Source organism: Chiloscyllium punctatum, chromosome 17 (genome assembly GCF_047496795.1).
Source record: "Chiloscyllium punctatum isolate Juve2018m chromosome 17, sChiPun1.3, whole genome shotgun sequence".
NCBI lineage: Eukaryota > Metazoa > Chordata > Chondrichthyes > Orectolobiformes > Hemiscylliidae > Chiloscyllium > Chiloscyllium punctatum.
This window is the reverse complement of record NC_092755.1, coordinates 65,928,288-66,000,376: the sequence shown is the minus strand read 5'-3', so window position 1 is coordinate 66,000,376 and position 72,089 is coordinate 65,928,288. Positions and strand designations below refer to the sequence as shown.

Here is a 72,089-nt window from a genome sequence, read left to right as displayed (position 1 = left end):
AAGCCAATTTATCAGCAATTGCAAAGAGTAGCTGTGGACTGTCAGCATTTGACTGGGTGTGCAATGGCATATATCCAGGCATATCCAAGGAATGGTGAGTACCTCCAGTTATGGCTAATGAGAGAGTCAGGCTGGCTCGTGAGAGAGTCAGAGGGACAACACAGGGACACGATATGTAGTTGAATTGTTTGAGATAATAGCATGAGAAAGCTCACTAGACTGTGAAACTTGAAACTTGGCTAGTCTCCCAACCTGGGAGGCAAGGTGAAGCCTGAAGGGAGTGGAGTGGGCCTTTTGGAGAGGTTGAGGTTGGACAGTCCTAGGCCTTGCTCACCTCCTGTTAACTTGAAGATAGGGTAAGCTTGAAGATGGCAGAAGACCAGGTAGGGAATTTTGAGTACAAACATTCTCCAAGGGGTCCATACAATTCTGCTCTTTACTCTTATACAATGGATCTACTCTAGCTACTCAAATATATCGATGAGGAAATGAAGCATAAATGGATAGATATTCCAACTTCCTGGTGCCCGACCTCATAACTTAAATACTTCATTGTAACAGAACAGAAATGTTATAACAATCATGATACATGACTTTGACGTAACACGGAAGACACACATAAACCTTCAGGCCAGTGATCTTAGGGATTGCTCCTTAAAATTGATGTTTTATTTCCTAAAATAATTTATTTCAAAATATTTAGTCAGAATTTCGAGGAAACTTACTTTCAAATGGAATTGATTCCAGAATATGAAGCCTGATGGCGTTTCATGTGAACACAGATGGTTTTGTATGTGTGAATGGTTGGGAACTGGCTAAAGGATTATACAGAGAACTGTAATAGATTCACATTTCAACGGCCATTTTTGACATACTAAACTAAACTCTATTGTTAAGCCACTATCCTTTGTGGCATTACCTGACCTGATTTGTAGCTCAATCCTAAAATGCATTCAAATTTGATTGTTGAGCTAAATTATTTGCTTTCCTGTTGCAATTTTCAATGGCGTCACTTATTGTTACATGATCTAGTGCACTCATTATCATAGAAGTCAAAAGACAAAATTACCTTCTATTTATGTAATTGTAAGATCCATTTGGAGTTGTACACTCTGCTATTAAGTACTCACCTAACCACAATATGCCTGTTTTTAGTGAGCAAACATGCCCAAGCTGTCTGATTTCTAGGCTTAGTGCAAATTATCCATTTAAATATGGAGAAACGTGAATATATTATTGGAACTGACCTAGTTATTCAAGACAAAGCTTCCCTCTTATATATTTGAATTTCACTTCTATTCCACTTGTTAAAAATAATAACATTCAGCGTGTTTCTATGTCACCTTGACAAAAATGTGTTTTCGCCCCGAGTTCAAGCATTCAAGTGTTAATCCAGGATTTAAGCAGCTGATCAAGTCTGATGCTTTAGTGCCATACTAAGAGAACTTGAATACCAGAGGTGCCACCTTTTGGATGAAATGTTTAAGTGAGGCTTCATCTGCCTTTTCAGATTAAAGATCCCATCATACTATATAAGGAAGAAGAGATTTTATTTCCCATGACATCATTTACTTCATTACTATTTAAAGAGGTTGCCTGCCCACAAATTAACTCCTGCATTTGACTTCATGATGACAATGACTGTGCTTTCAAAGGAATTATTTAGTTGTGAAATATTTGGTGAGTGCAAATGAGAGTTCTTCCTTCTTTCTAAAAGCTGCATTTCTAGGTGATAAAACAGGGTTAATATTTTGAGTCTGGTGACCTTCATCAGTGCAGCAGGGCACTTGTATTGATGATAAGGGATAGGGTGGGACGGGGGAAAGGAGTGAGTTGAATAGATGGAGTCAGTGCCCAGAGAAATAGAGAGAGAAGAAAAGGACAAGCAGACAAAGGGATCGCTCATGATAAGCCGGGAGTGACATAAAAGCTGAATGGGTGCTAATGGGAACTATGAAAATTTGAAAATATATTGGCTGTGCTAAAAGCAACCCATACAGAACAGGACTTAGGGGTGTTAGTGTGGTCAATGATCACTTCACCTGAAGAATGAGCAGCACTCCGAAAACTTATGACGTAAACCCATTTAACTATAACCTGACGTTATGTGACTTCTGACTCCATGAGCACAGAGGAAGCATTCACGCTCTGAAATTGTTAAACCTAATGTTGAATCCTGATGGTTATAAGTTACTGAGGTGGAAGTTGCTCCTTCAGCTTGCATTGAACCTTGCTGGAGCACAGCAGGAGTTCGGAGTTGCAATATTGGGATAGGAACATGGGGATATGATGGAATAACAAGCAACTGGAAGCTCAGGCTCATTTTTATGCGTAGAGCAGAGGTCTGTGTCACCTCCCAGTCTGCATTTTGTGTCCCCAGTGTAGAGGAGACTACATTTTGAGCAGTAAATACAGTAAACTAGATTGAATGAAGTGCAGGTAAATCATTGCTTCATCGAGAAAGTGTGTCTGGCCCCTCAGATAGTGAGGAGGGAAGAATTAAATGGGCAAGTATTACACCTTCAGTGATTGCATGGGAAGGTGATGTGGGGAGGTGTTGGGAGTGGAGCAGACTGCCTCAGAGGGGACAGTTTCTATGGAATGCTGACAAGGGCTTACAATTTCCATCCTGCTCCTCTTCCTTCCTTTGTCAGCATTCTGCACAGACTGCTCTCTCTGGTCACTCTGGTCCACTCCTCCTCCACTCTCAAACTCTTCTCATAACCCCACAACACCTTCCTATGCAATCATAGAAAGTCCAGTATTTGCCCATTTATCTCCTTCCTCCCTATCATTCAAAGCCCCAGACATATCTGCTACATGAAGCAGTGATCTACCTGCACTTCAGTCAATCTAATCAACAGTATTTACTGCTCACAGTGTGATCTCTTCTACACTGGGAGGTGAAACATGGATCTGGTATTCTGTTTGCGCAACAACTCCATTCTATTCATAAAATAACTGCGAGCTGTCAGCTATCTAACACTTCAACATATCTCGGTGTTCCTTTTCCAACTTTTCTGTTTGAGGCCTACTTCAGTACTCCAGAAAACTCAATACAGGCTGGAGGAAAAACACCTCAACTTCTGTCTGGGTACCTTACCACCCTCAAGTCTCAACATTGAGTTGAACAATTTCAGAGCATGAACCCATCTTCAATGTTAATTGCCCACACTTATACCCTTAGGACCTGTTCAGTATATGTTTGCTCCCAGCACACTAAAACCATTTCCAACTATTCAACTTCCTGCTCGTACCCATTAAGCATTTGTCACTCTTCTAGCTTATCATCAGCAATCCCTTTGTCTGCTTCTCCTTTTTTCCCTTTATCTGTCTGGGCACTATCTCCATCTATAATGCCACCATTTCCCAGCTGCTTTCAGTTTGGATGAAGGGTCACTGGACTCAAAATGTCAAAGCTGTTTTTCCATACACAGATGCTACCAGATCTACTACGTTTCTCTAGCATTTTTAGTATTTGTTTTAGATCTCCAGTATCCACAGTTCTTTGTTTTAGATTTATGGCTATGTAATGTTCACATTAAACAGTGGAATGGAAGCTGTGGTTCAAAATCAAGATCTCTGAATAAAGTATGATGTTAATTTAAAATTCAAGTGGGCTGAATTGATATAAAGATTTATTTTGTTATCTAGTAAATAGACAACAATTAGTTGAAAATAGTGATTGAAATTAGGAATTACATATCCTTGTTAGAGATGAACTTATGGGATGGTACATTTCGATAATGTTGAACTAAGGATTTTTTTTGGAAAGCTTTAAAAAACAAGAGGGTCAGCATACATCTTGAACAGGCCCCACTCTTCCCTGGTAATCCTCTTACTCCTTGATATACTTATAAATGGAGTTTTCCTTTTGCCAGCCCTGAATTTTCACTATACCATTAAAGCCCTCCATTTTCTATGTAAACTTATCTGCAAGCAGTTGGTGACCCTCTGTTTTTTAAAGCTTTCTAAAATAAATCCTTAGTTCACATTATCAAAGTGTACCATCCCATAAGTAATATATAAAAAGTCTCTGTATAGAATTCTTTAAATACACAATTGGCAGTTAATAATATACCTTTATTTTGAACAATCAGTCTTTTTTTCCATGGAATCTTGCTCAAATCATCACTTAGAAAGACAAAAGGAACAATACAGGAATATAAATATGACACTAAATTATTACAGGAACAACATATATGGTGCTTTAGTTAAGTTAATTGAAATGAAGGCCTTTCATAGGAAAGTTATTAGTTGCATTTTGACAACAATCCACACAAATGGATATTAGAACAAGACACAAAAAACTTCAAAAGAAGTTCTAAGGATTGAGTTGAAGGAGGAGTTCAAGGAAGAAGATAAAGAGGATTAAGGAGGAAACTAAAACTCCAAAGTATCTGAAGCCAGGTAAACTCAGAGATTCCGGGACCACTCCTGCCCAACCTTCAGGTCACAATCATGCATTCTGAAATAAATACACAATTGTACAAGAGAATGGATTCACAAAGCAATTACATGTAAACTCAATGTATTTTGATCAAGTAATTATTGTGTTATTGTGTGCTATATTTTTGTTAAACTGATTTTAGAATCTGTTAAAAGCTACTCATTTAACTAAACTTTTATTTACCTGTCTCAACCTCTGTCTCATCAGCCTGGTGTTGCTTTTCCTTTGATCATGCCACTGTGCAGTACCTTAGGTTGTTTCTCAATGTTCAATGCTAGATGAATGCAAGTCCTGCTGTTTTTTATTATGTAGCTGAGGATTGCTGAGTATGTCAGGAGACAAATTATTGGAGTGGTTGATGCTAAGGAAGAAGGAAGGAGATGAGAGAGATGTCCAGGGAAAACAAAAAGCAAAAAGCTGGTACTGAAAATATAAACTTATGATTTTGAAATAGGTCACAGTTAATAAAAATCAGGACTTTGCAATCACCATGCTTCTAAACAAAGTTATCTTGACAAGATTTCCTGACTACCTTTTATAGTAAGACATGATTAAATACTGCTGTTGTAAATCTTTTGAAACCAAATTTTGCCAGATTGCTCTGATTACTTCAATCATTTTTTTATATAGTTCTTCACAATTATGCCACAGACTTTTCAAAATGTGCATAGCATGTTGGAAAAATGTAAGAATACTTGCAACCTGTAAGAAATGTATCAATTTTATTGCGAGACAATGTTCAGTATGTCACAATTCCTCAGGTCACTGATGCAATGGCAAACATTAAAAAAAATTAAAATGGACATTTGTAATCTAACATACTGTGTAGAAAAACAGAATGCAATAACTTTTAATATCACAAAACCCAGATGTCTGCTATAAATCAAGCCTTTGAAGATGTTAGTAAAATACCAGGAGAAACAGAATGCAGAAACAGTGAAGGTCATGGCACCACCCAGGTTATCATGTAAGGAATTTTGAAGCGATTTTCTATTGTTTGGTCTGCTCAGGTAGGCATTATTCCACAATATCTAAAAGCTTACCCACAGGCTGCATATTTTGACATCAATGCAGTGTCAATTCAGCATTTCGCAAACTGAGATGAAGACCTAAAACTGAAGTCAAGGTTTCAGGATAATGAAGATGATCATGGGGAATGATTTGGAGAGGTGGTGTTGGACTGGGGTGTACAAAGTTAAAAATCAGACAACACCAGATTGTAGTCCAACAGGTTTGTTTGGAAGCACTAGATTTCGGAGCGCTGCTCCTTCATCAGGTGGTGGTGGAGTATAAGGTCTTATACTCCTGGTGAAGGAGCAGTACTCCAAAAGCTATAATTTTCAAATAAACCTGTTGGACTATAACCTGGTGTTGTATGATTTTTAACTTAATCACAGGAAATGTTTTGATAAGCAGACAGAGTGATAGCTGAATAATTTAATCAAGGTGGACACACATTATCACTAATCCATTTTATTGTTTCAATTAAATCTCTAGAGGCACTAATTTGAGACTGAGACAAGGGGTTTCTCTCAGAGGTTTGAGAGTCTTCGGAATTCTTTGCCACAGAGAGCTGTGGGTGGGTGGGGGGTGGGAGGCGGGGCAGGGGGGGGCTGGTGGTGGAGTCTTTGTCTACATTTAAGGTGAAGGTAGATAGATTCTTGATCAGAGGTTCCAGGGAAAGTGGACATGAGGGATGTCAGATCAGCCATGATCCTACTGAATGGCAGAGGGGCCAAATGACCATCTCCTGTTCCAATTTCTTATACTCTTGTTAATACTTGCTGTATAGTGCAGCTTCTTAAAATGAATTACTTATTCATACATACTACACCCCAGTGGCTAGAAACCCTTCATGGCTTTGCCCAACGCTAACACTGCCCATATTAAATGTATCAACAATTCATCTTCACTTTGTTAAAACTGGGACAATGTCACTGTTGCTTTGATTCTTTATATCTCTCTTTATATTAAATCTCTCCTCTGGGACAGTTGTGATACCAAAGGTTCATCACTGCACACTGTAACTAGTGTAGGCTGCTCTTCTGAGGGTATGTTAGATTAGATTAGATTAGATTAGTTACAGTGTGGAAACAGGCCTTTCGGCCCAACAAGTCCACACCGACTCTCTGAAGCGCAATCCACCCAGACCCATTCCCCTACATTTACCCTTTCACCTCACACTACGGGCATTTTAGCATGGCCAATTTACCTAACCTGCACATTTTTGGACTGTGGGAGGAAACCGGAGCACCCGGAGGAAACCCACGCAGACACGGGGAGAATGTGCAAACTCCACACAGTCAGTCGCCTGAGGCGGGAATTGAACCCGGGTCTCTGGCGCTGTGAGGCAGCAGTGCTAACCACTGTGCCACCGTGCCGCCCCTTTTGTTCCTGGATGATCCTAAATCTGGAAACAGGCTCAGATAACAATCTCTTGTTCAGACAGGCAGCCTTTGGCATGACCTCAGTGTCTGACCAGATCTTTCTTCTTCCTCACCTGCCACATCCGCTTGTTAATTCTAGTAGTTGCTCAGGGACACCTGGGAGGGGTAGCAGAAAATGTTTCCAAAACCAGGAAAGGGCACAGATCTCTGGCAATATATCTACATTTGAGCACTATTACTGTCAACATGATATGCAATGAGTCTTTCATCCAGCAAGAATACAAGAACGTAAGAAAAAAAGCAGGAAAAAGAAGCAGGAGTCGGTCAGTCATTGAGTGTGATCACCCATTCAATAAGATCATGTTGTTCTCTGACTAAAACCCTTCCAATCATCAGGTTTCCTGCTATTTCTGGCTTCAGAGTTTTTATTTATCACATACATTGCTGTATGTTTGTTAGCCACAGTTGACAGACTTCTTTTGGGTTTTGTGCCTTGAATTAGAATTAAAATTAGAATTAAATGTTATTGTCATGTGTACTCAAGTATAGAAATACATGAGAACAGGTCATTCTACTATAATGTTCCGTCAATGCAAATTGGCAGTAACACAATTGACGAAAGGGTGCACTGTTTCTAAAGCGCAAACTTTCAAATTATATGCTGGCTGTAATGTGATTGCATTGCCAAAACTTTAAGTGTTATTTTTATTGCATGATTTTCAAATAGCATGGGATCACACAAGAACGCAACCATTGTATTATAGAAAAACTGCCTGTACAATCAAAAATATAGAAAGTCACCATATTCAGGCACCATCTTGCTTACAAAACCAGAATTAAAAAAAGCCAGCAGAAATAAAAAAAAGTACAGAAATTATTGTCTAAATCTTATCTCCATAAAGATGTTTGGAATCACCTTTTCAGGCACCCGGGCCTAGCCATAGCCTGAAGTCTCAGTCAGCCTGAGAGTTTCACCTTGATCTTCAGGAGGAACCATGTTCTTGTTGCTGCTGATGCTGCTGCTGCCACTGCCAACCCCGAACATCGGGAGGAGTCGCATCTGCTACCACTGCCCCGACTGCTCAGAGACTGCCACCATTCCGTGCATGAATATAAACATCATTAAAGCTTTTCTTGGTCCACTTCAGCTAATTTGTCTCTCACAACTTTTTGTTTACCCTTGATTCAGATGAAAATGTTACACTTTCAAATGTAATATAAAATTCTATGGCATTATGTTTCCTCATCTCTAAAGATTATTTTACCACATTGTTATGAAGTAATTCTGTTTCATTACACAAAACAAGATCAAAAGTAGCCCCATCCCCCAGGTGGTTCCCCTATATAATGTCCTAGAAAGCCATTCATAGTACATTCCAGAAACTCATTCTCCATAGCTTTAGTACTCATTAAGTTTACCCAGTTTTTATACAGATTGAAATCAAGCATGATAAGTGCATGACGTTCGCTACATGTTTCTCTCATCTCCTGACTGATACTAGGCTCCATGCTATCAATACTATTTGGTGGTCTATCAGGAACTCCTACTAATGATTGCTGTTTCTTAGCTCCACTGATACCACATTTTGGTCTTCCATTTGGAGGTCCTGCCTTACTATATGCACTGATCTCATCCCTCAACACAACACCATATCCTTTTCCTTTTGTTTGCCCTACCTCCATATTGAATGTTCTTGAATGTTCAGTTCATTGTCATGGTGACCATGTAGATTAGGATGCTTGTGTTTTTTGTCTCTTTGTCTTAAGACGGATAGTATAGCCATAGAGAGAGTGTGCCAGAGGTTCACCGAACTTGTTTCTGGTATAGTGGGACTGTTCAGTGAGGAGATAATAGGAAAATTGGGCCTGGGTTCTCTAAACTTTCAAGGAATGAGATGTGATCTGATTGAAATCTACAACGTACCTACAGGGATAGACAGGTAAGATATTTCTCCTGGTTGTGGGGTCTAGAATCAGGGGACTCATTTTCAAAATAAGAGGAAAGACATTTAGGACTGAGATGAGGAGAAATTATTTTACTCAAAGGAGTGTGAATCATTGGAATGCTTTCACCCAAAGGGCTGTGGAAGCCCAGTCATTGAGTAGAGTCTGATAGATATCTAATTGACAAAAAACAGGATATGGAGCTGCTGTGGGAAAAGGTCTCGAAGTCAATGATCAGCTTATGATTGCATTGAACAGTGGAGAGAGCTCAATGGCTGAATTGTCTGCTTCCGCTTCAATACTTCTAATCCAGAGGCGATTGCCTTTTAAGGCAATCTGCTTTTTTAATTTGTTGCCTATTCCTCATACTAACTCTCTCCCCTAAGTTGAATTCTTTCCTCGGCAGAAGCTCTTTCCTCGAGGTTTTTAAAGCTATTCTGCAAGTGTCTGTTCAGCTGTTTCGCGTGAGCTGAAACAGAGAAATAAACCACAGAGTCTGAAACCCATGGTGCAAGTAAGCAGTGAAGGAATGATGAAACATTGCTGGAGAAAACATTACATCTGTTTTCAATAAACATTTGCACAGAACAGGACTCAGCAGCCCTATACTTCAGTGCTGTAAGTGAAGGACAGACAGACCCTGGCACCAGATAATGCCAGAACAATTTTCTCACTGGAACCCTCAAAAGTCAGTTGTCATTTAACTGTAATGATGATGAGAAGAACAACAAAAGACGATGTGTAATTTCACAACAAAAATATGTAGTGGAAAATTGTGGATACGAAAATTTTTAAGCAAGAACTGAAAATGCTGGAAATGGCCTGCCAGCATCTGATCGTGAAAGCAGGTTAGTGTTTCAGATATAAACATTAAAAAAATACTACCCTAAAATGAATTTAATTTGTTTTTCCTTTAAATTGCAGAGATCAGACTGCCGAAAAAACAAAATTTGGTGATAACAGCAAAATCAATAACATGCAAATAAAAAAGCATCAGACAGAGAAATGTTTATGTTTCACATGCAGATGAAGTTTAGTTTGTCAAAATGTTATTCTATTTTCCTCTTACACATGCTGACTGAGTTGTTGTGCATCTCAATGATAGGTTTTAATTAACCTATTCAAAGTTGTTAGAGCACACCTTTGCAGCAGGTGGGACTTGATTCCAGATGCTCGATTAAGAAGCATGGACACTACCACTGTATCACAAGAGCTTTGCTATGCTCTGCCAATGTTCCCCAGTTTTTATTAAATCCACTTATTAGGAACTGATGGCAGCAGAACACGGACATGAGTTTATTAACTCCCACGAGTTAGTGAGGCTGTTTCATGCAAGAGTGTGAAATTGCACTGTTTAATATTACAGACTGCATGAATTCACTTCAAGATAATAAATGAAGGGTTGACATAACACATTTACAAAACACAGCTTCTGTTGAAGGAAGTCTTTATTGTATTATAGATAAAGTAGATTTTCGAATGGAAGCCCTGGCAAAGCCACTTGATGCACGTGGTACTACTGGGATATTGCTTGAACAGTCTAACTTGATTTGAAACATCAATTGGAGGTAAACATCCCTTCACAGTGCTGAGGCTTAAATATTTTCCAGGGACAGTAAAATCTGCTCGCAAATGCTGCCACAAATTGATCACAATGGATATAAATCGGAGGATGGCTTGTTTGGATCTCCAAACAAGCACAAAATGGACTTCTGATTTTAAACAACATCTACTCAGACTAGTCATGATGGGAACAGTACATTCTCCACTGTCCAAGTTCCAACCTTGTAGCAGAGAATTACCACATAAGTGCTGAGTTCACAACATGCCTCCAAGGCTCATCTAGGTATCTTTTAAACCCTATCTCTACTATATATAACTTTTATATACATTTGAGTTTTATTTGTTTAGATATATCATTTGTACACATGCAAACTTTGTATAATTTATAAGTTGCTTTTCTTCTAAAAACTGTTAATCTAACTATGAAAGAAATTAGGCAGCATTTCAGTTAATACAACTTAGAACTTCTGCAAGTTTCTTTTCCCAAACCTGATTGAAATTTGTAAGGCAGTTTCTGACCATATTTGTCTCTTTTCATATTAGGGATCATTTACTTGCCTGAGAGGATCAGCAGGCAACCCTATGCTTTCAGCTGAGCAAAAGAACGTGTTGGGTAAAGGCCTTCACTGATGCACCTAGAAGTTTCCCTTCTCTCTGTGGAACTGTCCCCACCATCTGTTCAATGCCATTTGCAGATGCAACAGCTAAGATTTGCTAATTGTATTAGATGGAAATCGGGGGAAGGGAAGGATTTTCTAACACTGAATACATAAAATGTTTGAATACTGTAGATGAATTTTGTACAAGGGCAATCAATAGAATATGTTACAAATGTACACATCCTTATTCAGTTTGGAGGCTGATTGTGCAACTGTTTCCCCTTTCCACAATGGAGAAAAAAAAGTTTAATGTGCACTGAGTGTCGCTGATTTTATCAAATCCCTACAGGGCTGAAAGAGGCCACTCGGTTCATTCAGTTTTCCTCCGAAGAGTAGACCCAGCCGCTATTCCCATAACCTCACATTTAGCACAATTAGTCCACCCATGCTGCACATCCCTGGACACTTTGGGCAATTTAGCATGGCCAATTCACCTAATGTGCACATCTTTGGACCGTGTGAGGAAACTGAAACACTTGGTGGAAACCCATGCAGACTCGGGGATAATATATAAGTTCTGCACAGACAGTCACCCAAGGCTGAAATCGAACCCAGGTCCCTTTTGGGATAGAACAGTGCCTCAGTGGTTAGCACTGTTACCTCACAGTTCCAGGAATCCAGTTTCTACTCCACCTTAGGGCAACTGTCTGCACAGAGTTTACACATTCTCCCTGTGACAGTGAGAGTCGTCTGAGTGCTCTGGTTTCCTCCCACAGTCCAAAGATGTGCAGATTGGGTGGAGTAGCCATATTAAATTGCCCATAGTGTCCAGGGGTGTGCAGGCTAGGTAGATTAGCCATGGGAAATGCAGGGTTGAAGGTTAGGGGGTGGGTCTGTGTGGGTTGCTATTTGGACGGTCGGTGTGGACCTGATGGACTGAATGACCTGGTTTCATACTGTAGGGGGTCTGTGATTCCCTGATTTCTGCATTTGTGTGTCAGTTAAAAGAGAGCCAAGATAATCTTTGATTCTGATGTTAAAAAGAAATGAAGTAAAGAGCGCAATCCCTTTGAAATCAGTTTCACCATTTTGGGTTCAAACGGGATCAATTCACCATGCCCCCAAATTTCAAAAAAACCAAACTTGTGAATAGCATGTTTTATCCACTATATTACAAGATTGAATGACAGGACTTTGCTACTGTACAGACAGTGGAATATTGTACCGGAGTGTTTGACAATTCATTGAAGATGGCAAGCCTTTTTAGATATTACAGGCATGGTGACATGTAATGTTTCTTGTAATATAAACAAACATACAAATTAGGAACGTAGTAGGCCATTCAGCCCCTTGGGCCTGTTCTGCTATTTAACTAGAACATGGCTGCTCTGATTGTAACCACAAATTCACATACCCACCTATGCCCGATGAGCTTTCACCCACTAACTTAAAATGAATCTATCTACCTCTGCCTTTAAAATAGTTGCAAAGTCCTCTTCCGCCACATTTTCAGGAGACAAGTTCCAATGACTCTCAAACCTCTGACAAAAACAACCTTACTTTATCTCTGTTGCAAATGGGTGACCCTTCATTTTCTGTCATATTCTCTAATAAGAGTAAACATCCTCTTTACATCTACAGTGTTCAGATCATTCAGGAAGTTAGATATTTTCAAACAAGTAATCTCTTATCTAAATGTTCAACAATACAAGGTTAGCTTGTCCAACCTTGCCTTATAAGAGAATCCATTCATTATAAAGAAAGCTTTATCTGTACTGCCTCCAATGCATTTACATCCCTCCTTAAATAAGGAGACCATACTAAATACTGTACTCTAGATATGATTTAACCAGTACCCCTGTAGAACCGAAGCTTAATATCCCTACTTTAGTATTGAATTGTCTTTGTCATAAATAGTAACAATTTATTAGCTTCCCTTATTACTTGCTGTACCTGCATACCATGCTTCTATAATTCATGCATGACGATACCCAGATTCATGTGTAGGTCAGGGCTCTGTAATCTTAGAAAAAGTAATAATATGTTTCCTTTTTTATTCTTTGGCCAAAAGTGGGCAATATTTTATTTTCCCAGGTTAAGCTTCATTTGCCACATTTTTGCCCAATCAACCTGTTTTTTGTAATCTCCTTTTGTCAGATTCACAACCTGAATTCTTACATATCTTTGTGTGGTCAGCAAATTTGGCAACAACTCATTTTATTCCTTCATCTCAGTAGCTTCTGTAAATTACAACTGTTGAGGATCCAGGATTTCTATGGCACACAACTTGTACAACTTTCCAACTGAAAAAAACCCCCCTTATTTTTACCTGCTGTCTGTTTCTTGTTAGTCAGCAAGTCTTCTGTCCATACCAGTATACTACTGGCTAAACCATACGCTTTTATTTTCAGTAATAACAATAGATTTGAAGACTGATTCAGATAACTAGTCCAATTCATCTACCATTTTCGTATTTTCCATTATTCTCCAATCTCATTTTCTGTAGGTCCAAATGCTCACTTTGTTAACTCTTTTCTTTAGATAATTATAGAAACTGTTATTATCTGTTTTGATACTGCTGGCTAGCAATCTCTTGTACTCTAACTTTTCCTTCCTTATTCATTTTCGGTTATTATTTGCTTTATTTGTATTCTGACCAATCTTTTGACCTGTCACTGTTATGTGGTTTCTTTTATTTGATATCATTTTCAATTTTTCAGGTAAACCATAGATGGTGGGTCTGTTGCTTGGAGGTTTTTGTTACTCACTGGAATATGTCTATTCTGTGTATTCTGAAATATCCCCTTAAATGCCTGCCATTGCACTTCTATGAACCTGGCTTTTAACCTAATTTGCCAATTCACTTTACTCAGCTCTGTTTTCATGCCATCATAATTTTTTTTATTTGCATTTTTTAAAATAGCCTTGAACCAATTCCCCTCTACCTTAAACTGAATGTAAAATCCAATCAATTAAAGACACTACAATGTTTGGATTGCTTCACTGTGAGATCATTAGTCAATCCTACCTCATTGCACAATACCAGCTCTAAAGTAGCCTCTTTTCTGTTTGGTTCCAGAACACGATGTTCTCCAAAACATTCTATAATCTCCTATTTAGGCTATCTTTGCTCATTCATCTTTTACAATCATACATAAACAAAACTTTCTGTGATACCTCTGTGATGTTCTACAAGCTCTCATTATTCCTTCCTTTATCCTCCAGCCTACCATGTGGTCGCTGTTAGGGGGCCTGTTCACCGCTCCCAAAATGACTTCTTGCCTTTATGATTTCTCACTTCAACTCAAATTGTTTCCACATCTTGCATTCCTGAACTTAGGTGATTCCTCATCATTAACTAACAGAGACACCTCTGTTTATGTCATTCCTTGATGTCCGGTATGCTTCAGGATTTGGGTCTCAATTCATGTCATTCTGTGACCATGTTTCTGTAATGGAACATACTTGTTCATTTCTATTTGCACACTCTGCTCACCTGTTTCATTTGAAATGCCATGTGCATTCACTTACAAAGCTATAGTGTTATATTTTTACTGCCTCTGTAAATGCTAGCAATATCTGTTTGTTGAATGTTAGATTCATACTCTGTATCTCAGTTTATCATGTTCTGTTTATCATCATTAATAACTTACTCTTTGATTTTAACTCTGCACTATGGTTTATCATATCTTCTCAAATTAGACACCTTGCCTACACCATTTAGCTTAAATCTTATCTGCTTCCCTTGTTACAGGTTTGCATGAACACCAGCCCCAGCACTGTTCAGGTACAAACCATCCCATTGGTGAAGACCCCACTTTCCTCAGTGCTGGTGCCAGTGCCCCATGAACCAGAGGTCACTTCTCACACACCAGTCTTTGAGCCAAACATTCATTTCCGATTTTTCCTCAACCAATTCACACATAGCCCAGTTATTAATACAGAGATTATGACTTTTGTGGTTCTGATTCTTAAATTGGCACCTAGCTTTGTTAGTGACTACATAGAGCCTCCTTCTTTTCCTGCCTCTGTCTTTGTCACTTCTATGGACCATGACAATGGCTCCTTCCCCTCTCAATGCAAGATCATCTCTCGCCCTGAGTAGATGTCTGGAACCTTTGCACAAATTATGGCAACAATTCGCTCTGGACTCATGCTGTGGAGAATGCTGTCAATTCTCTAGTTTCAGCCATGCAGTTCTGCTAGCCTTTAAAAATGAAGGGCAACATTTTGTGAGACAACTATTACAAATTGCTTTATGTGCAAGGGCATAGGTTTAAGGTGAGAGTGGAGAGATACAAAGGGTCTGGGGGGAAATTTGTACACACAGAGGGTGGTGAGTGTCTGAATCGGACTGGCAGAGGTAGTGGTGGAGGCGAGTACAATTTTGTCATTTCAGAAACATTTGGACAGGTTTGCATGAGAGTTGTGGACCAAACACAGGCAAGTAGAATTGGATTAATTGTGAAAACCGGGTGATATGGACAGGTTGGGTCGAAGAGCCTGTTTCCATGCTGTAAACCTCTAGGACTCTAAGAATTAACATTATATTTGATTAAACAGATGGCGATATGATTCTGGTGAATATGCATTACAACTTGCTCAAGGCTAAAGTAGTGTGGCCAAAATGGAAGACACTTTTCCAGATGGGGTCTGACCAATGTCCTGCACAACTGAAGCACCAGTTCTTCTCCTTTGTGCTTCAGCCCCATGGCAATGAAGACAACATTCATTCAGTCCTTTTTGGCACTTTGCGCACCCATACCTGACCTTTTAGTGATTGCGCAGTGAGGTACCTAAATCTTCGCTCCTCCACAAAACAATCTGGGTGTCCGTAAACATCAAACCTCCACACAAACATGTATAATCAAGCAGGACTTGTGGATGACAGTGAGCAATCAGATTGGAATTAAGAGTTAGGCAGCGTCCATAGTAGATGTTGGAGGATAACCCTTGGGAACAAATTTGATGTCCTGGCTACTCCATGCCTTGAACAGTAATCTAGCAGCAGGGGATGAGGTTCTAGGACACCAAATATCATTGAAGGAAGTGTGGATCATTGATCACACCTGGGATCCTATCGCAGAAAGGAAGGTATTTCAGTGAAAAAGGCAAGTGAAGCAGAAAGCATTGTCTTCCAACAGGCCAATGTAAGTAAAGATATGGAGAGAGAGTGTTTAAAAAGACAAGTGAGAATAGATCAACAAACAAACATGAGAGGTAAAATACACACCTGCTTGTAATATATGAGATCTCCATTTGAAACTGGAAAGATTACAGGCTGTTTGATAGCAATGATGAGATTGATTACCATGAGAGATTGTATACTTATCATGATTGGTGAAGGCAAATTTTCAAGTTGGATAGAACACTTCCAGGAAATCCTCATTAGACCGATATTGACCAATTCAGCCAAAATCAAGCAGTTCTCAATGAAGCTTCCAATGAATGCTGTTCACTGAAATTGAGGTGAAAAAGCCAATAAAGAACGATAAATCTCCTGGTACAGATACTATCGCAGCCCGTGGAGAAGCAAGTGTCCTAGGTCTATGTATGCTTTGTAACCAGGTTTGGGACACTGGCATTGTTTTCCAAGCTTGGGAAGACAAGTCAGTTGTCTGTATGTCCAAAAAAAGGCAACCTCACCAAATGTAAAACTTGGAAGCACGTCACTCTCCTATTCATAATGAGATAAAGATTACTTCCAAAGGATCATTAAAACTTGAGATATTGTAAATAGTGAACATCAAGAAGAACAAGTAAGTTCAAACCAAAATGTTCTTGTGCTGAGCAGGTTTGTACTCTTTGGTGCAATGTTCAGAACCATTGAAGTCCTGAAGCTCCACCTTGTCATCAACTTTATGGTTTTCACTAAGGTCTTTTACAGGCTACTTTGATCTTTGTTCTGGAAAATTCTCTGATTGCGTGGTATCCCATCATTGGTGAATACATCTATTAAAAAGACCTACGAAATTTCCAAATGTCATAGTAAGACAGAGAATGTTCGCAATGACTGATTCCATGTGCTGTTAGCAGTCACACATGATTGTATCCTTTACCCTTTTCTTTTGGTAGCTGTCACTGGCTGGATATTAAGCAAGAGAACCAAGGATCATATTGCACTTAAATGGATCAATACTGATAAATTTATAGGTTTAGACTTTGAATGATGACTATCTTACCCTGTTTGGTAACACAGCAGGAATACAACATTTCATAACTTCAATCAACACTGGGACTCCCCATAAACACCAGGAAAACAAAAAAAAAATGGTGGTGGGAATCCACCAATACATAACAGATGCTTATGCCAATCGAAACAAAATTGACTTCATTGAAGACTTCTCTTATTTGGACATTTCCATTAACATCCAAATAGACAGAGTTCCATGCAAGAACAAAGTGTAGAAACAGGAGTCAGCCAGTCAGCCTCCTGAACCTGTTTCACCAATGGCTGATCTGTGGCCTAACTGCAAGCCTGCTTTTGGCCAATATCTCTTTGCTTAATTAAAAAAAAATCTCAGATGTAAAACTAACAACTGAACCTGCTTTCATTGCTTTGTTTACAGAAAAGAGTTCTAACTATCTACCACACTTTCTAACAATTCTCCTGAACAGCCTGGCTCTAACTATGCCCCCTAGTTCTAGAATCCTAAATCCTCAGTGGAAATGGTTTATCTTTATCTACCCTGTCTTTTTCCATTAATAGCTTGAAGACTTCAATTTGATTACCACTCAACCTCCTAAATTTGAGAGAAAACAGGTCTGAATCCCCAAGTCTCTTTGGACATCTACCATAATTAACTTCATATCATCTAGAAAGTACCCTGAACTATCCTTACTTGGTCCAAAGTGGATAACCTCACACTTGCTTATATTGAACTCCATCTTCCACAGTTTTGTCCATTCACTTAGTCTATCGATATCCCTTTGTAATTTTATGCTATTATCTACAATGTCTACAATGCCACCTATCATTGTGTTATTAGCAAATTTGGATTTTTGATTTGCTATATCACTATCTAAGTCATTAATATATGGTGAGTACTTGTAGCCCTAACACAGATTCCCGTGGGACATCAGTAGTCACATCTTGCAAATTTGAGTACCTACACATTATCCCTACTTCTGTCACCTGCTAATCTGCCAATTTTCCAGCATGTCAGTAATTTGCTGTCATTTTGTGGACTTCTACATTAGTTGATAATCTCTTATGTGGGAGTTTACTGAATGCCTTCTGGAAGTCCATATAAGCAGCATCCATTGTCATTCCCCTGTCCACGACATTAATCATCTCTTCAAAGTATTCAGTAGGGTTTTGTCAGGCATGACCTATCTGTCATGACTCCATGCTAGTTTTCCCTGATTAACCAAAATATTTGACAATGTTCAGTTACTCCACACCTGATTATACACTCCAACAAATTTCCTGAAACATTGGATTCTGGGTAATCCAAGATGGAAGACGGGAAAATTTTCTGGCTGTAAAAATTGCTCCTTCTTTTTTATAATATATTTTTATTAAGAAAAAATAGATTTTTAAATATTACAACAAATACAAAACAATGCAATTCAAAACAGTACAAAAATAGTACAAAACTAAACCCAAATAATAAAAAAAATCCCCAACCCACCCTCCTATATGAATGTATAAACATATACAGAGAAGTATAAAATTTAAAAAAACCTAAACTAGCTATTTAATTAACTAAATAAATACCTAATAACAAACAAATAAATAGTAATAACCCAGCCCAGCCAAACAAAACACTCATACATTCACAGCTCCTCCTCCCTGGATATTGGACACATGAAACACAATCGTTACGGCTATATAAAAGCCCTGTTAGTGTGGCAGAAAAATCTGTGTCCAGGTATTTCAAAAAGGGTTGCCATGTCTTGTAAAAATTCTCAGTTTTGTGGTGTACCATATTTGTGAGAAAATCCAGGGGAATATGCTCCATAACAATCTTCCGCCAACCCGACAGGCCTGGGGGGGTTTTCTGATATCCAACCTAGCAAGATATTCTTCCTTGCACAGAATGTAAGAATATTGAAAAGTTATTCCTTATGCGAGTCTGCAGGAAATACAATGGGTAGGCCCAAAAGGAGCGAAATAGGATCCTTCTCCACCCCTACACCTAAAATCCTCTCCATTGCATCCACCACAGTGCTCCAATATGTTTGAAGCCTGTCACAAGACCAAAGACAATGGGTAAGAGTACCCGTACAGACCTTGCACTTGGGACATGCTGAAGATACCCCTGGTTTAAATTTTGACAAATGGTCTGGGGCTAAGTGGACCCTGTGGAGAATCTTCAACTGTAAAGCATGGGTCCTATTGCAAATTGATATTTTCCTTGCATTCTCCCAAATATCCTCACATGCCTCTGAAGAAACTTCAACACCCAGCTATCTTTCCCACATCTTGCAGAGTTGATCAGACTCATCTGAGGTGGCACCCCCCAATTGGTGATATAGAGTACTGACAGAGAGTGTACTCTTAGCCCTTAGTACCCCTCTTTCTATGTTAGATTTGTAGGGATCAGTCAAAAGTGTGGTCCTTTTTTGAATAAAATCCCTAACTTGAAAAAAACGAAAGAGGTCTCTATTAGGTAACTTGTACTTTCGTACTAACTGATCGAAGGACATCATTACATCTCCCTCAAATAAATCACCCATGCAAGATATACCCCTAGCTGCCCAATGTTTAAATCTTGAATCCATCATACCTGGTTGAAAACTCGGCATACCCACTAAAGGTGTAAACAAAGATGTTTTGCCAATATTACCTTCCCTCTGCCGAATTGCCCTCCATGCTTTAGCAGTATTGATGACTATTGGGTTATGGCAATATTCCCTAACTGTCCTCACCTTGTCCAAAAACAGCAAACTGGTAAGGGGGCATCTTGCCTGGGAGACTTCGATATCTAGCCATATTGAAAGAGGGTCCCCACAAACCCAATCACTTACGTAGGTCAAAAGCGAGCTTAGTTGGTAATTTTCAATGTCTGGAAAGTCTACTCCCCCCCCCCCCCCCCCCCAATCTGTGAGGCAACTGCAGTTTGGCTAATTTAATGAGGGGCTCTTTATAGTGCCAGATAAAGGAGCTGAACCAACTGTTCAGTCTCCTGAGTGTTTGTTTATTGAAAATCAGGGGGAGCATCTGTATGGGGTATAGCAAACGAGGGAGAATATTCATCTTAATAAGCGCTATCTGACCCAACCATGAGACTGGAAGTGCCTCTCATCTTTGGAGATCATGTTTAATTTTTTCAAGTAATTGAGTAAAATTGGCTTTGAACAGCCAATCCAGAACTGGAGTAATGAATATGCCCAAATACACAAAACCCCCCATGAGCACCTAAATGGGAATCTATAGTCACTCTCAAGAGCCAACTCTTTCGTAAGACCACCCATAGGCATAGCCTCTGATTTAGTAAAATTAATCTTATACCCTGAAAAAGCGCCAAACGCGTGAATGCATTGTATCAGACAAGGCACTGAGACTGCTGGATTTGTCAAGAAAATTAGAACATCATCTGCATACAGCAAGATCTTATGTAATTTTGACCCCACTTCTGGAGCTGATATATTGAGATCCCCACGAATGGCCTCTGCCAACAGTTAAATCACCTACGTAAAAAGTAATGGTGAAAGGGGACAGCCCTGCCCCTAGAAATATTAAAATTGCTCGATCGTACTCCGTTGGTAATGACCACACCGAGAGGTACACTGTAGAGAACCTTTTTCCAACTTATGAAAACTTCGCCCAGACCAAACCGGTCCAGAGTTCAGAAAAGGTACAGCCACTCAACTTGGTCAAATGCCTTCTCTGCATCTAAAGAAATCACCAATCCCTGTATTGACTGCTGTTGGCATGCTTGAATTACATTAAGCAACCTCCTAACGTTATTGAAGGATCTGCGACCCTTTATGAAGCCCATCTGATCCTCTTTAATAATAGAAGGTAACATAGTCTCCAGCCTTAACACAAGAGCCTTAGAGAGGATCTTAAAGTCCACATTTAAGAGCGAGATGGGCCTGTATGAAGCACAGACTTCCGGATTCTTCCCTTTTTTAAGGATAAGTGGAATAATGGCCTCTCTCAGAGTTGGTGAGAGACAAACATGACTGTGTGAATCATTAAACATATTCAGCCTCGGGCCTGACAGTATACTTATAAATTCCTTATAGAATTCACTGGGAAGTCCATCAGGACCTGGCGCCTTTCCACTCTGAAGCTGCCTCACAGCTTCCTGCACTTCTTGCTCTGACAATGGGGTATTGAGAAAGGACTGTTGTTTGGGAGTCACACCCGGGAGCTTCAGATCCCTAAAAAAGGATTCCATTTTGGTCTGCCCCTCCTCACTATTCTCAGACTGATATAACTTAGAGTAGAATCTCTGGAACACCACATTAATCTTTTTAGAATCACATGTTAGGTTCCCAGACCCTTCCCTAATCACTGTAATGGTTTGGGAGGCACTTCTCTTTCTGGCAAGGTCTGCTAAGTATTTGCCTGGCTTGTCACCATGATCATATAACCTTTGCTTTGCAAAAGCCAGCTCCTTCTTTGCTGTCTGCATGAGCATGAAATTTAGTATAGACCGCAGTGCCGTAATCCTCTGTAGTTTGACCAACGAGGGTCTGTCAAGATAGGCCTTCTCAGCTGCCTTCAACCGTGCTTCAAGGAGATGTTGCTGCTCACCCTTCTGCCGCTTCCTACTGGTGGAATATGAAATAACTAACCCTCTGGCAGAAGCTTTGGCAGTTTCCCAGAGAACAGATGAGCTATCAACCGAGCCTATGTTGATGTCTAGGAATGCCCGAAATTCCCGAGAGAAATACTCCACAAACGTGCTGTCCATGAGAATAAAGGGGTCCATTCGCCAGTACCTTGAATCCACTGTAACATCCTTAATTTTAACCATCAGGTACACTGGGTCATGATCAGAGGTGGCAATATTATCAATCGTACCAAAGGATGCCACCAGATCCAGGGTTACTGCAGGGGTCAGAAAAAAATCAATCCTCATGTGACATCTGTGTGGATTGGAAAAAAACGTGAAATCCCTACCTGTAGGGTGGAGACACCTCCAGACGTCCACCAATCCTAATTTCCCACACAGACCCAATAACTGTTTAGTTTGTGCAGAGGGTATCGAGGGACTTTTCGGCAACCTGTCTACTGTGGGGTCCATGAGGCAGTTAAAATCTGCCCCTATAATGATGTGCTGAGACTTGAGACTTATCAGTTTAGAAAAAGCATCTACCAAGAATTTAAGAGGATGAGCTGGGGGACAATAAACATTTAAAATGTCATATTCTTCCCCATTTATCAAGGCTTTAAGAATTACAAACCTCCCATATGTGTCTCTAACACATTCCAACAATTTAAATGAGAGATTTTTCCTTACCAATATAGCCACTCCCCTACTTCTGTTATTAAATGATGAGAAATAAACTCAGTCAAAGCCAGTCTGCTGTAATTTCAGATGCTCCTGGTCATCCAAATGTGTCTCTTATAACAAAGCAATATCCACCTTCTCCTTTCTAAGACTCAAGAGTACCTTCTTCATCTTAATCGGTGAGTGACTTCTCTTGATATTCCAGGTACGCCATTTAATCAAATCATTAGCCATAATCTGCAATTACATTTAAATTCCAGAGAGAAGGAACCCGAACCGCAAATTGCTGAGCCTTAGTGTTGCCACCAAATATAAAAACTACATAAACTAAAACCACTACATTTAACAAACATATGAAATTATTAAAAATAAATAAACAACAAAAGCTAGAAAACAAACCAACATATAAAGCACCAATAGCACTGAGTAGGGGAACTCACCCCCTGCCTGGAGGGGGCAACTACCCATCCTGAACTGCCCATAAATAGGCACTAACCATCTCAACCACCTTCACTTCTCCCAGCTAGAGCTGCATCACAAGCACAAGCTAAAAAGAATAAACACCCCATAGAATATCAATATGAATAAAAAAACATTCTTTCATAAAATAAAGGGAATAAATACCCCACCCATCCTTTGGTATGTCCTAACTTAGAAATTTAAAATGTACATATTAACCATCGCTAGACATAGTTTGAACCAAATTATTATCAATAGAGGAAAAAAAAGGGGAAAAACAAAGTTCCAACCAGATTTCCTCCGTTTCTTTTACAGAATGATAAAGGCATACCCAAGCAATGATATTTATACATACTACAATTGTTTAACTTAGGTTAGTTTGTCCACAAAGTCTCTTGCCTTCTCCAATGTGTCAAAGAGATGCATGGATCCATCTAAGGTAATCCAAAGCACTGCCGGATATCTCAAGGAGTACTGAATCCCAAGCTCCTTCAATCTTCTCTTGACACCATCATACGATTTTTGTTTCTGCATCACCGCTGCTGAAAAGTCCTGAAAAAATATGATCTTTGACCCCTCGTAAATTAGGGCCTTTGGATCCTTCCCCTGGAGTCTGGAAGCCTCCATGACTCTCTCCTTATCCTGGTAATGATGGAACCACAGATGAACTCAGGGCATGGTGAGGAATATGGGACTGGGATATCATAGCAATTACAGAAACATGGCTCAGGGATGGGTGGGAGTGGCAGTTTAATGTTCCAGGATACAAATGCTACAGGAAGGATATAAAGGGAGGCAAGAGAGGAGGGGAAATGGCATTTTTGATAAGGGATAGCATTACAGCTGTGCTGAGGGAGGATATTCCCAGAAATACATCCAGGGAAGTTATTTGGGTGGAACTGAGAAATAAGAAAGGGATGATCACCTTATTGGGATTGTATTATACACCCCCTAGTTGTCAGAGGGAAATTCAGAAACAAACTTGTAAGGAGATCTCAGCTATCTGTGAGAATAATAGGTAGTTATGGTAGGGGATTTTAACTTTCCAAACATTGACTGGGACTGCCATAGTGTTAAAGGTTTAGATGGAGAGGAATTTCTTAACTACATGCAAGACAGTTTTCTGATTCAGTATGTGGATGTGCCTACTAGAGAAGGTGCAAAACTTGACCTACTCTTGGGAAATAAGGCAGGGCAGGGGCCAGCGACCATAATTCTATTAGTTTTAAAATCGTGATGGAAAAGGATAGACCAGGTCTAAAAGTTGAAGTTCTAAATTGGAGTCAGGCCAATTTTGACGGTATAAGGCAAGAACTTTCGAAAGCTGATTGGAGGCAGATATTCGCAGATAAAGGGACAGCTGGAAAATGGGAAGCCTTCAGAAATGAGATAACAAGAATCCAGAGAAAGTATATTCCTGTCAGGGTGAAAGGGAAGACTGGTAGGTATAGGGAATGCTGGATGACTAAAGAAATTGAGGATTTGGTTAAGAAAATGAAGGAAGCATATGTCAGGTGTAGACGGGTTAGATCAAGTTAATCCTTAGAAGAGTACAAAGGAAGTAGGAGTATACTTAAGAGGGAAATCAGGAGGGCAAAAAGGGGACATGAGATCGCTTTGGCAAATAGAATTAAGGAGAATCCAAAGGGATTTTACAAATATATTAAGGACAAAAGGGTAACTAGGGAGAGAATAGGGCCCCTCAAAGATCAGCAAGGTGGCCTTTGTGTGGAGCCACAGAAAATGGGGGAGATACTAAATGAATATTTTGCATCAGTATTTACTGTGGAAAAAGATATGGAAGATATAGACTGTAGGGAAATAGATGGTGACACCTTGCAAAATGTTCAGATTACAGAGGAGGAAGTGCCGGATGTATTGAAACAGTTAAAGGTGGATAAATCCCCAGGACCTGATCAGGTGTACCCGAGAACTCTGTGGGAAGCTAGAGAAGTGATTGCTGGGCCTCTTGCTGAGATATTTGTATCATCGATAGTCGCAGGTGAGGTGCTGGGAGACTGGAGGTTGGCAAACGTGGTGCCACTGTTTAAAAAGGGTGGTAACACAAGCCAGGGAACTATAGACCAGTGAGCCTGACCTCAGTGTGGGCAAATTGTTGGTGGGAATCCTGAGGGACAGGATGTACATGTATTTGGAAAGGCAAGAACTGGTTAGGGATAGTCAACATGGCTTTGTGCGTGGGAAATCATGTCTCACAAACTTGATTGAGTTTTTTGAAGAAGTAACAAAGAAGATTGATGAGGGCAGAGTGGTAGATGTGATCTACATGGACTTCAGTAAGGCATTTGACAAGGTTCCCCATGGGAGACTGATTAGCAAGGTTAGATCTCATGAAATACAGGGAGAATTAGCCATTTGGATACAGAACTGGCTCAAAGGTAGAAGACAGAGGGTGGTGATGGTAGAGGGTTGTTTTTCAGACTGGAGGCCTGTGACCAATGGAGTGCCACAAGGATCGGTGCTGGGTCCTCTACTTTTTGTCATTTACATAAATGATTTGGATGGGAGCATAAGAGGTACAGTTAGTAAGTTTGCAGATGACACCAAAATTGGAGGTGTAGTGGACAGCGAAGAGGGTTACCTCAGATTACAACAGGATCTGGACCAGATGGGCCAATGGGCTGAGAAGTGGCAGATGGAGTTTAATTCAGATAAATGCGAGTTGCTGCATATTGGGAAAGCAAATCTTAGCAGGACTTATACACTTAAGGTCTTAGGGAGTGTTGCTGAACAAAGAGACCTTGGAGTGCAGGTTCATAGCTCCTTGAAAGTGGAGTCGCAGGTAGATAGGATAGTGAAGAAGGCGTTAGTTATGCTTTCCTTTATTGGTCAGAGTATTGAGTACAGGAGTTGGGAGGTCATGTTGCGGCTGTACAGGACATTGGTTAGAATATTGCGTGCAATTCTAGTCTCCTTCCTATCAGAAAGATGTTGTGAAACTTGAAAGGGTTCAGAAAAGCTTTACAAGGATGTCACTAGGGTTAGAGGATTTGAGCTATAGGGAGAGGCTGAACAGGCTGGGGCTGTTTTCCCTGGAGCATCAGAGGCTGAGGGATGACCTTATACAAGTTTACAAAATTATGAGGGGCATTGATAGGTTAAATAGACAAAGTCTTTTCGCTGTGATTGGGTGTCCAGAACTAGAGGGCATAGGTTTAGGGTGAGAGGGGAAAGATATAGAAGAGACCTAAGGGGCAACTTTTTCATGCAGAGGGTGGTCCGTGTATGGAATGAGCTGCTAGAGGAAGTGGTGGAGGCTGGTACAATGACAACATTTAAAAGGAATTTGGATGGGTATATGAATAGGAAAGGTTTGGAGGGATATGGGCCAGGTGCTGGCAGGTGCGACTAGATTGGGTTGGGATATGTGGTCAGCATGGACGGGTTGGACCGAAGGGTCTGTTTCCATGCTGTACATCTCTATGACTCTGTGACACACAGATGCTAAGTTAACTGGTCTGTAATTCCTTAGTTTTCCTTTTTTGCCTTTCTTAAAAAGCACAGTGACTTGTGCCATAGATAATGCACCGTCACCTTTCAACTGAAAAGGATTTGGAACTGTAAAAAGCTTTCCATAATAACTAGGTATGGGTTAAACATTGCAAGTGTGCTTTCCACTCTCTTACACGAAACATGGAATCTGAAAATCTATTGAGAAGGTATATTTGTACTGAAGAATGTTAGCTAAAGAGTTGCTTTTGACACTGGATGCCATTGAATCCAAATGGATTGTAAGCTCTTACACAAGTGGAATTTTTATGACCTACTCACAAGTAAGAAAACACTTTAAAAAGCCTTCAGTTTCAATCCATTGCCTGCATAAGGTAGCTCAACTAGTTTGACTATGTTATTTGACTTCTGTCCCATCAGATGATCTAGTGGGCTCCTTCTGCGCAGAGAACAAGATGGTGACACAAGATGAATGTGCATAAGACTGTTGGTCTCCAGCTAATCCAGACACTGGGTTGAATGTGAGGAGATTGGTGGTGAACAGGAGTGAATTGAAAACTTTATCTGTCTCATGCATTTCTAGACTTTGGAGCCACTAAATCGAAGCAAGAAAGAATGAAGACCAAGGTAAAGATGAAGATTGCCCTCAATCTGATTGTGTGTATTTTCTGCCTATTGCCCTTTACAGATTTATCACTATTGCAAGAAACATGATTTCTTGTTTCCTGACTGTTTTGCAGTACACATACTCTTTGGCAATCGAAGTGTGAGCATGTATGTGTATGGGTGTGTGTGCGTCAGTCTCAATATCAGCCTGACTGCGTGTGAGATTAGGCAAAAATTGGAAAAGTTTCAGAAGTTAAATATGCAAAGCAACAAAGGACAAGAAGAATCTGGCAAGTTCAGAACAAAGTACCTTACAAACAAAGGCTATCATATTTCCTACTCTGAACAATTCTGGGCCCACTTTAATTTATGACGATTGTAACAAAGGCTTTTAGTAGTAACCAGAACTAGATGCAGTGGTTTTGAAAGCAACAGTAATTATTTTTAACACTGTACCATCACCCAGTGATTGAAAAATGTGAGATCAACTCAGTTGAACTACACTTTATTATTGTAAACTGTTCATTTAGAATTTCATATTTGTAGTGTGGAGCATCACACTTTTTGTATGAATGAAAAACTTCTTTAATAATTACAACTCAAAGCAAGTATGAAACCTGAATGTAGAATGGTACAATTAATGCAATTAATATTACAGAAAAAGTTTTATAAGGTTGTCTCAAAATGTTGGTTATCTATGTAAAATGGGTTATTTGTTTTATAACAGTGTGATTACACATTCAGTAACTCAAGCAAGGTATGTTGATTCCCTGAACATTTTATACACAGACAACAGCTGCCATTATTTCACTCACTGATGACTGGGTCAGCAGCTTTTTAAAATCAATCAAGACTACACTAAAGCCTTTCATAATAAGGGTTGTTACAGTGATAATGTCCCTACCTTACAAACTAAAGTCCTAACTACCTCAGATTTGTCCACAATAGGTTGGTTAGAAAACGCCTAAAAGTTCTGAATCTTTAATTTACTGAAAGAAAAGTAAAACTTAGGTCAGTCGTAGAACATGCAAGTTACATTTCTATCTTGCAGTTACCATGAGGCAAAGTAATTAAGCTACATGCAAACTCATTCACATAGGGAACTCATTTTTCTTTCTCTTATAGTGAAGCACATCAACGTTAAGCTAACAGATGAAATGAGAGGTAATGGAGCCTGTATGGCTCAGGGTTGAGACCTGGATCTTTTTCTTGTTCTTCGCTAGTTGAATATAAACTATTTACACAATTTCATGCTGACTCTGAACACTGTAGGGGTGGTTTTGATGAAAACATGTATCAAGCTGGCTGTAAAACAAGCTAGTGATTGGTGATCATTTATTTTATTGCAAATGCGTATCTACAACTTCACAGTTTGGATTTTTCCAAACAAAATGCAAGATAAAAGGTACATATAAAAATTTGTTAAATCTGCTCAACGTCAGTTAAAATTTATATTTTTGTTTGAAATACCTTATAATCAGAGGAAAGAAAAAGTTTTCTTTTAATTTGAATTGTGCAAAGGCTCTTTTTATTACTGTAGGAATACAGTCTTGTCTTTTCTGAACATCTTACAAAACTAATCACTTCCAGTAGCCATTAGCTTTCTGGTTTCTGAGTCTTTTAAAATCCACACAGTGTCACAGATCTAAGAGTTTCTGGAACGCAGCCATCTATGGAAACTCCTAAGTGGTTCCCAGTTCGACCACTTATTATGCTATTCATTGTCAAGCCACTGCCCTTGGAATGTATGTTTTTATTCAAGGAGACTGTCCAATCACAGCAGTCTCACTTCCGCTCCAGCTCCCCAAAGCTCAGACTGCAAGCAGTTTTCATTTCATTGATGTGAATGGATTTCACATCACGAAGAAGCCACGCCTGCACCTCTCTGCTTTCGCTTAAGACATGACCTGTTCTGAGTCTGCTCTGTAGGGACTTATACCACTATTCAGCCTAATCTGTACAATGTTCCTGTGAAAACAAGTAGCCTGATGTACTGCACCCTGCCCTGCCCTAGCATAATTCCCTGGAGCGTTCAAACATGGAAGGTGGGACAATTATTTACTAATTCTATTAACGGAATACAAATCACTTCCAGGGAAATATTTTAGCTTTTGTAATTCAGTCCACTCCCCGTCCCAAATTTCCCAAGTTCAAGTCAAGTTTATAGGTCAAAAAGGCAAGGGGATCTCTCAGAAGTTGCACAGACAGGCTTGCATAGAATCCAGCAGGGATTTAGCATAACTTATCCACAGCTCCCTCTTTCATCTGCTGTATTAAATGTATTTGACATTGATGCAGGAAAACACAGCAACATAAGGATTACTACTGTGCTTCTTGCTGTTTTATTCCCATGTTTTTCCCCGAGTCTTCACAATTCAAGTACATTTACAGCTGCAGTTTCTATTAAGTTTTTGGCATCTCAAGGTTGCCATCAGACCTGGGAATTCAAGCATCCCTTCCTCTGAAGAAAACTTTAAAGCACTTTCTGTACATATCATATTTGAAAAAAGGTCTGGGTTATGGCAACAGTACAAGGAGCTGCAAATAACTGATTAGTCCTTCTCTTCTAGCAATACCTCTCAAACTTTAAGTAAAATGCCACCATCTGCCAGGAAGCCTCGAACGGGAAGAAACATAGCCTGGGTCAGGGTTGAGGCTGGGAAACTTTTTTTCTTGTATTTTTGACTGATTGAAAAAATCCATGCCCAGAGGCGTTTTGCAGGATGAAATTGTGTATGATACCCAGGCAGCAGATGCTGACTGTGTAATTCTAGCCCACGCCAGCAATCCAATTTGTTTGCAGAAACAGGAAGGTCATGGCCTGCCAATTGCTGCACTAACCCTCACGGTTTGAGCTGATTATTTTTAGTTTTGAGAAGTCCTTCGTTTCTGACTGAATCCCTTAAAAAAAAATTACAGACACCATGTGGAAAGGAATATATCTCTACCGCCCGATCCTCAGTCAAAGTGTAACACAGAGAGCTGACAGCACGGAATGTGTCAGTCAGGAAAAGTATAAATCTGCTGTGAGAATGGATTTTCAGGAGACCCGTAGACATGCAGAGGGAATGACTTATGGAGTTCAACCAGCAGTCAGTGCCAAACACGACCACAGTATCAAAACATCTCATAGGACAGCATTCCAATATATTGACCTACAGAAGGTACACTTTAAGCTCAACAAAGTGAGCCAACGTGACAACCTACTTCAGTATTTTCAAATATTTCTCAATACTTTTCTTATAAGGAAATATCTCACACCCCAGTTTCAGAACAATTTATTATTTACTTTGTTTCTAACCTTTGAAATTTTGCATTATAGATTTCTCAGTCTTATTTTGCAAGGGAGCTATAGGCAATTCTATGGTGTAGACTTTCTCTTTGTGCAACAGTCAAAACGTAAGATAGGGAAATGGCAGTCTCTTTGAACTCAACAGAAATTAAAAATTGAGTCAGATGTAAAATGGGCTGCTGATCTCCCATCAAGCATTTTACACTAATGCACAAAGTCAGGATCTAGCTCCAGATCTTTGAAAGATTTTTCTGTGCATTTAGGGACAACGTACTGAATTGTTACTGGAATAGCTTCATGTGATTAGAGGCGCAATAATTTAAAGTAATAAAATGTGACTGGCACATGGGCAGTTGACTCATTTACACTCACTTAACCCACCTGTACTTGAGCCATTATTCCAGGTCAAAGGTGATGTAAGTTTAGAAATTCAATAATTCCCCATTTCTTGAAGTATATCTATATTTCCCACAGAAAACACTGCTCTAAATGTTTTTCTAACTATGTTACTGATCTTTTTGACAATAACACAATAATTCAGTTAGGTGACTCTGAGAACACAACATTAGAATTTGCAATTTTATTCATGTGTTCCTGACTCTGAGTTGAGTTTCTGTCTATCTGTGACTACGACTGCCCAATTCCATTTCCAGAACATCAGTCCATTTCAACACATCCTTATTTGAACCTCTCACCTGTTCCTTTGTTACTTCCAAACTTGACTATTCCAAACCCACCCTGTTATAAACATGTGCTAATCCAAAATTCTGCTGCTCTTAATTAGCTCCAAGTCTCATTTAACCATCACCACTCTCCTTGCTGACCTTCACTGACCATCCATTTGACAACAATACAATTTTAAAATCCTCACCCTTGTTTTCAAATCCTTCTAAGTGCTTGGCTCTCCCTCTTCGACTAATCTCCAACAGATCTAATCAAGATCTCAGCAACACCATTCTGTGTTCTCCAATTCTAGCCTCATGCACACCCTTGACTTAAATCTTTGCACAAGCCTCTGGTTTCCTTTTAGTTGCTGTGACAGTCAGCTCTGGTCTTCCTTTGTAAAATTCTGAAGAAGGATCACTGGAATTAGAATGTTAAATCTGCTGTCTCTCCACATATGCTGCCAGACCTGATGATATTTTCCAGTTATTTCTGTTTTTGGTTCTGATTTCCAACATCCACAGTTCTTTTGGCTTTTTTATGTTTACAAAAATACAAGCTTATTTACGACAGTACTTCATGAAAATGGAAGTAGATCAGCTCTTTCAAGATTTCACAGGAGGATATATTTACAAAAGTGCAAGGTATTTACAATTATATATCAACTATGCACCTTCAATATTTGTCCTCTCCCTCCCTCTCCATTTAAGTGTAGCCCAGACTGCCACAGCTTGGGGTGAAGGTAGCTTGCTTTATAGTTGGCCCTGTTGCCTCAGGAGACATGTACCATTGTCCCCAGGGCTGTTTGTGCTGACATCACCCAGGCCTATTGAGAGACCCCTCCTTTGATCTTATCTCCCTTTGCTTAAACTTCTGCACCACAGCCCATGGGGAAGTGGAGGTGCCAAACGTCATAGGAGTCTCCTGAGAGAGACTTCTGGGAGTCCTGTGTGTAGCTCCTCCTCCTTAAGGTTGTTGTCAGGAACCATCTGTCCCCCTTAAAGGAAAGGGCACTTAGAATGGAGTAAAAACGCATTGCTTTTCCTTCTTGCCCTGCCATTGTTGCTGAGCATCATTAGCTAGAGAAATAGATTGCAGGTCCATGAGGTTATCCAGCTGAAACTGAGTGTGTTGGACCTAGATCTCCATAGGGATTATCTACTTTTCCATGGAATAAGCAATGCTTGCCTGAGCTTGCGGAGAACTGATAACATTGTTGGAAGCCTGCTGAATGACCAATCTGCCTGCTAACTGTGCATTTTGACAAAGTCATTAATGGCTGAGACCATGGTATCCTCTTCTGCCTGAGGTTGAACAGCTTCCCGGTCTCCCAAACGGCTTCTGAATACCATAGAGCTCGGAGACTTCTTCCTCAATCAGTTATCGATGCATGTAAGTGATGCGTTCACCAGACTGTGCTCTGAGTCTAATTCAGAAGTAGAGTGTTCACCGAGATGAAAAACTCTGAGCTGATTCATGGTGCGGGTGAAAGCCTTGCTGGTGTAGCCTCTGAGGAATAAATGTCTTCCTCCTTCAAGGTAGAGGTAGAAGAGTAGACCTCCAGATGTGGCCTCTTCTGGGTGGACTTTCACTGGATTCCACCAGTGGTCTGTAGAAGAGGAAAGAGGGAATTAGTTTGTAAAAGGGACAAAACCTTGTGCATATTAAAAATGAGTTAGCACTGCCGATAATAGGAAGCACAGTGCAATTAAACCTATTGAGTTGGTTTGACATTGCAGTCTCCCCACCCACAGATGAACAGTCTATTTCTTATCTATATAAAGTGTGTATTTTCTCTTAAAAAGGAATAAGGAGTCTGATGCCAGTCACAGCCCACCAGTTTTGGCTTTCTTGTCCTGGTGTGGGACAATTCTCCCTGCAATGTGACAAAGGAAAGTTTGAAAATGGCGGAAATGGATGGAAGAGCAACTGGTGATGATGTGTGAGTACAGAGGTGGCGAGGTGTCCTCATAGAATGTTTTGGAAGTACAGAGGGGGAACAAGGTGAACAGCATGGGAGACTGAAGTGGGTGAGAGCCACTGTGAGGACATAATGCATGTAATAGTGAAAGTTGCAATCCATGAGCTTCAGTCAGATGAATGTGCAATGACAGAGCTAAGTGAATGGGCATGCTGCGAGTTTGCTGTAGATGAGAAAAGTTGGTGGAATTTACCTTTATGTGAGCACAGGAAATCATTGACCTTCTGCCTGCCTTAATGAGCATGATCCATTGAATATGGGAAACAATACTGACCAGCCGTTATCTATGCATATACTGGCTGTGACTGGTGCGCAGCCCAGAGGAAAAAGAGTCAAATTAGGGAGATTTAAATAATCCTTGGATAAGCACAGAGATGATGATGGGATAATGTAGGGGGACGAGCTGAGAATAGTTCATAGGTCGGCGCAACATCAAGGGCCGAAGAGCCTGTTCTGTACTGTATTGTTCTATGTTCTATGAAACAATAATAGTTGGAAATGAGCATACTGGTCATACTGGAGCATTATTCTGTGTGATACAAAGAAAGATGGAGTATGTATGTGTCATTGACACGTTTTACTGTTTTTTTTCCACCAATGTGTGACCTCTTTTGGTGGTCTGAAGGAGGCCTCATGCCTTCATGAGCCCATCTATCAGCATCTCTGGGCCCCAATCTGCAAAGGAAAGAGCAAACCTGCCTTTCTGTGTCATTTCCATGGGATAACAATGCAGTGCCATGGTATAAGGCTTGCTGCATCTGAAGTGGCGTGCAGCTAGTCTTTTAAATGTGGAGCTGGTGACATGAATGACCGAAGGTCCTTGCAGTGATGAATGCTTCCATCTCTCTTGTCATGTAACTTCAAGAGAAAGGAGCCAAAGATCCGAGGTGCATCATTAAAGAGATGAAGAGTGAATGATTGTAAACCAGGCACCATGAATCCCAGTGAACAAACCACTTTAACTAAACATAGGAAATGTTTCCCAGAAATATCAGGTTGGTTTAAGCTTGGAAATCAAACCGCTGGCTCTCACTGAGAAGTGAAAGTCAATGAAGGGCCTACAGACATTGTGGCTGTGGAATCGGTTCTTTCTGTAGGAATTTTCTGTGCCTTCTGGGTAAGTATCTTTGTTTCTTTAGGTGCTTGACACATCAAATGTGTTGGATATCCAAAGGAAATCGGAAGTGTCTGCATATGTAAAGTTTGACTAATAATATAAACAGATACTTCGAAAGATAGTCAAATGGAATTAAAGTCATTGAGGTGCAATGTTAAACCGACAAGGCTTGGGCCAGGACTATTGTGTAAACGTAATTCTTATCTTGCCAAAAATGATTTTCAGGACAAAGATTCTCAAAAGAATTGGTGGGAGAGGAACGAAAGCTTGAAGTGGATCTAAACAGTGCTATTTCTTTGCCTGGTTACAGAATCTATTTTTGAGATAATTCTTCTGCTACTCCATGAAATGACATTTGTCAGTGGAATCAATAAATCTCTCCCTGCTTGGTATTTTGAGCAGAAACACAAACATGGGGTTGGTGGGAGTGGGGTCAGGAGCAGCTCTTATCTTCAACAGAAATGAAAGGCAGGAAAGTAAGAAGAGAGACAATATAGAATCCTGACTTGGTATCATCAGTTATACAAAATTGTAGAAGTTAAGATCTACCTCATGTCTGTATGAATGCATCTATAATTTCACAACATGCTAAAGAATCAATAAAAATCTCTCTATCCCAGCCCCATTTATTAAGGTTTATGTAAGTGATGTATACTCCATTCATACAAGAGGAGACATAATTTTAAATTGGTTACTGATATAAACAGGGTGCTGTCAGTCATCACTGATATCATCACACATGTATCTGCATTATCCCAGCAAGAGCACAATCTGACTGGATAGCCAATGATTGTCTGCCTGCGCTGAGCAGAGCTCCCAGTGTAGCAATAAGAGGTCTGCAGACCTTTAGGTCAATTTTCATACTGCTTTCCTGTTGACATTTTTATAAATGGGCAAAACTCACTTACCCTGGCTTATATCAAACACAATGTTTCAACTCTTGTTTGATTCCTGTTTTCCTTTACATTATGATTTATAAAATAGATGTTTCGAAATCACAGCACAATCCAGTTTACACTTACAATATAATTGCTCAGGCTGCTTGCCAATTGATTGCCAAGGCCAGATCTACAACAGTCTGCGGTTACCCTTTAGAAAGGATAAAACTGAAATTGCCCCAGATCTGACTGTAATATGAGGCAGTTATAAACGCAGCAGAACACATGTCACAGGTTTTCTTAGCAATAAAGCTGAAAGCCTGAGTTGAGCTCTGGTTGCACTAACATCAGACCAACACATTCTTGAAAGAAGGTTCAATTAGCTGATAAAATAATCAAAAAAAGAAGCAAACTATCAAATGTGCAGCAGTAAAAATAGAGAGGCAGCAGTGTAGTGGCAATGTCACTGGACTAGTAATCTAGAAACCTAAGCTAATGTTCTGCCGACACGGGTGCAAATCCCTTGATGGCAGATGGTGATATTTGAAGTTAACATAAATGTGGAATAATAAACTAGCCTAATGACGACTATGAATACACAGCTGATTGTCATAAAACCCATTGGATTCACTAATGTCCTCTGGGAAAGGAAAATTGCCATCCTTACCTAGTTTGGCCTATATGCAATTTCAAACCCTCAGCAATGTGCTTGCCTCTTTATTAGCGATGGGTAATAAATGCCAGTGACGCCAACATTCCATGAACAAATCAAAGCAAAACACGGCATTGGTGTCCTTTCCACAGAATCCCTCCATAAACCACATGAGTTCCCTGGAAAAACAGACACGATTCATCAAATCTGTGTGTGAGTCTTAGATGTTCTGATGAATAGTAATGTTAGCAGACCTTTGGATGTAGTCCTGTGAATGATCAACTTTCCCTGACAGATAGACAGGGGAACAGAGAGAAGTGAAGGAAATTAAACATCAAACAAATTAATGTGATCCATGTTACGTTTGAGAAGGGATGGACTGTGTTAAAGTCCATTTAATTATCCCTAAGAACCGTGAAATCATCTGAAGGCGATACATTGTATATATTTAAATTAAACACCTAATTTTGATTTAACTTGTCCAATCACAACTCACAACCCTGTCCTTGTTAGCAGGCAATAAAGATTAATGCCTCACATTTGATATTTTCATCGTTGTATTTAACCTTCTCCCTAGCCTCACCCCCTTCCTGTTTCTGCAACTTCCTTAGGTCCAGCAAGAACTATGTTGTTCTTCAACTCTGGTCTTTTGCATAGCTGGGTGGCATGATGGCTCACAGTGCTAGGGACCCAGGTTCGATTCCAGCCTCAGGTGACTGTCTGTGTGGAGTTTGCACATTCTCCCCGTGTCTGTGTGGGTTTCCTCCCACAATCCAAAAATGTACAGGCTAGGTGAATTGGCCATGCTAAATTGCCCTTAGTGTAAGGTGCATTAGTCAGGGGTAAATATGGGGAATGAGCTACTCTTCAGAGGGTTGGCGTGGACTTGTTGGTTCTTTTTCCATACTGTAGGGAGTCTAATCTAATATCCTTCATTTCATTGCAGGAGAGGTGTACCTAAAGATGCTTTGGCTGTAACCTCTGGAATTTCCTCTTTAAGCCATGCCACCACATCTTCTTTCTTTAAGAAGCGCCTGAATCCTATTTTATTCACCAAGTTTCAGGCGACTTATGATTTCTTTAGGTTGGGGTCAGTTTTGACTGATTACCCTCCTGGGAAGCACATGTTTAACTCTTATCAAAGTGTCTACATAAATGCAAGTTGTTTTTTGTGGATTAATTCAAATATTATGGCTAAATATATGATTGCACTAAAATTAGCAAAATTTAAAGGACTATCTTTTCAAATAACATACAGTATGTTACATTTTGCCTCCTGCAAAGCAATAACTGCTTTTGTTGATGCCAGGCTGTTGCTGCTCCAATGACTATCAAACTGTAGCCACATTTCAAAAGTAACTCACTAGTTGTGAAACATCCTTACAACAGACAAAAGTGCCAATCTAGATGCACATTTGTTCCTTCTTCTATTTTCAACATGTGAGTTGCTGAAGTAAGATTTATCTTTAACTGTATGGAAAAAATTTACAGCAAAGTGTACTTCCCAAAGAAGACTAAGTACAATGCACCACATTGTAAAAGTGTAATAGTAAAATGTATTTTAAAAAGCAAAGAAAGCATTGTTCAGAACACTTGCAATGTAATTCATAATTTGCAAGCATGAAAGAGCTCGGAATATCTGCAACAAAAACTTCAACAACAAGCAGATAGTGGCTCTACGCAATTTAACCTCTGCAATGGCAGTAGCCTTTTCTCACTAACTGGGAGCTTGCAGTGTGATACTGTAAGCAGGGGCACCAGCTAGCTGGCCTTTAGCATTGTACACTATATTTCATCATTTTCTATTTTAAAATATAAAAGCTTTGAGCATGTAGTTTATGTGTCTGTTGTTTTGATGTTAATGTAACACTATAGCAAGTGGTATGAAATGAAGTCATCTTAAATTCCCAGGGCAAAATGTAATCTCTAAAAGTAAACCACTTGTAGGTGGGTGGTCGGTGTGAACGTTGCACGCTTCTGTTTAAAGTTAAGGAAATGTCTTTAAAGTTAATTACAGAGATGTCCTCAACTGATTAAATAAGCAGCAGTTCCGTGTTTTATCACTCTTCTCTAGGTTTACTTCTAAAATGTTTCCCTAGTCCTCAAAAACATGACAAGAACCTCCACAGAATACTGGCCAGCCACGTACTTTTTTGGCACCGACAGGCAGGCACTGCAGATCCTGGGGCAGGCCAGTAATGATTCTTCTCACTCCAGGGAGACTTCAGCTGCAGGTAACAAAACTTCAATTGGCTATGTGGAGAAAAAAAAGTTTACAAATCAAAGTGGTTTAGAGGTTTCCATTTCAAGGTATTAAAATGACAAGAGTGTTCAGAAATATCCAATCCTGGTATGTTTAGATCAGAGGTGGAAATTCCTGTTGGAGCCCACTGTCTGATGTTACAGTTGCGCGTGTGCCCCAAACAGGGAGTCTGGGGCTGACCCAATCCCTCCCCTCATGTTTATAATGCTCCTTCAAACCTATCTCTTTGATCAAATTTTGTGCCACATATTGCAGTTTCTCCTTATTAAGCTCACTGTCAAAATATTTATTCTGCTGATGCTTCTGCATCTCTGATAAAACCAGTATTTAAAGCCAACCCTTCATTATTATTGAAAACGTGGTAGTGATGGGATAGTGGTCTGCTTGGCTATTTCAGAGGGCAGTTAGGAGTCAATCTGTTTGCTGTGGGTCAATGGCTGAATAGCTTCCCCCTATGACATTTAAGCCAGACCTGAGATTGGTGGCAGGTTTCCTTCCTTAAAGGACATTATCAAACCAGTTAGGTTTCCACAACATCCGATAGTTTTATGGTCCCGTTTGACAAAACTAGCTTTTTGTTTAATTAATTAACTGAAATCAAATTTTCTGATTGCCATGGTGAGATTTGAACTCATGCTTCCTCTTTATCACTCCAGGCCCCTGGACTGATAGTTCAGTAACAAAACCCTTAAGCCACCCTACTCCATTTTACTATATCAATGCTGCTAAATAAATGCAAGTCTTTGCTGTTGTTGAACAAACAGATTGATAGAACTTCACTGTAAACAAGCAGCAGGAAAATCATCATCTTGTGCAAAATCCCTTCATCAGGAATGCCTGAAATACCAATTCTCCTGCTCCTCAGATGCTGCTTGACTTGCTGTGCTTTTCCAGCAATACTCTCTCGACTCTGATCTCCAGCATCTGCAGTTCTCAATTTCTCCTAGAACTTCACTGGAGCTTTTCTTTAAGAAGATAACAGAGTTTGAATCTCTGTGGATGGCCAGTTGTCTTGTGACGGGATGATTGATTTGATATTGTTTGTGGAGAGGAAGGTCTACCTATTTTTCCTCTCCTGGCCAATTGCATGGTTGAGAGCAAATGCTGGGGAGGCAATGGCCTAGTTATATTATTGCTAGACTATTAATCCAGAAAATTGGGCATGGGTTCAAATCCCACCATTGCAGATGGTGGAATTTGAATTCAATAAAACAATCTGGAATTATGAGTCTAATGGTGACCATAAATCCTTTGTCGATTTTTGGAAAAACCCATTTGACTCACTTTAAGAAAGGAAATCCACCATCGTTACCTGGTCTGGCCTACATACAACTCCAGAGCCACAAAAATGTGGTTGACTCTTAACTGTCCTCTGGGCAATTAGGAACGGGCAATAAATGTTGGGCTAACCAGAAACGCCCACATCCCATGAGCTAAAAGAAAAACGTAGGACCAATCTCTGGCTGTCTTGTGGACCTGCAGAGTTGAGACTGAATCCAAAAAGATCGGCCCAGGAGAATCATGAGTCCTTGGTAGAAAGGAAAAGCAGAGAAAAAGCTTACAAGACTTGCTGTCTTCAGCCAAAAAACCCTCAAACCCTCCACAGTGAACTCTCAAATCTTACATGGTCCAGCATGGTCTGCAGCAGGCTACAAACTAATTGCTGGAGGAAATTGAGGTGTGAGGCACTCTCCACCCCTTATTATAATAACTATACTTTGTCTACCACTTTCTTCTCTATCTTGTATCTGGGAGTTACCTAAGTATATCCACGTGTCTACAATTTCCTCGACATTGTATTGAAGAGCCAGCCTTGTATACATACTCAGTCCTCAGTCAGGCCTTGAACCCATGAACTTTAGCAATGATATGAGTGCTGCCAACTGTAAGCCTGTGAAAGATAGTCCTTGAAAAGTGAAGTAAAAAGACTTGAGGTATTTAGGCTTGGATGCTACAGGCATCCATTGAAAATTAGTCAGACTGGGAGAATGATTCATGATTTGAACCTTGAACCAGTGCAAAGCGAGAGATAAGTGATGAGTTTGATTTTAATGAGAAAACTGACACACTGTCAGCAAACAGTTTGGCAGTTAAAAAGAAAATGGTCAGGGTTGCTACTGTCTGGAAAAGTCAAAATAATACATCAAGCAGAAAGCAAAGAAATATGTGACTAGGTGGTGTGATGGAATGGGCAGGTGTGACTTCAGGAGCTGACACAATCCATCTGTGCACTGATCACCAGCCTCTAGACTGGGAAAGGACAAAGAGAGACATGGGCAGCACTATATTTAACAATGTTTGATCTGGGGGAAAAGTATTGTTGCTATGAAAACAAAGTGAATTTTCCACTTGCCTTAGTAAGAACAGATGGACAAATGACCACTGAATGGCTTATTTGCCGCTCAGGTTGCTATCAACTAGGGAAATCATTCACACACAGAGAGGGAGGGGATGTGGGGTGATATTTTTATCCATTGTCTGAAGATTTAAAAATGAATTTACATCATGCTACACATGGTTGGTGTCCGATGCCAATAATGCAATTTATATCTATCCGATCTAGTGAGGCTCCATGACACCTAGAGTAATGCTGTCAGCTTGTAACTAAAAAACTGGAATGAGTAGAATGGAACCACACTACATCAGCACAGTAAACAGGAAAACAACTAATGTTACAATGATTACCCTGAATCTTCAGAAGGAGAAGCCCTGCAACAAAACTGCTTCCCTCGTATGCCTGTCAGATGTATCCAGTTGGGGCCTCTGTCAAATATTGGAAAGGTGGGGGGGGGGGGGGGGCGGTGGTGACAGGCAAAGATTTTTTATTTTAGTGCCAGTGACCAATGTCCACATAACTTGAGATGCGTCTGGAGTGCTCAATGCAGCAGTCAGGCTGAAAATCTGTGACTGGCAGCATGTTTGGGGTTATTGAGAGGAGGCTGCCAGCCTAGTCTCCCGGGCAGCACTCCACAAAAATCAGCTATTACAGCAAACTTGTTCCAATGAGACATACGATAGTAGGGAAAATGGTGTTGCGTAGGGAGAGAAATGATTAGTTGACATCAAGAAGAAGCTGGACAAATATGATGATTTGTTGGAATCACAGGTTGTCTGCTGTATTGGGTCCAGGTATATCCAACACTCCTCACAAGGATTAGAATTTCACGGGCGGCACGGTGACACAGTGGTTAGCACTGCTGCCTCACAGCGCCAGAGACCTGGGTCAATTCCCGCCTCAGGCAACTGTCTGTGTGGAGTTTGCACATTCTCCCTGTGTCTGCGTGAGTTTCCTCCAGGTACACCGATTTCCTCCCACTGGTTAGGTGAATTGGCCATGCTAAATTGCCCATAGTGTTAGGTGAAGAGGTAAATGTAGGGGAATGGGTCTGGGTGGGTTACTCTTTGGAGGGTCAGTGTGAACTTGTTGGGCCAAAGGGCCTGTTTCCACACTGTAAGAAGTCTAAATCTAAATTTACATACCTGTATGTGGAGACAGAAAAGCAGGAGCACTTTCGCCCGTTTTTAATTAACACATAAAGCTGCTGTTGGCCACTATTCATGCACCCAAAACCTCACCACGGTCCAGCCCTGATTTCTTCCCCCACCAGATTTGTGGTAGGTTTGGTTCTAGTGTTTCCATCAACCAATCTTCTCTTTCACACCTCCTAGGGATCAGCAGACCAGTCATGTTCCAGTATCTTAAGGGGATCAGACTTGTGCAATCCTCTTGCTCGTCAGTCACAGCACGGTGACTGGCACTCTGATCACATTTATCTCGAACAAGTCTGTGTAAATTAATTCCTCAGTTTCCTATAATTGCTACAATACCCATCCAATCTCGTGTTCTTTCATGAGATGTGAGTGTCACTGGCAAGGTCAGTATTTGTTGGTCATCCCTAATTACCCTTGAGGAGGTGACATTGAGCCACCATTCAGAACTGCTGTCGTCCGTGGAGTGTGATGAATTTTTTTTCCAAATAACTTCACCACAGTCTACATATTTAAAATGCCATCTTGCAATGACTCCAAGAAAACAGGACAAAACTTGATTATCTGTCATCTATTACCTTTTTCTTGTTTCGTACCAGGACTCAGGAGACAGGAGACCGACGGGAGTTGGGGATGTCAAGTTTTCTTAAAGAAAAGAAGTGCTTAGCTCAAAACACAACAAGCAAATTCAAATGATGTTTTATTTCAACTCTGGGTGATCCATCAATTCATTTGTTCATTGAACAAAGAGGGAACCTTCTCCACTGTGGCAGAAAATTAAGACTCCATAGTAATTCAAATTACTATTTTTATACTATACAATGACTATTTCTGCTTTCCATAAACTGTTCCAGGTTTACCAAACCGTTTTATTATATCATTAGAGTCACTAGATTAAATTACAGCAGTGTAACTCATTGCCAGCCATTTATTATCTTGCATGCATTTATGGGTCCTTGTTAATGAAGAGACCACATAAAACATGATAATACCGTTTTTGTATGTGTCTCAAAGCCAGTGCTGTACAGAAGAATACCATTTTACTGAAATCTTGTCTTTATTACAATTCTGTATGTGTCTATTCATGTGTCTATGTGAGCATGGTGGCCTGCAGTGTGGGTGAGAGATAAAGGGAGAAAGAGCTCTACAGATGTGTCAGGGGAATGGTTTTGCTTAACAATCGACTTCCCCTCCAATTTGAAAAGTTGGGATAATTTTAAACCAATATATTAATTCATAGACTTTTACTGCTACAAACTTGAACTTTTAATTCAAAATGTCACAGCAAGTTTCAGCTCTGTAACATGTTACAGGGGTCCAGAGTTTATAAGGTGACTGTGATACCACTTCTGCACTTGGCATGGCTCACACAGTGGGAGAACACAGGGTGGGCAGACATATAGTGTCTGATACGGATTTGTTGTAGGACCTGGCAATTTTCACCTCATGGATCCAGCAGATGCCTTTTCCTAAACATTCTCAGTCGAACACTAGTGCTACTTTTAAGCGATTGTCATGAGATTTCTACAAATGGTGTTTTAGACTTTATTTTTTTACTGCAGAGAAATGGAACTACTGTGTAATTGAATTTTCTTTTGGATCCAGAAGGGAGTATTACTGGACACTGAAAAGGAAATAGATGGAGTTTGGAGAATTTGCAGAAGCAAGTCTGCTTTTACTTATGATCCATAGTTGCAGTCCCTATGGGTTCTGTACAACAATGACAGAACACCAATAGCCCTAAAGGCAAGTTGCACACAAAGAGAGGTGGAGGAGGAGCAATCTCAATACAAGGTCGTACCTACCAAGGATCTCTCAGCAGCATTTATTATACCAACACTGGCGTGAGGCGATGAAATATGCGAATGATTTGTCACCATCATGTTGTGATTGTTACATTACAGGACCAAATGAAAATAAGAGGTTGATGAATTATTGAAAAATTAACATGAATGTACTTATTACATGCATTAATATTAGATAGATCACTGACAAATTCAATAAACTGTTATTACAACTCCTGCTATCTACAGATACATAATACATATACAAGCACTTACGTTATCTAGGCTCATGTTAAACAATATTTGTGTCATCGATAGTCACAGGTGAGGTGCCGGGAGACTGGAGGTTGGCTAAAGCAGTGCCACTGTTTAAGAAAGGTGGTAAGGACAAGCCAGGGAACTATAGACCAGTGAGCCTGACCTCGGTGATGGGCAAGTTGTTGGAGAGAATGCTGAAGACAGGATGTACGTGTATTTGGAAAGGCAAGGACTGATTAGGGATAGTCAACATGGTTTTGTGCTTGGGAAATCATGTCTCACAATCTTGATTGAGCTTTTTAAAGAAGAAACAAAGAGGATTGATGAAGGCAGAGTGGTAGATGTGATCTATATGGACTTCAGTAAGGCATTCGACAAGGTTCCCAATGGGAGACTGGTTAGCAAAGTTAGATCTAATGGAATACAGGGAGAACTAGCCATTTGGATACAGAACTGGCTGAAAGGCAGAAGTGGTGGTGGTGGAGGGTTGTTTTTCAGACTGGAGGCCTGTGACCAGTGGAGTGCCACAAGAATCAGTGCTGGGTCCACTATTTTTCATCATTTATATAAATGATTTGGAGTTGAGCATAAGAGGTACAGTTAGTAAGTTTGCAGATGACACCAGAATTAGAGGTGTAGTGGACAGCAAAGAAGATTACCTCAGGTTACAACAGGATCTTGATCAGATGGGCTAATGGGCTGAGAAGTGGCAGATGGAGTTTAATTTAGATAAATGCAGGGTGCTACATTTTGGAAAAGTAAATCTTAGCAGGACTTATACACTTAAATGGTAAGGTCCTAGGGAGTGTTGCTGAACAAAGATACCTTGGAGTGCAGGTTCATAGCTCCTTGAAAGTGGAGTCGCAGGTAGATAGGACAGTGAAGGCGGCATTTGGTATGCTTTCATTTATTGGTCAGGGTATTTTGTACAGGAGTTGGGAGGTCATGGTGTGGCTGTAGAGGACATTGGTTAGGCCACTGTTGGAATATTGCATGCAATTCTGGTCTCCTTCTTATCGGCAAGATGCTGTGAAACTTGAAAGGGTTCAAAAAGATTTACAAGGATGTTGCCAGGGTTGGAGGATTTGTTGAACAGGCTAGGGCTGTTTTCCCTGGAGCGTCAGAGGCTGAGGGGTGACCTTATAGAGGTTTACAAAATTATGAGGGGCATGGATAGGATAAATAGGCAAAGTCTTTTCCCTGGGGTCGGGGAGTCCCTGGGGTCGGGGGCACAGTGGTTAGCACTGCTGCCTCACAGCGCCAGAGACCTGGGTTCAATTCCCGCCTCAGGCGACTGACTGTGTGGAGTTTGCACGTTCTCCCCGTGTCTGCGTGGGTTTCCTCCAGGTGCTCCGGTTTCCTCCCACAGTCCAAAGATGTGCAGGTCAGGTGAATTGGCCATGCTAAATTGCCTGTAGTGTTCGGTAAGGGGTAGATGTAGATGTAGGGGTATGGGTGGGTTACGCTTCGGCGGGGCGGTGTGGACTTGTTGGGCCGAAGGGCCTATTTCCACACTGTAAGTAATCTAATCTAATCTAATCTAATCTAACTAGAGGGCATAGGTTTAGGGTGACAGGGGAAAGATATAAAAGAGACCTACGGGGCAACTTTTTCATGCAGAGGGTTGTATGTGTGTGGAGTGAGCTGCCAGAGGATGTAGTGGAGACTAGTACAATTGCAATGTTTAAAAGGCATCTGGATGGGTATATGAATAGGAAGAGTTTGGAAGGATATGGGCTGGGTGCTGGCAGGTGGGACTAGATTGGGTTGGGATATCTGGTTGGCATGGACAAGTTGGACCGAAGGGTCTGTTTCCATGCTGTGCCTCTCTGACTCTATGACTCTATATCTCAGGTCTATGTCACACACTTTCCTCAACTGCAAGTGATTAAACCTCAGTAAGTGGAGATTGAGAAAGCTTTCCACTATTAAGCTACCTGCCATGATAAGTGAAGTCACCATGAGCATGTTGCTGAAAGTTATATTACACATCTGCTGCAAGACATAACAGAAAAGAACCCTCAGCCAGCAGCAGCGTTTAAGGCAGTATTGTTTCAACAAGGAGCTGGTAACTCGAGACTGGAACCAATGTTGGTGGGAAAAACGAGCTGAACGAGGGGCTGCCTTCACAGAGATGATGGTATGGGCACAGTCAAGGTATATTCCTTGGAAATGGAAAGAAAGGATAAAAATATTTAGAGCCCCTAGGAGGAAGAAGGAGACAGAAATTAAGTTAAGGGAAAAAAAAATGTGTTTATGATGGGTGTCAGGTCATGAATACAGTTAAGAACCAAGCTGAGTAGAGAAGTTCCTTAGGGAAATGGAAAAGCACCTACAAGAAGCAAAGACATAATGAAAAAAAATCTACAATTAACATAAAACTAAATCCTAAAGTCTTTGATCAGCAAATCAGTCATTAAATGGTGTTCAAGGAGAAATAGCACTAAATAGGCACCAAAATGGAGAATTTACATACAGGCAATGCTGATGGTTAAACAAATAGCTTTGCATCTGTCTTCACCTATCAGATAGATATTGCCCAGGCCATGGTGACAGAAGAGGAAACTCAGTCAGAATAAGGGTTATGACTTTAGTAATTGCTAAAGCTGCTTGTACTTAAAGTTGATAATGCTCTGGAACCAGATGAGATGCATCCAAGGATATTAAAGGAAGTATGAATGAAAATTACCAAGGCACTGGCTATAATCTTCAATATTCCCTGGATTTGGGGGTAGTGTTAGAGGATTGGAAAATTACAAACATTACACACCCTTTTTAAATAAAGGTTGTGAGGATTAGACCAGCAATTATAGACCAGTTCGTTTAACTTCAGTGTTTAGGATAGGATTAGTAGTTGCATGGAAAAATGTGAATTTATTCAAATGAGTCAGCATGGACTTATTAGGAGAAAACTGTGTCAAACTAAACTGCTTGAGGTTTTGAAGGAATTACAGAAAGGATTGATGAAGGCAGGGCTGTTGCTGGTGGTATACATTTCAAAGACCATACCCTTTTAATTTGTGCAGTTTTTGCTTATGGCCTGAAATAGGAAATGGATTGTTTTAAAACCAAAGATTGTAGAAGGAGTTGTTGCACTTCTTAAAATGTAAGGCACTGAAATGCATTTTCAGTTGTGTTTACCATTGTTGCTATGTTCATGTGATATAAGAGGCTGTTTGCAGACAGGTCAGCATGGGGACGAGTGTACAAAATAAGACTGAGCCAGCAACAGGTTGCTGATTGGTTTGTAAATTGTGATCAGTTGTGGGCAAGAGCCATCTGTCTGTCTGATTGGCAACTGGGGAGCTGAATAGCCTATGGATATGCACAAAAACGGTGGAAGCTTTTGGACTGCTGCTATAGGCTAATGGTGCTTCTGTCTCACCAGAAAAAAAAACAAAACTTTAGGAAAGATAGTTACACCAGTTGCTGTGACGTGTAAGTGAATGATTTTGCAGTTAATGAATTAATTACATGCCTCTTGTGCAGAAGTTTATTGATACACAGAGGTTTCTTAGACGACTTGATAGGGTAGATGTGGAAAAGTTGTTTCCCCTGTGGGAGTCTATGACCAGAGGGCATGATCTCAAAATACAGGGTCACACATTCAAAACAGAGATGAGAAGAAATTTCTTCTCTCAGAGGGTTGTGAATCTGTGCAATTCTTTACCACAGTTGAGGCTGGGTCATTAAATATATTCAAGGCTGTGACAGACAATTTTTTAATCAGCACGGGAATCGTGCATTATAGGGAAATGGGAGAAAAGTGGAATTGTGCTTTAACAGATAAGTTATGACCTTATTGAATGGTGGAGCTGACTGGATGGGCTGAATGGCCTACTTCTGCTCCTGTGTCTAATGGCCTTACAAAGTGAAAAGAACTTGAACAACAGAAAATCCTGACAAGCAAAATGATCATCTGAACAAATCCTGAGGCATGGGATTACTGAACTGCTTCTCCGGCCTTTTTTCACTCCCCTTTACCAACAACGTTTGTGTGCATATGCGTGTGTTGTGGGGGTTGGAGTTAGAAAGAGGTTAGAGTTGACAGTGTCATATGTTGATAGTTCATATTTGTTAATCTGTGGTTAGAATTAATTTGTTTGGAATAAATAATAGATCTTATTAAGTATAGAAACCTAGTCCATGTTTTCTGTTAGCCGAGATCTTTCTGACAGATCAATTGGGGATGTTCTGTACTTTGATAGACTTTTTAAAAAAACTTTTTTGATAACTCTGGGAAAAGTGGAGCTTGATTTCCAGTGAAAATGTGGAATTTCAAAAGCTGTTCTGAACAGTGCAACAGACTTTTGAAGCAAGTTATAAGTCATGGAACCAAAGGGGACAGTAGCAATATCAATACAGCATCAGATGAGGAATAGGAAACATGAATACTGGCAAACGGGTACTTTTGGAGCTGAAAGATTTGCAGTGGAGTACCATAGGAGTTGGTGTTGGGGTTCTTGCTTTTCCTGATATATATCAATGATCTAAATTTTGGTGTGAAGGGGATACTTTCAAATTTTGTAGACAACTAACATGTGGATGAATTGTAAAGTAAAAGGAGGGCACTGTGGAAAATTCAAAAGGACATTGATATATTGGTAGGGTATGTGGATAGGTGCTAGATTAGGTTCAACACATAAAAGTGTGAGTTGATATCCCTTGGTCCAAAGAACACTGAGAAAATACGAAACAAAGGGTGCTATTCTTAAGGATGTGCAGGAGTGGAGAGAACTAGGTGTATACATACATAAGTCATTAAAGGTGGCAATATTGTAGGCTTAAGAAAAAAGGAACATGGAGTGCAGGGCAGAGGGATTATAGTAAACATATATAAGCAAAGCATTTTGTACAGTTGTGGTGTCATATGAGGGGAAAAATGTGAATTCATTTGAGAGCATGCACAAGAGGTTTACAAGAATGATGCCTGGGAAGAGACACTTCCATTATATGGAAAGATTTGAGAAGTTGAGACTGCTCCCCTTGGAGAGAAGGCGGCTCAGAAGAAATTTCATAGAAGTCTCAAAATGTTGAGGGGTCTGGACAGAGACTCATAAAGAGATCATGAATCAACAGATCCTGTTTTAAAGTATTTTGTAAAAGAAGTAAATGTGAGGTAGGGACCTACTTTATCACACAGTGAGTAGACAGCATCCAATACTCGCTGCCTGGAAATGTTGTGCAGGCAGGTTAAATTGGGACATTCATTGGATGGTTATTTAAATAGAAATAATGTGCAGGGTTACAGGAAGAAGTAGGAGAGTGGCACTAAGTTAAAATACTTAGGAGAGCCACCTTGGACATGATGGACTGAATAGCCTCCTTCTGCTCCATGACAATACTGTGTTTCTAGCTGTTTCAGTTCAGGTGGCAGTGAGTATGTTATATTTAGCTGAAAGCACTGCTAACTGTCTATGTCTCCCATTTTTATTTGCTGTCTATTAAATTTTCTCCAAGTATCAATATCGTCATAATGGTAGTATTAGCAGGCATAACTTTTAATATTCATACATGAATAATGGCTACCTGAACAAGATGACATATAGTACACAGAGTACTGTATCTCTGTCCTTTCTACATATTAATTTCTCCTGTTTATTTGATGTGCCTGAAATTCTATTTGTTCATCTTTTGCCACATTGAATCAGTATTGAGAGATACTTTCCCATTCCGAGAACATCTAGTTATGTCCTGTTGTAAAGATAGGAAACATGGTTGGAATCCTTCAATACCAGTGGTTAGGTTAAATGGGATTTTTGATGATTTCTGTTGCTTGCAGGATAATGGTCTTGCCCAATTTCCCATTCCAAAGTCAAAATAGTGCAGATGCTGGAAAACTGAAACAAGAATCATACCGGACTCAAAATATTAACTGTTTCTCTCTCCACAGATGCTGCCAGGCTTGTTGAGTTTCTCCAGGATTCTATGTGTTTGTCCAAGTTGTAAACCCTTGTCAGAATTTCTAGATGCAGTTCGTTGACTTCAACCAGTCAATGAACTTCAAACATCAAATTTCTCAAAATAAAAACAAATACATCACATGCAGTTGTGAAATATTGTAAATATCTCCATGTGTAAGGGCAAATAAATAACTTCGCCAACAATTCATCCATGAGTTATGGTGGATCTCATAAGGAGTAGTATTTATCATGTTCCAACTGCTGATCATGACATATTCTATTTATACAACACATTTTAAATCTTATTTTAATTAATTTATGTTTTGATAACATCGCAAGTTTAGCAATATGAATAAATATCTGCTGATCTCCCAAGACAGATGTTGTAAAATATCTACATATTTCAGAACAGTTAATAAATCCATAGCAGATTATTTTTCTGTTATCTACTGCAGTTGCAGGCAAATGGCTGAAGAATTTTCATTACTTACAACTGGAATTCAAAGCAGATTCAGTAAGAAACCATTCATTTGTTTCTTGAATGCAATGCTGAATCTGTTCCTCAGGTTCCTAGACTTCTATGACATGCAGTGAGGCACCAGACTGTCAATCACAATGCAACTGGATTAACCTGATGGACCTGCTACTAAAAGGTCAATGGAATGGAAAATCTGGTTAAATAGCTGATTGATCCACTACCATTAGTTTACTGCCTGGTAGTGAAAGATCAAATCTTCCCGTTCACACAAATTCAACATGATATTTATAATACCTGATTATATAATACCTGATGCCAACAAAACGGTCTGATTTATTTATCTATTCACTGGCATCTTTTGATTAAGTGTAACTAACTCATTGACTTTGAAACCTTAAAATTCCACTTCAAGCAAATAACACAAATAGGTCATGTGAGCAATGTAATGCTTTAATTTAGTTCATTAATGCCTTGGGCCTAGCCCTCTGTAGTAGATTCAAAGATTTTCACAGGGCTACCTTCGAGTTTTTGAGACTTATCACCACTAGGTGTCAAAGACAATCTTTTAAAATTCTTTTCTTACCATTTGAAATTTCTCTTACCTGTCAAGGGGAACGCAAACTGAAAATGCAAATTTCAAAGCAAAGTATGATTGTGTTAAATGTTGCAAACTATAACAACGTGAGAGCTGACTTTGAAAGATAGAAGTGATCAAGGAAACTCAATTCACCTCATGGGTCCTATTATACTTGGCCTTTTTAAGCAATAATCTACATACGTTGGATGGCTTCTTCCTATCTGTGAGTCCTTTTCAATCATCTGATCTTAACTCAAAATAACACTTGCATACTTGACAAGCATGGCTGAGTTCCTTCTTGCTCAGCACCAACAGCGAAGTTAGAAAAACAAACTTTTATGTACGACAATATGTTGAAATGTCAGACCAACAAAATTAAAATGCTCTATCACAGCCAAGTTTTTTTCAGAAAAGATCAGTTTTGCCCTTCTATCCATGAACGATGAAGGACTCACGGTAAATAAATCCATTTCAGATGGGATGTCTTCAACTTTTGCTGTTGACTGAAGAGACCAATTGTTCAGGGGCATGTTCTGCCACAAATGCCCACATGAAGCTACAAAGCCCAGTTTTGGGGTTTTAGTGTTTTCATCCTTGGCATCCATTGAGAAGCTATGGTTATCATGCCGTTGCTGGTCAGTCGACAAAGGTGTCAGCGCTTTTTCTGTCCTCATTTAATGACTGCCAGATGCAATACAAGTGGATCAGCGGCTCAGCACTGGAGGTGGCAGTGGTGGTGGGGTTGGGAGGGGGCTGTTTGGAGGGCGATGGCTACAGGGAGAGAGATCAGTGAATAGCATACTCAAACGACAGATCACAGGCATGCTTGCGGCTAACTCAGCCCTGGGGTCAGTGCTTTTCGACATTGAAAAGAACATCAGCAAGAGTTAATGGCTAAGAGAGTATAAAAGATCTGAGCACCATATTTTAATTGCCTCATTCTTATCTTCTGCCTGATTTAATGGCAGGCCAGATAGGCAAGATCTTTCTGATGACAGGAATCTGATGTGAGTTCATGTGGTTGGAATGATAAGATTATAACTGAAAAAAAGTCAAATATCATAGGAACTCATCATGGCTGTACAAATGTTGAAATTCTTTTTGACCACAACACAAGGAAATAATTGAGAGGGCAAAATGTAGTTTATAACTCAGTAAAGTAATGCAGAGTTGGAGCAGAAATGTTGCTGCAATCTTAAATCATCAGGCAGCACGCCATCAGCATGAGTAATGCACAAAATCATTCTAATTTCCTTCTACTGACTCTAATTTTCCAAGTGAAACATTTCTCAAAAGTAAATGCTCAACAATAGCTTGATGTAAGTTATTTAAAGCAGTTCAAAATTATATGTGGTCCATTGTTTATCAGTCAATGCCACAATCCATGGTTAAATAGATCTCTAGATTTATATTTTTACATTTAAACCACCCATCAGGTGATTTCGTCTATTAAGAATAATAGAAGTCATTGTTTGATTGTCAGCTTACCACATTCCACATAACAAAGCCAATTACCTCGGAAAACCAGCTCAATGAGTTTTTTGAGGCAGTCAGCAAAAAGGTTGATGATGGCAAAGCAGTAGATGTTGTTTATTTGGAGTTTAGTAAAGCCTTTGTCAAGATTCCATATGGTAGACTAATTAGTAAAGATAGGTCACATAGGACTCAGGGTGAGCTTGCCAGTTGGATACATAGTTAACTTAACAGCAGCTAGTAGACAATAATGGTGAAGGGTTGCTTTTTGGAATGAAGGACTGTGACCAGTATATTCCAGATGGATCAGTTCTGGATCCTCTTTTGTTTTTCACTTATATAAAGAATTTGGATGAGAATATAGAAGGCATGGTTAGTAAGTTTGTGGATGACACCAAAATTGGTAACATTGTAGACAGTGAAGAACGTTTTCTAAGATTACAGAGGGATCTTGATCCAATGGGTCAATGGGCTGAAATGTGGCAGATGGAGTTCAATCTGGATAAATGCAATATGTTCTATTTTGGTACAACAAACAAGGATAGGGTTTATACAGTTAATGGTAGGGCCTTGGGTAGGTCCCCATGGGAACCCAGGGGTGTAGGTACATAAGTCTTTAAAATTTGCCTCACATATAGACAGGGTAGTTAAAAAGGCATTTGGCACACTTGCTTTCATTGCTCAGTTCTTTGAGTGTAGAAGTTGGGACATTATGCTGAGATTGTACAGGACATTGGGAGGCCTTTTCTGGAATACTCTGTAGTTCTGGTAACCCAGTTATAGGAAGGATGTTAATAAGCTGGAGAGGGTTCAGAAGAGATTTACCAGAATGTTGCCGGGTATGGAAGGTTTCAGTTATAAACAAAGGACGGATAGGCTGGGGCTTTTTTTTCACTGGAGCATAGGAGGCTAAGAGGTGACCAGATAGAAGTTTATTAAATAATGAGAAGTATAGATAGAGTTTATGGTAGTTGTCTTTTCCTTAAGATGAATAATTTCAAGAGTAGGGAGCACATTATAAGGTGAGAGGACAAAGATTTAAAAAGACATAGGAGGCAAAACTTTTACAGAGTGTGTGGAATTAACTTCCTGAAGAAATCATGGATGCGGGTACAATTATGAAGTGTAAAAGACATTTGGATGGATACATGAATAGGAAAGGTTTGGAGGGTTATGGGCCAGGAGCAGGCAGCTGGGACTAGTTTAGTTTTGGATCATGTTCAGCATGAATTGGTTGAATTCAGGATCCGTTTCTGTGCTGTATGACCCTATGACTTTAAAATAACCTGGGATTATCAGGTAGCAATTCAGGTTTAACTTATCATATTAGTTAGATCTACACCAAAAATTGAAAAATACTTACATCTTTTGTTATTGCTATATGAGTGATTATGGTGTGGCACAGTGGCTCAGTGGTTAGTACTGCTGCCTCACAGAGCCAGGGACCTGTGTTCAATTCCAGCCTTGGGCAACGTTCTCCCTGTGTCAGTGTATGTTTCCTCCCACAGTCCAAAGATGTGCAGGTTAGGTGGATTGGCCATGGTAAATTGCCCTTTGTGTCCGGGGATGCGTAGTTTAGGTGAATTGCCTTGGGAAATGCAGGATTACACAGATAGTGAGTCTGGGTGGGATGCTCTTTGGAAACTTGGTGTTGACATGTTGGACTAAATGGCCTGTTCCCATACTGTAGGGATTCTGTGATGCCCGTAATGATAATTAACACCATGTCGTCCATTTAGAACAAAGATCATGCTTCCAACAGCAATGTTATCAAACTAAAAATTAACAATTGAGTTTCTGAGAATGAAAAAGAGTTGCTGAAAACCAAGCGTTAGTCCCTAAAAGTTTTTAAAAAGTAGCCCTTGAAAGTATGTCATGAAAAGCCATCAAAGAAAAACTATTTGATCCCTGCCTGAGAGGGTGGTTGGAACCCCAATTCAACTCCAGTTTTACATGATAAAGTATTTAGATTGATTTCAAATGACTAGGTATTTTTTATGAATAGAGTACTTGTTAATAATAACCTGATAAAGTTTCGGTTCAGTTCTTTAGTATCCAGTATATTTGTGCTGGTCGCATGCTGCTGTTTTCTCAATGTTACATATATATTTCAATTAGATATATGTCTGAAATTCTTGTGGCATCACATGTGAACTATATCATAATATACCAAATGTGAAGCCTAGAACAAAATCATTTTTTTCATTTTGTTCCAAGTTTGAATGGATTAATTTATTAAACAAGAACTAAAAGGTCTGTTGCTTTAAGGGAAAAGGGACCCTTAGTGGAAAGAGTTGAAGAAAATCAGAAATGAGGCAAGATATTCCCTTTATTTTGAAATAACATCACTTGAGGCAAGTGAGAGTTGACAGTGTCTCAAAAATGAAGACCAGACAAGGCCACATTCAAACACTGACAGCTTGTGAGATGTAAATTGACTTGTGTTACAAGAAATGGGGCTAGCAGTAGCTGCCACTGTTCCCCGGGGCTTTCCCTGATCTCATCATTAAAAACCTGTTAAAACACTTTTGATGTTGCCACAAGCCAAGTGTGAAAAGCCAGCATTGATGGTCTCGTTGCTTCAAAATAGTGATGTGTGGGACACAGCGGCCAATATCATGTGCATCAAGGTGGGATGTGAGCACAGATCTGATTTGTGATTAAAATTTCATGAGGCCTGCAAGCAGACTTGGGGCATTCTGTGATCTAATGTGTTTGCCTGGCCTGACTATTTCTGTGTGGTGTGCAGCAAAAAAAAAGCTGAAAAATATTGTACAGCGAAAGGTGATGGACAGCTCACATTGATGAGGGTGAAATCAATTAAGGTGCATCAAATCAGAAACTCATGCAGTCGCAGAGTGACAAATATTGGCTGGAACTAAGCAAAGCAGCTGCTGAATATAATGCTTGACCTCCTTACTGCAGCTGTTTTTTATTCAGTTCCAAAGATGCCAGCACCGAATAAAAGACATGCCTTTACCTTCAGTTGGTTTTTGTCAAACATCTTCAAAACCAATGGGCAGTGGTGCGAATACATCTCTGATGCAGCATCCATGAATTTTGAAATAAGCAATCATGAGAAGTCAATAGAGCTGAATGCTTAACTAACTGAGGGGGTGGGTTGGAAGGCTTAGAATTTCTTGTCACTGGATGGGTTTCCACTTCTGGGCAATTTTTGACAATGGCGGTTGTTTGGTAGGTGGTGGTGAAAATAAGCAGTTTTAATGGTTCAGCAGCCAGTGTGATTCTCATTGGAATTTTCCTGTCAACTGGTAGGGACCTTGGCCCAGTGATAGAAATAGCCATTCAGCCAAAGGCCAGGACAGTAGAGAAAGGCTGGCACCTCCATCATAGAAACTAAACATTAGAGTCTGAATGACCATTGTGTCATTGCTATGGCTGCAGGTTGCCATATGACAGTGCTCCTCCTCCACGATGATAGTTTGGCAGCTCTGACCTCATTGTATTTTAAAGTGCTTTTAAATAAAGGTCTCCAGAAGGTACTTCTGTCTTGAGGCACCCTCTCTTTCACTTACTGAGATCAGCAGCTTTTGATGGGGATGCCAATCTTTCAGTTCTTGAGGGCCTTATTGGTCATCTCCTCAGTAGTTACACCAAAGGTCCTGCGCTGGCAATTCCAGATTCCCAATGTAGAATTCAGCTCAGGGTACTGAAAGGAATATTGGAACAAAAATACAGTTGATAAGGTGATCACGGTTTCGTGAAATCAGCCTTTACGTGAGGATATGTTTTGAGCTCAGGTTGAAGGCCTCATTTGTCATGGTCATCTTTCTCATGAATGGAATTCTTTCAGTATTTCATTCTTGCTCATTATGAATTTATCTACCTGTAGACTGGATTTTAAATTGTACATTAAATGTAAAGTAATACATCAAGTTAGTCAGCTTAGACCATTTCAGACACCAAAGGCTAATTAGTTCCTCTGTTATAAATTTTATAGTGATTCCACATTAGTGTATTTCTGTTAGCCATTTGCCAATTCACACTGATGGTACAAGATGATAATTCACATGTCTATAATTTAACTTCAGGTAGTTAGATGATCCTAGTCCCACTCCACCATGGTCGATTGTGCATTAGTTTAATAAATGGCTGAACAATCCATTTAGTTATATTTAGAAATGTGTCATAAATGGCAGCCTTCACAGTCTCAGAATTTTCAGTCACAAGTTGTTGCCATAATGAATTATTTTCTTCCTAGCAGCAAATGTTAAGTAGATACAAGTAGCAGGCGTGCTGTACCAACCACATTCCATAAACAGTGATGAAATGAATTACAAGCCCTTCTTACAAGCAGGTGCTTTAGTGTATAATTCAAAGGACAAAAGATGAGACAATGCAGTAATTTCACAACGCTGTGCTAAAACATCAGCCTAGATTATGTGCTCAAGTCCTGATGCAGGGTATGAAGCCATGATTTTGTCACCCAGAGGCAAGTGCACTCTCAAATGAAGCAAGCCATCAGTCAGCTTGGCTCAGTGATCATTCTCTTGCTGCTGTGTCAGAAGGTTATAGGTTCAAGTCCCTCTCCAGAGAGTTTGATACATCATCTAAGTTGACAAGTCAGTGCAGACATGAGGGAATGTGGCATTGTTAGAGGTGCCATTTTTGGGCGGGTTGTTAGTTGTCTGCTGCCTTAGGTGAACGTAATCTAAGGCACTATTGAAGAACAACAGAATAATTCTTTCTGGTGTCTAGGCCAATAATTATTCCTAAACCAAACTTGGGACTTCTGAATACCTCAACTGGCACTACAGTTATTGGCCGAAATTTGTGGAATTCTCTCTTCAACACCTTCAATATATTCTTTAATTCTTTACTTTTCTGTAAGTACATAAGAAGGTAAGAACTAGGAGCAGGGGTAGGCCATCTGGCCCTTCAAGCCTGCTCCGCCACTCAATAAGATCATGGCTGAGCTTTTTGTGGACTCAGCTCCACTTACCTGTGCTCTCACAGTATCTCTTAACTCATTTATTGTTAAAAAAAACTCTACATTAGCTTTAAAAACTTTTACTGAAGTAGCGTCAACTGCTTCGCTGGGCTAGGAATTCCAAAGATTAACAACCCTCTGGGTGAAGAAGTTCCTTCTCAATTCAGTGCTAAATCTGCTCCCTCTATTCTTGAGGCTTTGACCTCTTGTCCTAGCTTTACCTGTCAGTGGAAACATTCTCTCTACATCTATCTTATCTATTCTCTTCATAGTGGCGGCACGGTGGCTCAGTGGTTAGCACTGCTGCCTCACAGCACCAGGGTCTGTCTGTGTGGAGTTTGCATATTCTCCCCGTGTCTGCATGGGTTTCCTCTGGGTGCTTTGGTTTCCGCCCACAGTCTAAAGGTGTGCAGGTCAGGTGAATTGGCCATGCTAAATTGCCCATAGGTTAGGTGCATTCATCAGAGGAAAATGGGTCTGGGTGGGTTACTCTTTGGAGGATCGGTGTGGACTTGTTAGGCCAAAAGGCCTGTTTCCACACTGTAGAAAATTTAATTTTAAATGTTTCTATAAGATTCCCTCCTTATTCTTCTGAATTCTAAAGAATATAATGCCAGTCTACTCAGTTTCTCCTCAAACACCAACCCCCTCAACTCTGGAATCAACCGAGTGAACCTCCTCTGCATCCCCTCCAGTGCCAGTACATCCTTTCTCAAGTAAGGAGACCAAAATTGCACACAGTACTCCTGATGTGGCCTCACCAGCAACTTGTGTAGCTGCAACATAGCCTCTCTGCTTTTAAACTCAATCCTTTTAGTAATGAAAGACAAAATTCCATCTGCTTTTCTAATTGCTTGTTGTAGCTGCAGACAAACCTTCTGTGATTCATGCACAAGGACACCCAGGTCCCTCTGCATAGCAACATGCTGCAACTTTTTACCATTCAAGTAATAATCCTTTTTACTGTTACTCCTACTGAATGACTTCACGTTTATTAACATTGTATTCCATCTGTCAGATCTTTGCCCACTCACTCAATGTATCTATGTTCCTCTGCAAAGTTTCACAGTCCTCTGCACACTTTACTCTGCCACTCATCTAAGTGTCATCTGTGAACTTTGACACACTACACGTGGTCCCCAATTCCAAATCATCCATATAAATTGTAAATACTTGCGGTTGCAACACTGATTCCTGAGGCACACCACTAGTCACTGATATGTGAGCATGGTATGTAGGCATCCATGGCAAATCCAGCATTTGCTGCCCAACTCTAATTTCACTTGAGTGGCTTGCTACGTCATTTTAGAAAGCAGTTAAAAATCAATTACATTGCTTTTCAACTGGAGTCCTTTGTTGGCCAAATCAGACACATAAGGAAGGCACATTTTCTTTCCTCAAGATTATTTCCCAAAGGGATGGGTTTTGACTTCCTGGTCACCATTATTGGGACGAGCTTTTAATAATAAACTTTATTAATTGAAATAAGATTCCACTCGCTACCATTTGAACCAATATTTCCTTGGCATTGGCCAGGGCGTTTAGGTTACTGGTCCAATGATATTCACACTACACCATCAACTCTCATTATCCCAATGCTAGGGCAATTAGGATGGGTAATAAACATTTGCCCTATTAATGGTGTCCACATCTCACAAAAGAAAAAGTGACACACTACAAAAGGAAGGACCATCATTTTACTAAGGGCGATAAATACCAACTTTGTTGTTGGCATCTACCTCCTGAAAGGAATTTCAAAACTCAACGCTCATTGTTAATTTATTACATAATTAATTACAAAATTTGTGAAATAGTTATTCATTTTTTCTTCTCACTTTTTGTTGGTGATATGATTTTTTTTCTTTATATCTTTTCTCCTCACGAAAACCTTCCCAATGCGTCCTAACCATGTGCTTCATGATTTTAAAATAATTTTTAAAATCACCACAGTGCACAAGAGAGTTTGATCATATACCAACCAGGAACGTGATGGTTGGGTAAAAGAGGAGGGAGGTGGAAGAGACCGTTGAAGAGAATTCTCTTTCAAGCTTAGTAAGTTCAACAAATCTGAAGTACTATTTCATTTGCCCAAACTTCTGTTTTCTTTGGAGGTCAGCATAGCAATGTTTCTTGTGGAGACTTCCATCAGTCTTTCCATGGCATCTGTCTTAACTGCATTTGCCTTAATTGAAAACAGTGAAGTTATCGGGAGCTGGGAAATCTCTTGCAGGTTATCAAGTCTAGACAATTACAACTGTGAAATATTTTCACAGTTGATCACAGAGCTAATTCAAACTCTTAGCTCTTTGACTCGGATCTCAATTAACATCAAAGCAAGATGGCCTCATGCAACTAGTGAAGGAAATAATAATATAGCCATATATTGAGCCTGGAACACCCAGTAGTTAATCTAAAGCCATCTAGGTAGATAATTGCAATATCTGGGATTTGTTTAATTGAGGTATTTTAATACGTTTAACTGCAATGATTGGCTTAATAACATTTGGAGCAGTTGTTTTATTGTGTAAAATGATTGATGAATAATAGAAAAAGTATCAATTTAACATCAGTTTAGAATGTGGCTGCAAAATACAAATCTAAATTTCATTTAATGCTGTCAAGATTTTGAACCATGAATACTTTCGATGCAGAACAATTTCATGATTTGTTTTCATGTGGATGCATTTTGCATGACTATTTATTTGTGAGTGCTATATTAGTTATTTTTGTGGGGGTTGAGGAATAGTGTAGAACTGGTTGGCTTGTTACACAGTGATTATAGAATCATAGAATCCCTAGAGTGTGGACGCAGGCTATTCAGCCCATCGAGTCCATGCTGACTCTCCAAAAAGCAGCCCACTCAGACCTACCCCATCCCCCTCATCTTATCCCTTTAACCCCACATTAACCATGGATATTCCACCTAGCCTGCACACCCCTGGACTCTACAAGCAATTTAGCATGGCCAATCCATCTAACCTGCACATCTTTGGACTGTGGGAGGAACCCAGAACACCCGGAGGAAACTCACACGAACATAAGGAGAATGTGCAAACTCCACACAGACAGTCGCCCAAGGCTAAAATTAAACCCAAGTCCTTTACACTGTAAGGCAGTGATGCTAACCACTGAGTCACTGTGCCGCCCAATTAACTGGGCATACCCACAATTCCACTCCGAAGCTTAATAGAATTATTTCCTTTGAAAATCAGAATAGGGTCTTTATATGTGTTTCAGCAGATTTCCTATCAAAGTCATTTCATTGAAAAGATGCATTCCAGCATCTTTTTCATGAGTTTTCTCTTCATTGCCATTCAATCAAATGGCGATTGAAGCAGTAGCTCTTTCCCTTAGTCTACCTTTATCTTGTTTAGAACTTGTCTAGAAGAGAAAACGAAAACAAAATAAAGTCTCAGTTATTTGAGACTCCACATTGCTTTTTCATTTTGCAGGTACATTTTGATTTGACTTGCACGGAACTTCATCACAAAAAGAAAATCTATCTGAAATCTGCCTTGATTTGTTTAAGGGTATATAGCATGTAATTTCTCAAATACAATAGATAATCAAGTCAATTCTTTAAATTTGCTCAACTCTTTACTCAATGTAATCTTCAACTATATTCATTGTTAAGTAAATACCTCATCACCCTAACAGTTATAAAAACAATACTCTGGTTGAATATTCATTGATGCATGATTTCCACTTTTATTAGTTCTTTCTTTATTTTTCTAAGCAGGTATTCTCAACATTGTCAGTGATTTCAACTGTGCATCCATTAGAAACTTATTCTTATGAAACAATATATTATATAACGGTATCAAACTCTCAATTGTATTGATATAGCCCGTGGGCTACAGTCCACAGTGTTGGACAAACTCCAAATGCTCAGCATATTTTCTCTCCTTCTTGTACTTTCAATATGCTCAAATCAAAATCCATCAGCCAGTCTCATACTCTAACCTCTTTCAACTGACAAAACAATGGAAACACTTACTTACTCCAACAACTGTAGGTTTTTAAACAAATTCAGTGTCACAAATATTTTGTTTATTTCTTCAATTCTTCTCCATTTTCAATATTTCTGCTTGCTATCACCATGAGCATAGAGCCTTCACTTCGGCTTCTCATGAAGAAGGGTGTTCAATGAGATTTTCACAGTCTTAGCATGCAATTCCTTCTTTTCAAGATTTGGAGATGCCGGTGTTGGACTGAGATGTACAAAGTTAAAAATCACACAACACCAGGTTATAGTCCAACAGATTTAATTGGGAGCACACTAGCCTTCGGAGCGATGCTCCTCCATCAGGTGATTGTGGAGGACACAATTGTAATTTACTGTTCCTTTATTGTAGTTAATAAAATCATGCTTCACAGGAGTATAATCAGATTGTATAATCAGGGAGGTAATGGCATAGTGGTAATCCAGACTCTCAGATTTTTTTTCTGGACCTGGGTTTAAATCCACTATGATAGAGAATAAAATTTTAATTCAAATAAAATATTTGGAATTTAAACTCTAATGATGCTCATGCTATAAAAACCCATCTGGTTTACTAATGTCCTTAAGGAAAAGAAAACCGTTATCCTTACCTGGTATGGCCTAATTGTGACTCAAAATCTGCAGTAATGTGGTTGACTTTGAACTGTTCTTTGAACTAGCCTAGCATCTATTCAGTTGTACCAACTGTGCAAAAAGCTCAAAAAGGAATGAAACAGGAATGACCACCTGGCATTGGCTAAGGCACTTGAACCAACATATAAAACTCAGTGCTGTTGATGCTGCAAAGTCCTCCTTACCAATACCCGATGACTGCTGTCAAAATGAGGAAATTGATGCCACAGACTAGAAAGGAAAACTCATGGAATAATACTTTACACACAATGCTCCAGAAAATATCAGCACCATCGCTGGGTACCTCCAATCCCACCAGCAGGTCAGACCCAGCAGACATGGATCAGAGGTATATATTTGAGAGCAAGTTGCTATAGGAGTACTCATATGAATCTCTTTTGAGGTAAAAGTGATCTGTACAAGAAAGACAGACTGCACCTAAATTGGAAGGGGACTAATATACTGGCAGGGAAATTTGCCAGAACTGCTTGGGAGGATTTAAATGAGTAAGGTGGGGGTGGGACCCAGGGAGATAGTGAGGAAAGAGATCGATCTGAGAAGGGGACAGTTGAGAACAGAAGTGAGTCAAACAGTCAGGGCAGGCAGGGACAAGGTAGGACTAATAAATTAAACTGCATTTATTTCAATGCAAGGGACCTAACAGGGAAAGCAGATGAACTCAGGGTATGGTTAGGAACATGGGACTGGGATATCATAGCAATTACGGAAACATGGCTCAGGGATGGGCAGGACTGGCAGCTTAATGTTCCAGGATACAAATGCGACAGGAAGGATAGAAAGGGAGGCAAGAGAGGAGGGGGAGTGGCATTTTTGATAAGGGATAGCATTACAGCTGTGCTGAGGGAGGATATTCCCGGAAGTTATTTGGGTGGAACTGAGAAATAAGAAAGGGATGATCACGTTATTGGGATTGTATTATAGACCCCCCAATAGTCAGAGGGAAATTGAGAAACAAACTTGTAAGGAGATCTCAGCTAACTGTAAGAATAATAGGGTAGTTATGGTAGGGGATTTTAATTTTCCAAACATTAACTGGGACTGCCATAGTGTTAAAGGTTTAGATGGAGAGGAATTTCTTAAGTGTGTACAAGGCAATTTTCTGATTCAGTATGTGCCTACTCGAGAAGGTGCAAAACTTGACCTACTCTTGGGAAATAAGGCAGGGCAGGTGACTAAGGTGTCAGTGGGGGAGCACTTTGGGGCCAGCGACCATAATTCTATTAGTTTTAAAATTGAGGTAGAAAAGGATAGACCAGAGCTAAGAGTTGAAGTTCTAAACTGGAGTCAGGCCAATTTTGACGGTATTAGGCAAGAACTTTCAAAAGCTGATTGGAGGCAGATGTTCGCAGGTAAAGGGATGGCTGGAAAATGGGAAGCCTTCAGAAAAGAGATAATAAGAATCCAGAGAAAGTATACTCCTGTCAGGGTGAAAGGGAAGGCTGCTAGGAAAAGGGAATACTGGATAACTAAAGAAATTGAGGGTTTGGTTAAGAAAAAGAAGGAAGCATATGTCAGGTGTAGACAGGATAGATCGAGTGAATCCTTAGAAGAGTATAAAGAAAGTAGGAGTATACTTAAGAGGGAAATCAGGAGGGCAAAACGGGGACATGAGATAGTTTTGGCAAATAGAATTAAGGAGAATTCAAAGGGTTTTTACGAATATATTAAGGACAAAAGGGTAACTAGGGAGAGAATAGGGCCCCTCAAAGATCAGCAAGGCAGCCTTTGTGTGGAGCCACAGAAAATGGTGGAGATACTAAATGAATATTTTGCATCAGTATTTACTGTGGAAAAGGATATGGAAGATATAGACTGTAGGGAAATAGATGGTGACATCTTGCAAAATATCCAGATTACAGAGGAGGAAGTGCTGGATGTCTTGAAACGGTTAAAGGTGGATAAATCTGCAGGACCTGATCAGGTGTACCCGAGAACTTTGTGGGAAGCTAGAGAAGTGATTGCTGGGCCTCTCTTGCTGAGATATTTGTATCATCGATACTCACAGGTGAGGTGCCAGAAGACTGGAGTTTGGCAAACGTGGTGCCACTGTTTAAGAAGGGCGGTAAAGACTAGCCAGGGAACTATAGACCGGTGAGCCTGACCTCAGTGATGGGCAAGTTGTTGGAGGGAATCCTGAGGGACAGGATGTACATGTATTTGGAAAAGCAAGGACTGATTTGGGATAGTCAATATGGCTTTGTGCGTGGGAAATCATGTCTCACAAACTTGATTGAGCTTTTTGAAAAAGTAACAAAGAAGATTGATGAAGGCAGAGCAGTAGATGTGATCTATACGGACTTCAGTATGGTGTTCGACAAGGTTCCCCATAGGAAATTGATTAGCAAGGTTAGATCTCATGAAATACAGGGAGAATTATCCATTTGGATACAGAAGTGGCTCAAAGGTAGACGACAGAGGATGGTGGTGGAGGGTTATTTTTCAGACTGGAGACCTGTGACCAGTGGAGTGCCACAAGGATCGGTGCTGGGCCCTCTCCTTTTTGTCATTTACATAAATGATTTGGATGCAAGCGTAAGAGGTACAGTTAGTAAGTTTGCAGATGACACCAAACTTGGAGGTGTCGTGGTCAGCGAAGAGGGTGACCTCAGATTACAACAGGATCTTGAACAGATGGGCCAATGGGCTGAGAAGTGGCAGATGGAGTTTAATTCAGATAAATGTAAGGTGCTGCATTTTGGGAAAGCAAATCTTAGCAGGACTTATACACTTAATGGTAAGGTCCTAGGGAGTGTTGCTGAACAAAGAGACCTTGGAGTGCAGGTTCATATCTCCTTGAAAGTGGAGTCGCAGGTAGATAGGATAGTGAAGAAGGCATTAGGTATGCTTTCCTTTATTGGTCAGAGCATTGAGTACAGGAGTTGGGAGGTCATGTTGCGGCTGTACAGGACATTGGTTAGGCCACTGTTGGAATATTGTGTGCAATTCTGGTCTCCTTCCTATCAGAAAGATGTTGTGAAACTTGAAAGGGTTCAGAAAAGATTTACAAGGATGTTGCCAGGGTTGGAGGATTTGAGCTATAGGGAGAGGCTGAACAGGTGCTGTTTTCCCTGGAGCGTCAGAAGCTGAGGGGTGACCTTATAGATGTTTACAAAATTATGAGGGGCATGGATAGGATAAATAGGCAAAGACTTTTCCCTGGGGTCGGGGAGTCCAGAACTAGAGGGCATAGGTTTAGGGTGAGAGGGGAAAGATATAGAAGAGACCTCTGGGGCAACCTTTTCACACAGAGGGTGGTACATGTTTGGAACGAGCTGCCAGAGGAAGTGGTGGAGGCTAGTACAATTGCAACATTTAAAAGGCATCTGGATGGGTATATGAATAGGAAGGGCTTGGAGGGATATGGGCCAGGTGCTGGCAGGTGGGACTAGATTGGGTTGGGATATCTGGTCGGCATGGACGGGTGGGACCAAAGGGTCTGTTTCCATGCTGTACATCTCTATGACTCTATATTGGAGTTAAAGAGGAGGACCTCAAAGGTAATGATGTCAGGATTACTACCTGTGCCACGTGCCAGCCAGGGTAGAAATGAAAAAAATAGGCAGGATGAACACACGGTTTGAGGGATGGTGTAGGATGGAGGGATTCAGATTTGTTGTACATTGGGACTGGTTCTGGTGAAGGTGGGACTATTACAAAATGGACGGTTTACATCTGAACCAGACAAGACCTAAAGTCCTTGAGGGAGATTTTGCTCCTGTTGTTGGGGAGGTTTTAAACTAATGTGGCAGGGGGCTGGGAACCAGAAGAGAAGATAAGTAGACAGTGAGAGAAAGTAGTCAGAGAGCAGATGAACTCAAAAGAACTGGTGGCCTCAAGTGATCATACTTTAATGCAAGGGGTATAGTGTGTAAGGCAGATGAACTTAGGGCTTGGATTGGTGCCGGGAGTATGATGTTATTGCAATCACAGAGACTTGGTTGGCATAATTGGCAACTAAATGTTCCAGGATATAGAGGCTCCAGACAGGACAGGGAGGGAAGTAAAAGGGGGGTGGAGTTGCATTGCTGATCGGGGCTGATATCACAGCTGTGCTAAAGGAGGACACTATGGATGCTTGGGTAGAAAGGCATTATGGGTGGAGCTGAGAAATAAGAAGGGTGCAGTTACATTGTTGGAGCTGTATTACAGGCCTCCCAACAGTGAACATGAGGTAGAAGAACAAATTGGTAGATTATGGAAAGATGTAGAGGCAATACGGTAGTGGTGATGAGAGATTTTAATTTTCCCAATATTGACTGGGATACACTTAGCGTTAGAGGTCTGGATGGGGTAGAACTTGTAAGAAGCATCCAGGAATATTTTTGAGAGCAGTATGTCAATAGTGCGATGAGGGAAGGAGCCATATTGGATCTGGTATTGGGGAATGGTGATATAAGTTGTGGTGGAGGATTTTTCGGGAATAGTGACCACAATTCTGTAAGTTTTAGAATACTCATAGACAAAGATGAGAATGGTCCTAAGGGACGAGTACTAAACTGGGCCAAGGCCAATTATATCAAAATTAGGCAGGAGCTGGGAGATTGGTAGAGTAGCAGAAATCATAAGGGACTGTCAAAGAATACAGGAGAATATAGATAGACTGGAGAGTTGGCCAGAAACGTGGCGGATGGAGTTCAACCCAGACAAATGTGAGATGATACATTTAGGCAAGTCTCATTCTAGAGTGAATTATACAATGAATGGAAGAGCCTTGGGAAAAGTTGGTGAGCAGAGGGATCTGGGAGTGCAGGTCCATTGTATTCTGAAGGTTGCTGCACAGATAGATAGAGTGGTCAAGAAGGCATATGGTATGCTTGCCTTCATCGAAACGGGTATTGAGTATAAGAGCTGGCAGGTCATGTTAAAATTGTACAAGACGTTTGTTCAGTTGCATTTAGAATACTGTGTACAGTTCTGGTTGCCACATTTCCAAAAGGATGTGGACGCTTTGGAGTGGGTGCAGGGAAGGTTTACGAGGATGTTGCCTGGTATGGAAGGTGCTAGCTATGAAGAGAGGTCGAGTACGTTAAGTTTGTTTTCATTAGTAAAAAGGAGATTGAGGGGGGACCTGATTGAGGTTTACAAAATCATGAAGAGTATAGACAGGATAGATAGAGATAAGCTTTTTCCCAGGGTGAAGTATTCAATAACAAGAGGTCACACTTTCAAGGTGAGGGGTGAAAAGTTTAAGGGGGATACACGCAACAAGTACTTTAAACAGAGGGTGGTGGGTGTCTGGAACGCGTTGCCAGCAGAGATGGTAGAGCCAGGCAGGGTAGATTCATTTAAGATGCAACTGGACAGATGCATGAGTAGGTGGGGAGCAGAGGGATACAGATGCTTAGGAATTGGGCGACAGGTTTAGACTGTAGATTTGGATCGGCACAGGCTCAGATTGCCGAAGGGCCTGTTCCTGGGCTGTAAATTTTGTTTGTTCTTTGTTCTTTATTCTTGTTCATCATTGATTCTGAACTTCATAAAGTCTCATAACATCCAGTTAAACATAGGCAAGGAATCTGACTGCTGATTACAACAGTCCTCACCCCTTCACTGATGAATCAGTACTCCTCCATATTGAATACCACATGGAGGAAGTACAGAGGTTTTCAAGGGCATGGAGCATACTCTGTGTGGGAGACTTCAATGTCCATCACCAAGAGTGGCTTGGCTGAATCACCATTGACCAAGCTGGTAAAGTTCTAAAGGTCATAGTTGCTAGATTGAGTCTGGATAAGGTGGCGAGGGAATCAACATGAGGGAAAAACATATTTAACCACACCTTCATCAATCTACCTGCAAGTATACTGTCCATGTCAGTAATGGTAAAGTTGACCACCGCACATTTCTTGTGGAGACACATCCAGTCTACACATTGTGGATGTCCTCCAGTGTTACTATGGCACTATCATCATGGCAAATAGGACAGACTTAGAACAGATATAGCAACTCAAGAGGCACTGTGAGCCAGCAGCAGCAGAATCATACTCCAGCATACTCTGCCTCCTCATAATCCAGCATATCCCCTCCTCTACCAATACCATCAAACCAGGGGATCAACCATGGTTTAATACACTGTGCAGGAAGGATGCCAGGAGCAGCATTAGGCATACCTAAAAATGAGGTGTAAACCTGGTGAAGATATAAAACAGAACGATATGTTTGCCAAATAGTATAAGCAGCATGTGATGTGTGATTCTACAACTAATTGATTAGGTCTAGGCTCTGCAGATCCATCATATCTCATTGTGAATGATGATGGATAATTAAACAACTCACCAGAGGAAGAAGCTCCAAAAATATCCCTATCCTCACTGAGGAAACCCAGCACGCTCATGTAAAAGATAATGCTGAGTGATTAGCATTATCCATTATCAGTGGAAAGATAATCCATCTCATCCTCCTCCAAACATTCCCAGCATGACTGATGCCAGCCTTCAGTCAATTGGATTTACCTCATGTGATGTTGAGAAATGACTGAAGGCATTGCATAATGCAAAGGCTATGTACCTTGACAAGATTCCAGTAAAAGGTGTAAAGGCACATGCTTCAGAACTTGCCACATCCCTAGCCAAGGTGTTTCAACACAGTCCAATACCTGCCAATATGGAAAATTGCCCAGGTATATGTTATGCACGAAAGGCAGGATAAACCCAACTCAGCCAATTTCCATCTCATTAATCTCCTCTCTATCATCAATAAAGTTATGGGAAGAATCATTAACAGTTTTTTCAAGCAGCACCTGCTTAGAAATAATCTATTCATTGAAATTTGGAGCCAAACCTCATTTTAGCCTTGGTACAAACACGGATAAAAAGGGAGAATTCCAGAGGTGAGGTGAGAGTCACTGCTCTTAACATCATGGATGCATTTGACTGTGAAAGAGAGAGAGAGAGAAAGGGTGAGTGATTTAAAGAGGAAATTTCAGAGCTTATGACACAGATAGCTAAAAAAGAGCAAACACCAATGGTGGGACATGCTACTCTTAAATAGCTTTATTGTGTTGACACCTAATTTGAAAAAAACAGTATCTGTCAACAAACGGATAGCTCCTTTAATAGCTGGAAATATGAGAAACCCTACATGCAAACTACTATTTGTCCAATGTTTCACATACCAGAGTTAGTTCAACAAATAGGCTTCAGAAGTATTTAGGCTTCAGTGAGCAGGAAGCACTTAACCAGGCATTTCACGAGCATAAAACCATAAAGCCTCACTGACCTAATTATCTTATTAAAAATGAAGTGGAAACTCAGTCCCTTTCTAACTAAAAGGTTAACTTTGTATTTCAGCAATTAATAACAGTTACAGAAATGTAAGAAATGACAAAAGCCACAACCTTAATGAATAGTGAATCATTCTTTTTAATGTACAATGGGATGTGATGACATCAAATTTGTTTTCTTTGCTAAATGGTGCAACAGAGAAAATTTATTTTTTGTTCCTTAAATCTTTATCAGGTGCATTTGTGTGTATTATTATGTGATGCATTCTAAGATTTGTTAAAATACTGTCAAAAGTTGATCATTGAATTAATTGCAGCCATTGAATCATGGCTATATAATTAGCGCTGAAAAATGTGTTGCTGGAAAAGCACAGCAGGTCAGGCAGCATCCAAGGAGCAGGATAATTGACGTTTTGGGCATAAGCCATAATAAGTGACCTAGACACTTGTTGTAGGAAGTTAGTCACTAGCAATCTAATTTCTACAAGCTAAGGTAATAACCTTGTAAGGTATGCAAAGAAATTATTGCACATCATGTAAAAATTATTTACCTTGCAAAATTGAGAAATTTGAGCAACACTGGTAGTGTTAGAGTATTGCTGGAAAAGGAACATTTTATCAAAAGATTATTATCTTGCACGCCATAAGACAATAAGAAATAGGAGCAGAAGTAGTCTTTTGGTCCATTGACTTTGCTGCACCATCAAATGAGATCATCGCTGATCTAATAATCGTCAACTCTGCTTTTCCGACTCTTTCCCATAACTCTTACTTCTCTTACTGATGAAAAATCTGTCTGTCTCAGTCTTGAAAATACTTACTGACCCAACCTTAACAGCCCTCTGTGTAAATAAGTCTACAACTTCACAAAACTCTCAGAGAAAAAATTCCTCCTCAACTCCTTCTTAAACACATAGCCCCTTAATTGGAGATTATGGCTATGTACTCTTCGGGACATTTTTCAAGAATACTGATTCAAGGGGAAAACCAGTATTTATACTGCATGAAAGGAGAGTGCACACTTTGATAGAGACATTGCCGTGCTAACCCACCATTGATTTGATTGATAGTTAACTGCCAGGTATTTAAAAAAAAACAAACAAGACTGATTGACTCTGATCAATTAATATTAATGAGCACATTCTGCATAGTACTACATCTACCAATCAAAGTCTACTTGCCAACCAATCAACATCCACCTCTCATGCAGCGCAAAGGTTTATTGTTCCCTTGACTCAGCATTCTTACAAATTGTTCTGATGAATGTAAGGGAAAAGGTTTTGACAAAATGTGTTTGTTTTCAGCAGCATTTAGCCAGATGTTGTTTGCAGAATTTTGGTATCATTATGGGGGCAGGTCTGAAGGTGGCACTGAATTTCCCAAAATCATGCAGCCTGCCCATTCTGTGTCACAGTCCCAAATCCAACCTACTTTCCAAGAGGCCTGTTTGGTTGTGGAATGGCTATCCATCTACAAGTGACAGGTGTAGAATAATAAGATTCATGTAAATCATGACACTGTAACTGTGACATGACTGACATTAGTAAAAGAGAGGACACTAGTCTTGAATAAACAAGGTCTCAGGCACAACATTCTTTGATAACCTACAGTGCACAGATGTAAATTAAAAAAAGTGTTTGATTACATATGGAGATGAACAAACGTACTTAGTGATAAGGAATAATCAGCCTGGGGACAGTGTATGAACAGACACACACACAGCAACATATACTTCAGGCCAGTATCTCAATATACAGAAACTAATATTAGCTTAAAACGCAAGATATAATATAATGGCAGCTAGAGAACATACAATCTAATTTACTGAATAGATGGAAACCAGGGCTCAAAATTGGTCACTATTGAGAGGAATCATGGGGGAATTCTTCAGATATAATTAGAAAGATATAACCCCAAGATGATGTGGACACTTTCTCAAAAGCCACCAAAATGCAAAAAAGAATGGGAATCAAATTCATTGACAGTGGTGTTACTCAGCAGATATGCAATCATACTCCATCTTACTGAATTCTCTTGCAGCATGACTCACTGAAGGAAACACAGTATATCTGATTTGGTTGGCTTGAGCCCAGAAACACAGTGCCTGAAGTTGTTGTTTCAGAATGTAGAGACCAGGTCCTATAGTAAACATTCATCGAATCCTTCAGGATTATGAAACCCACATCTCACTCACATGTCATGGGAACTAACATAAGTATCACATCATGATAGTTGCAAGTCATCAGTTTTAATGTATCACATCATGATGACAGTGTGGTAGTGAGCACCAGTAACTGCTTATAAAAGAATCCTCACCAAAGATTAGAGAGGCCTGGATCATAATGCATTCAGACAACCAATCCCAATAGATTTACATGAGTACAGAGCTTAAATTTAAATAGCTAAGAGACAGACATACATTCTCTTTTCTTAAAGTCAAGATCTATCTAGCTAGAAACCCTCCATACATTTCAAAAAGTTTTTAAAAACCCAATCTGCTTCCCAACTTAAGAATTAAGTCACAGCATTTAAAAAGCTCCTATAGATACAAAAACAAAATCAGTAATTATAAGGCTTCCCAGAGGCTTGAAACTGACATTGACAGTAAAGGATATGGTTAATTTAACTACATAACCCTCCCTTTCAAGGTAAAACAAACTTAATCACAAAAAAGTAATTTTTATAACCGAAAGAAACTTACCTCTTTGAAGGATCTGGTTGGTTGCTTCTGCCATTTTGTTTTCTTCAATTCGACACCACAACCTTGTGACATCATGACTCCTCAGTTGGTGTAAGTTCCCTCTAATGGCTGAAAACTGTTACTACGTACCTTTCTCCTTTAGTTCCATATTCAGCAAAACTTCTTAAAGAATCAATAACTGTGAACACTTAACTTTTGTAAAACAGAAGCAATGGAAGTTAAAAAACGGACAGAATAGCAAACTAAGTGAAAGAAAGGAACAAACAAACCTGACATGGTACTTCAAGGAAGCCAAAGACCACAGATATTCATCAAGAAATGGAAGGCAAACATCTGATTATGGATCAGGCAATGAGTGATGTATTCACTGAATTACAGCTATTTAATCAATATTTACAGTTTTACTTCCTAGATCACAGAATCCCTACAGTGTGAATACAAGTGATTTGCCCAATCAAGTCTGCACTGATTCTCTGAGAAACATCCTACCCAAACCCACCCCCCTTTCCTATCCCAGTAATTCCCATTGCTAATCTATCTAGCCTGCACATCCCTGGACACGAGCCAATCTACCTAACCTGCAGATCTGTAGACTGTGAAAACTTGATACAGTCATTCCAGGCTGGAATTGAACCTGGGTCCCTGCTGCTGTGAGGCAGCAGTGCTAGCCATTGAGCCACCATACCCCTTCTAAATCAAGTTTTGAATTATCGCGAGAGGAGAGTTCCAAAGATTTTCATTGCTATCAGCAAGAAGTTTCAATGAATAAATGCATCTGGTCTTTGAGAAGAATAGAATAGATCTGGAGAAGATTTGAGTTGTACTTGAGGATGGGTTCAAGGTACAAAACAACTTCCAGTCGAACAGGCTACAAGCCATAT

At 40.1% G+C, this 72,089-nt stretch overlaps 2 long non-coding RNA genes across 2 annotated transcripts; one reads left to right on the top strand and one right to left on the bottom strand.

The window, feature by feature from the left end:
* The first annotated feature begins 26,717 nt into the window (after nt 1–26,717).
* LOC140487911 (uncharacterized) lies at nt 26,718–43,142 on the top strand. Its single transcript, XR_011962966.1, has 3 exons — nt 26,718–26,911; nt 37,548–37,707; nt 41,825–43,142. It is a non-coding gene; the product is annotated as an uncharacterized lncRNA (long non-coding RNA).
* LOC140487910 (uncharacterized) lies at nt 27,380–71,238 on the bottom strand. Its single transcript, XR_011962965.1, has 5 exons — nt 71,209–71,238; nt 68,066–68,157; nt 37,623–37,726; nt 35,489–35,652; nt 27,380–32,454 (listed from the first exon to the last, which is right to left on the bottom strand). It is a non-coding gene; the product is annotated as an uncharacterized lncRNA (long non-coding RNA).
* Nucleotides 71,239–72,089: the final 851 nt, after the last annotated feature.